At 36.6% G+C, this 67,004-nt stretch overlaps 2 protein-coding genes across 2 annotated transcripts in view; one reads left to right on the top strand and one right to left on the bottom strand.

The window, feature by feature from the left end:
• Positions 1 to 17,731: 17,731 nt before the first annotated feature.
• On the top strand, positions 17,732 to 35,239 carry LOC133571986 (kelch domain-containing protein 10-like). Its single transcript, XM_061924567.2, has 10 exons — positions 17,732 to 17,992; positions 24,440 to 24,532; positions 24,596 to 24,817; positions 29,828 to 29,982; positions 30,048 to 30,196; positions 30,266 to 30,350; positions 32,928 to 32,994; positions 33,067 to 33,114; positions 33,182 to 33,321; positions 34,792 to 35,239. The coding sequence occupies exons 1-10, from the start codon at positions 17,872 to 17,874 to the stop codon at positions 34,999 to 35,001; spliced, it is 1,290 nt and encodes a 429-aa protein (XP_061780551.1). The 5' UTR covers positions 17,732 to 17,871; the 3' UTR covers positions 35,002 to 35,239.
• Positions 35,240 to 37,499: 2,260 nt separating this feature from the next.
• Positions 37,500 to 67,004, bottom strand: part of cax2 (cation/H+ exchanger protein 2) — a 44,875-nt gene continuing 15,370 nt past the window's right edge. The window contains exons 3-20 of the mRNA XM_061924569.1: positions 64,870 to 64,976; positions 64,685 to 64,799; positions 61,892 to 62,008; positions 61,740 to 61,801; positions 59,136 to 59,288; positions 58,826 to 59,017; positions 57,733 to 57,832; positions 52,612 to 52,753; positions 52,342 to 52,525; positions 48,200 to 48,299; positions 47,989 to 48,104; positions 47,892 to 47,923; positions 44,828 to 44,940; positions 44,624 to 44,769; positions 41,425 to 41,519; positions 41,277 to 41,355; positions 41,081 to 41,189; positions 37,500 to 38,373 (exon numbers count right to left, since the gene is read on the bottom strand). Of these exons, the coding sequence (XP_061780553.1) occupies positions 38,300 to 38,373; positions 41,081 to 41,189; positions 41,277 to 41,355; positions 41,425 to 41,519; positions 44,624 to 44,769; positions 44,828 to 44,940; positions 47,892 to 47,923; positions 47,989 to 48,104; positions 48,200 to 48,299; positions 52,342 to 52,525; positions 52,612 to 52,753; positions 57,733 to 57,832; positions 58,826 to 59,017; positions 59,136 to 59,288; positions 61,740 to 61,801; positions 61,892 to 62,008; positions 64,685 to 64,799; positions 64,870 to 64,976 (2,036 nt within the window). The 3' untranslated portion in view covers positions 37,500 to 38,299. The remainder of the gene's footprint in view (positions 38,374 to 41,080; positions 41,190 to 41,276; positions 41,356 to 41,424; positions 41,520 to 44,623; positions 44,770 to 44,827; positions 44,941 to 47,891; positions 47,924 to 47,988; positions 48,105 to 48,199; positions 48,300 to 52,341; positions 52,526 to 52,611; positions 52,754 to 57,732; positions 57,833 to 58,825; positions 59,018 to 59,135; positions 59,289 to 61,739; positions 61,802 to 61,891; positions 62,009 to 64,684; positions 64,800 to 64,869; positions 64,977 to 67,004) is intronic.

Below are 67,004 nucleotides of genomic sequence, written 5' to 3'. Positions count from 1 at the left end.
TGACGCAAGTGTCTATATTAACTATATTAGTCTACTATCAAAATGACTTTAAAAGTCTTATATAAGTGTCACAATGATGGCAACACTTGATGTAAGTGTCTATATTACCGGTAGCTATATTAGCCTACTATCAAAATGACTTTAGAAGTCTTATATAAGTGTTCTAATGAAGACAACACATGATGTAAGTGTCTATGTTAGCTATATTAGCCTACTATCAAAATGACTTTAAAAGTCTTATAAAAGCGTTATAATGAAGACAACACATGATATACGTGTCTATATTAGCCTACTATCAAAATGACTTTAAAAGTCTTGTATAAGTGTTATAATGAAGACAACACATGATGTAAGTGTCTATATTAACTATATTAGCCTACTATCAAAATTACTTTAAAAGTCTTATAAAAGCGTTATAATGAAGACAACACGTAATGTAAGTGTCTATATTAGCTATATTAGCCTACTATCAAAATGACTTTAAAAGTCTTATATAGGTGTTATAATGAAGACAACACATGACGTAAGTGTCTATCCATCCATCCATTTTCTACCGCTTGGGGTATTGTGTGTAGAATTTTGAGGACAGGCTGTAACCTGACAAAATTTTGAAAAAGTTAAGTGTATGACTTATTAGATTATTATTTTTAATAAATTTGCAAAAATCTCTAAAATATTGTTTTTCACATTGTCATTATCGGTTATTGTGTGTAGAATTTTGAGGACAAAAATGAATGTATTCAATTTTGGAATAAGACTAACATAACTAAATGTGGAAAAAATGAAGCATGTGATTTCTTATTTTATTGGTTTTTTTTAAATTGCAAAAATCTTTTAAAAATGTTTTAAAATAATAAATAAATAATCCCATTGTTACTATGGGGTATTATGTGTAGAATTTTGAGGACAAAAATGAATGTATTCAATTTTGGAATAAGACTGTAACATAACTAAATGTGAAAAAAATGAAGCATGTGATTTCTTATTTTATTGGGTTTTTTTAAATTGCAAAAATCTTTTAAAAATGTTTTAAAATAATAAATAAATAATCCCATTGTTACTATGGGGTATTATGTGTAGAATTTTGAGGACAACAATTAATGTATTCAATTTTGGAATAAGAATGTAACATAACTAAATGTGGAAAAAATGAAGCATGTGATTTCTTATTTTATTGGTTTTTTTTAAATTGCAAAAATCTTTTAAAAATGTTTTAAAATAATAAATAAATAATCCCATTGTTACTATGGGGTACTATGTGTAGAATTTTGAGGACAAAAATGAATGTATTCAATTTTGGAATAAGACTGTAACATAACTAAATGTGAAAAAAATGAAGCATGTGATTTCTTATTTTATTGGTTTTTTTTAAATTGCAAAAATCTTTTAAAAATGTTTTAAAATAATAAATAAATAATCCCATTGTTACTATGGGGTATTATGTGTAGAATTTTGAGGACAACAATTAATGTATTCAATTTTGGAATAAGAATGTAACATAACTAAATGTGGAAAAAATGAAGCATGTGATTTCTTATTTTATTGGGTTTTTTTAAATTGCAAAAATCTTTTAAAAATGTTTTAAAATAATAAATAAATAATCCCATTGTTACTATGGGGTATTATGTGTAGAATTTTGAGGACAAAAATGAATGTATTAAATTTTGGAATAATAATGTAACATAACCAAATGTGGAAAAAATGAAGCATGCGATTTCTTATTTTATTGTTTTTTTTTTAAATTGCAAAAAATCTTTTAAAAATGTTTTAAAATAATAAATAAATAATCCCATTGTTACTATGGGGTATTATGTGTAGAATTTTGAGGACAACAATTAATGTATTCAATTTTGGAATAAGAATGTAACATAACTAAATGTGGGAAAAAATGAAGCATGTGATTTCTTATTTTATTGGGTTTTTTTTAATTGCAAAAATCTTTTTAAAATGTTTTAAAATAATAAATAAATAATCCCATTGTTACTACGGGGTATTATGTGTAGAATTTTGAGGACAAAAATAAATGTATTCAATTTTGGAATAAGACTAACATAACTAAATGTGGAAAAAATGAAGCATGTGATTTCTTATTTTATTGTTTTTTTAATTTGCAAAAATCCTTTAAAAATGTTTATAAAATAACACATAAATAATCCCATTGTTACTATGGGGTATTATGTGTAGAATTTTGAGGACAACAATTAATGTATTCAATTTTGGAATAAGAATGTAACATAACTAAATGTGGTAAAAATGAAGCATGTGATTTCTTATTTTATTGGTTTTTTTTAAATTGCAAAAATCTTTTAAAAATGTTTTAAAATAATAAATAAATAATCCCATTGTTACTATGGGGTATTATGTGTAGAATTTTGAGGACAAAAATGAATGTATTCAATTTTGGAATAAGACTGTAACATAACTAAATGTGGAAAAAATGAAGCATGTGATTTCTTATTTTATTGTTTTTTTAAATTGCAAAAATCCTTTAAAAATGTTTATAAAATAATACATAAATAATCCCATTGTTACTATGGGGTATTATGTGTAGAATTTTGAGGACAACAATTAATGTATTCAATTTTGGAATAAGAATGTAACATAACTAAATGTGGAAAAAATGAAGCATGTGATTTCTTATTTTATTGTTTTTTTTTAAATGGCAAAAATCTTTTAAAAATGTTTTAAAATAATAAATAAATAATCCCATTGTTACTACGGGGTATTATGTGTAGAATTTTGAGGACAAAAATGAATGTATTAAATTTTGGAATAAGACTGTAACATAACTAAATGTGGGAAAAAATGAAGCATGTGATTTCTTATTTTATTATTTTTTTAAATTGCAAAAATCCTTTAAAAATGTTTATAAAATAACACATAAATAATCCCATTGTTACTCTGGGGTATTATGTGTACAATTTTGAGGACAAAAATGAATGTATTCAATTTTGGAATAAGAATGTAACATAGCTAAATGTGGAAAAAATGAAGCATGTGATTTCTTATTTTATTGTTTTTTTTTAATTGCAAAAATCTTTTAAAAATGTTTTAAAATAATAAATAAATAATCCCATTGTTACTATGGGGTATTATGTGTAGAATTTTGAGGACGAAAATGAATGTATTCAATTTTGGAATAAGACTGTAACATAACTAAATGTGGAAAAAATGAAGCATGTGATTTCTTATTTTATTGTTTTTTTAAATTGCAAAAATCCTTTAAAAATGTTTTAAAATAATTAATAAATAATCCCATTGTTACTATGGGGTATTATGTGTAGAATTTTGAGGACAGGCTGTAACCTGACAACATGTGGAAAAAGTGAAGTGTGTGACTTCTTAGATTATTATTTTTAATAAATTTGCAAAAATCTCTAAAATATTCTTTTCACATTGTCATTATCGGTTATTGTGTGTAGAATTTTGAGGACAAAAATGAATGTATTCAATTTTGGAATAAGAGTGTAACATAACTAAATGTGGGAAAAAATGAAGCATGTGATTTCTTATTTTATTGTTTTTTTTAAATTGCAAAAATCCTTTAAAAATGGTTATAAAATAATAAATAAATAATCCCATTGTTACTTTGGGGTATTATGTGTAAAATTTTGAGGACAAAAATGAATGTATTCAATTTTTGAAAAAGAATGTAACATAACTAAATGTGGAAACAATGAAGCATGTGATTTCTTATTTTATTGTGGTTTTTTAATTGCAAAAATCTTCTAAAAATGTTTTAAAATAATAAATAAATAATCCCATTGTTACTATGGGGTATTATGTGTACAATTTTGAGGACAAAAATGAATGTATTCAATTTTGGAATAAGAATGTAACATAGCTAAATGTGGAAAAAATGAAGCATGTGATTTCTTATTTTATTGTTTTTTTTTTAAATTGCAAAAATCTTTTAAAAATGTTTTAAAATAATAAATAAATAATCCCATTGTTACTATGTGGTATTATGTGTAGAATTTTGAGGACAAAAATGAATGTATTCAATTTTGGAATAAGACTGTAACATAACTAAATGTGGAAAAAATGAAGCATGTGATTTCTTATTTTATTGTTTTTTTAAATTGCAAAAATCCTTTAAAAATGTTTATAAAATAATACATAAATAATCCCATTGTTACTATGGGGTATTATGTGTAGAATTTTGAGGACAACAATTAATGTATTCAATTTTGGAATAAGAATGTAACATAACTAAATGTGGAAAAAATGAAGCATGTGATTTCTTATTTTATTGTTGTTTTTTTTAAATTGCAAAAATCTTTTAAAAATGTTTTAAAATAATAAATAAATAATCCCATTGTTACTATGGGGTATTATGTGTAGAATTTTGAGGACAAAAATGAATGTATTAAATTTTGGAATAAGACTGTAACATAACTAAATGTGGAAAAAATGAAGCATGTGATTTCTTATTTTATTGTTTTTTTTTAATTGCAAAAATCCTTTAAAAATGGTTATAAAATAACACATAAATAATCCCATTGTTACTATGGGGTATTATGTGTAGAATTTTGAGGACAACAATTAATGTATTCAATTTTGGAATAAGAATGTAACATAACTAAATGTGGAAAAAATGAAGCATGTGATTTCTTATTTTATTGTTTTTTTTTAAATTGCAAAAATCCTTTAAAAATGTTTATAAAATAACACATAAATAATCCCATTGTTACTATGGGGTATTATGTGTAGAATTTTGAGGACAACAATTAATGTATTCAATTTTGGGATAAGAATGTAACATAACTAAATGTGGAAAAAATGAAGCATGTGATTTCTTATTTTATTGTTTTTTTTTTTTAATTGCAAAAATCTTTTAAAAATGTTTTAAAATAATAAATAAATAATCCCATTGTTACTATGGGGTATTATGTGTAGAATTTTGAGGACAGTCTGTAACCTGACAAAATGTGGAAAAAGTGAAGTGTGTGATTTCTTAGATTATTATTTTTAATACATTTGCAAAAAATCTCTAAAATATTCTTTTCACATTGTCATTATCGGTTATTGTGTGTAGAATTTTGAGGACAAAAATGAATGTATTCAGTTTTGGAATAAGAGTGTAACATAACTAAATGTGGAAAAAATGAAGCATGTGATTTCTTATTTTATTGTTTTTTTTAAATTGCAAAAATCCTTTAAAAATGGTTATAAAATAATAAATAAACAATCCCATTGTTACTATGGGGTATTATGTGTAGAATTTTGAGGACAAAAATGAATGTATTCAATTTTGGAATAAGAATGTAACATAACTAAATGTGGAAAAAATGAAGCATGTGATTTCTTATTTTATTGTTTTTTTTTAATTGCAAAAATCCTTTAAAAATGGTTATAAAATAACACATGAATAATCCCATTGTTACTATGGGGTATTATGTGTAGAATTTTGAGGACAACAATTAATGTATTAAATTTTGGAATAAGAATGTAACATAACTAAATGTGGAAAAAATGAAGCATGTGATTTCTTATTTTATTGTTTTTTTTTAAATTGCAAAAATCTTTTAAAAATGTTTTAAAATAATAAATAAATAATCCCATTGTTACTACGGGGTATTATGTGTAGAATTTTGAGGACAAAAATGAATGTATTCAATTTTGGAATAAGACTGTAACATAACTAAATGTGGAAAAAATGAAGCATGTGATTTCTTATTTTATTGTTTTTTTAAATTGCAGAAATCCTTTAAAAATGTTTATAAAATAACACATAAATAATCCCATTGTTACTATGGGGTATTATGTGTAGAATTTTGAGGACAACAATTCATGTATTCAATTTTGGAATAAGAATGTAACATAACTAAATGTGGAAAAATGAAGCATGTGATTTCTTATTTTATTGGGGGGTTTTTTAAATTGCAAAAATCTTTTAAAAATGTTTTAAAATAATAAATAAATAATCCCATTGTTACTATGGGGTATTATGTGTAGAATTTTGAGGACAAAAATGAATGTATTCAATTTTGGAATAAGACTGTAACATAACTAAATGTGGGAAAAAATGAAGCATGTGATTTCTTATTTTATTGTTTTTTTAAATTGCAAAAATCCTTTAAAAATGTTTATAAAATGACACATAAATAATCCCATTGTTACTATGGGGTATTATGTGTACAATTTTGAGGACAAAAATGAATGTATTCAATTTTGGAATAAGAATGTAACATAGCTAAATGTGGAAAAAATGAAGCATGTGATTTCTTATTTTATTGTTTTTTTTAAATTGCAAAAATCTTTTAAAAATGTTTTAAAATAATAAATAAATAATCCCATTGTTACTATGGGGTATTATGTGTAGAATTTTGAGGACAAAAATGAATGTATTCAATTTTGGAATAAGACTGTAACATAACTAAATGTGGAAAAAATGAAGCATGTGATTTCTTATTTTATTGTTTTTTTAAATTGCAAAAATCCTTTAAAAATGTTTTAAAATAATAAATAAATAATCCCATTGTTACTATGGGGTATTATGTGTAGAATTTTGAGGACAGGCTGTAACCTGACAACATGTGGAAAAAGTGAAGTGTGTGACTTCTTAGATTATTATTTTTAATACATTTGCAAAAATCTCTAAAATATTCTTTTCACATTGTCATTATCGGTTATTGTGTGTAGAATTTTGAGGACAAAAATGAATGTATCCAATTTTGGAATAAGAGTGTAACATAACTAAATGTGGGAAAAAATGAAGCATGTGATTTCTTATTTTATTGTTTTTTTTAAATTGCAAAAATCCTTTAAAAATGGTTATAAAATAATAAATAAATAATCCCATTGTTACTATGGGGTATTATGTGTAAAATTTTGAGGACAAAAATGAATGTATTCAATTTTTGAAAAAGAATGTAACATAACTAAATGTGGAAACAATGAAGCATGTGATTTCTTATTTTATTGTGGTTTTTTAATTGCAAAAATCTTCTAAAAATGTTTTAAAATAATAAATAAATAATCCCATTGTTACTATGGGGTATTATGTGTACAATTTTGAGGACAAAAATGAATGTATTCAATTTTGGAATAAGACTGTAACATAACTAAATGTGGAAAAAATGAAGCATGTGATTTCTTATTTTATTGTTTTTTTAAATTGCAAAAATCCTTTAAAAATGTTTATAAAATAACACATAAATAATCCCAATGTTACTATGGGGTATTATGTGTAGAATTTTGAGGACAACAATTAATGTATTCAATTTTGGAATAAGAATGTAACATAACTAAATGTGGAAAAAATGAAGCGTGTGATTTCTTATTTTATTGGTTTTTTTTAAATTGCAAAAATCTTTTAAAAATGTTTTAAAATAATAAATAAATAATCCCATTGTTACTATAGGGTATTATGTGTAGAATTTTGAGGACAGGCTGTAACCTAACAAAATGTGGAAAAAGTGAAGTGTATGATTTCTTAGATTATTATTTTTAATACATTTGCAAAAATCTCTAAAATATTGTTTTCACATTGTCATTATTGGTTATTGTGTGTAGAATTTTGAGGACAAAAATGAATGTATTCAATTTTGGAATAAGACTGTAACATAACTAAATGTGGAAAAAATGAAGCATGTGATTTCTTATTTTATTGTTTTTTTAAATTGCAAAAATCCTTTAAAAATGTTTATAAAATAACACATAAATAATCCCATTGTTACTATGGGGTATTATGTGTAGAATTTTGAGGACAACAATTAATGTATTCAATTTTGGAATAAGAATGTAACATAACTAAATGTGGAAAAAATGAAGCATGTGATTTCTTATTTTATTGTTTTTTTTTAAATTGCAAAAATCTTTTAAAAATGTTTAAAAAAAAAAAATAATAATCCCATTGTTACTATGGGGTATTATGTGTAGAATTTTGAGGACACAAATGAATGTATTCAATTTTGGAATAAGATTGTAACATAACTAAATGTGGAAAAAATGAAGCATGTGATTTCTTATTTTATTGTTTTTTTAAATTGCAAAAATCCTTTAAAAATGTTTATAAAATAACACATAAATAATCCCATTGTTACTATGGGGTATTATGTGTAGAATTTTGAGGACAACAATTAATGTATTCAATTTTGGAATAAGAATGTAACATAACTAAATGTGGAAAAAATGAAGCATGTGATTTCTTATTTTATTGTTTTTTTTTAAATTGCAAAAATCTTATATAAATGTTTTAAAATAATAAATAAATAATCACATTGTTACTATGGGGTATTATGTGTAGAATTTTGAGGACAAAAATGAATGTATTCAATTTTGGAATAAGACTGTAACATAACTAAATGTGGAAAAAATGAAGCATGTGATTTCTTATTTTATTGTTTTTTTAAATTGCAAAAATCCTTTAAAAATGTTTATAAAATAACACATAAATAATCCCATTGTTACTATGGGGTATTATGTGTAGAATTTTGAGGACAACAATTAATGTATTCAATTTTGGAATAAGAATGTAACATAACTAAATGTGGAAAAAATGAAGCATGTGATTTCTTATTTTATTGGGTTTTTTTAAATTGCAAAAATCTTATATAAATGTTTTAAAATAATAAATAAATAATCACATTGTTACTATGGGGTATTATGTGTAGAATTTTGAGGACAAAAATGAATGTATTCAATTTTGGAATAAGACTGTAACATAACTAAATGTGGAAAAAATGAAGCATGTGATTTCTTATTTTATTGTTTTTTTAAATTGCAAAAATCCTTTAAAAATGTTTATAAAATAACACATAAATAATCCCATTGTTACTATGGGGTATTATGTGTAGAATTTTGAGGACAACAATTAATGTATTCAATTTTGGAATAAGAATGTAACATAACTAAATGTGGAAAAAATGAAGCATGTGATTTCTTATTTCATTGGGTTTTTTTTAAATTGCAAAAATCTTTTAAAAATGTTTTAAAATAATAAATAAATAATCCCATTGTTACTATGGGGTAATATGTGTAGAATTTTGAGGACAAAAATGAATGTATTCAATTTTGGAATAAGAATGTAACATAACTAAATGTGGGAAAAATGAAGCATGTGATTTCTTATTTTATTGTTTTTTTTTTAAATTGCAAAAATCTTTTAAAAATGTTTTAAAATAATAAATAAATAATCCCATTGTTACTATGGGGTATTATGTGTAGAATTTTGAGGACAAAAATGAATGTATTCAATTTTGGAATAAGACTGTAACATAACTAAATGTGGAAAAAATGAAGCATGTGATTTCTTATTTTATTGTTTTTTTAAAATTGCAAAAATCCTTTAAAAATGTTTATAAAATAACACATAAATAATCCCATTGTTACTATGGGGTATTATGTGTAGAATTTTGAGGACAACAATAATGTATTCAATTTTGGAATAAGAATGTAACATAACTAAATGTGGAAAAAATGAAGCATGTGATTTCTTATTTTATTGGGTTTTTTTTAAATTGCAAAAATCTTTTAAAAATGTTTTAAAATAATAAATAAATAATCCCATTGTTACTATAGGGTATTATGTGTAGAATTTTGAGGACAGGCTGTAACCTGACAAAATGTGGAAAAAGTGAAGTGTGTGACTTCTTAGATTATTATTTTTAATACATTTGCAAAAATCTCTAAAATATTTTTTTCACATTGTCATTATCGGTTATTGTGTGTAGAATTTTGAGGACAACAATGAATGTATTCAATTTTGGAATAAGAATGTAACATAACTAAATGTGGAAAAAATGAAGCATGTGATTTCTTATTTTATTGTTTTTTTTTAAATTGCAAAAATCTTTTAAAAATGTTTTAAAATAATAAATAAATAATCCCATTGTTTCTATGGGGTATTATGTGTAGAATTTTGAGGACAAAAATGAATGTATTCAATTTTGGAATAATAATGTAACATAACTAAATGTGGAAAAAATGAAGCATGCGATTTCTTATTTTATTGTTTTTTTTTAAATTGCAAAAATCTTTTAAAAATGTTTTAAAATAATAAATAAATAATCCCATTGTTACTATGGGGTATTATGTGTAGAATTTTGAGGACAACAATTAATGTATTCAATTTTGGAATAAGAATGTAACATAACTAAATGTGGAAAAAATGAAGCATGTGATTTCTTATTTTATTGGTTTTTTTTAAATTGCAAAAATCTTTTAAAAATGTTTTAAAATAATAAATAAATAATCCCATTGTTACTATGTGGTATTATGTGTAGAATTTTGAGGACAAAAATAAATGTATTCAATTTTGGAATAAGACTAACATAACTAAATGTGGAAAAAATGAAGCATGTGATTTCTTATTTTATTGTTTTTTTAATTTGCAAAAATCCTTTAAAAATGTTTATAAAATAACACATAAATAATCCCATTGTTACTATGGGGTATTATGTGTAGAATTTTGAGGACAACAATTAATGTATTCAATTTTGGAATAAGAATGTAACATAACTAAATGTGGAAAAAATGAAGCATGTGATTTCTTATTTTATTGTTTTTTTTTAAATTGCAAAAATCTTATAAAAATGTTTTAAAATAATAAATAAATAATCACATTGTTACTATGGGGTATTATGTGTAGAATTTTGAGGACAAAAATGAATGTATTCAATTTTGGAATAAGACTGTAACATAACTAAATGTGGAAAAAATGAAGCATGTGATTTCTTATTTTATTGGTTTTTTAAATTGCAAAAATCCTTTAAAAATGTTTATAAAATAACACATAAATAATCCCATTGTTACTATGGGGTATTATGTGTAGAATTTTGAGGACAACAATTAATGTATTCAATTTTGGAATAAGACTGTAACATAACTAAATGTGGAAAAAATGAAGCATGTGATTTCTTATTTTATTGGTTTTTTAAATTGCAAAAATCCTTTAAAAATGTTTATAAAATAACACATAAATAATCCCATTGTTACTATGGGGTATTATGTGTAGAATTTTGAGGACCACAATTAATGTATTCAATTTTGGAATAAGAATGTAACATAACTAAATGTGGAAAAAAATGAAGCATGTGATTTCTTATTTTATTGTTTTTTTTTTAAATTGCAAAAATCTTTTAAAAATGTTTTAAAATAATAAATAAATAATCCCATTGTTACTATGGGGTATTATGTGTAGAATTTTGAGGACAAAAATGAATGTATTCAATTTTGGAATAAGAATGTAACATAACTAAATGTGGAAAAAATGAAGCATGTGATTTCTTATTTTATTGTTTTTTTAAATTGCAAAAATCCTTTAAAAATGTTTATAAAATAACACATAAATAATCCCATTGTTACTATGGGGTATTATGTGTAGAATTTTGAGGACAACAATTAATGTATTCAATTTTGGAATAAGAATGTAACATAACTAAATGTGGAAAAAATGAAGCATGTGATTTCTTATTTTATTGGTTTTTTTTAAATTGCAAAAATCTTATATAAATGTTTTAAAATAATAAATAAATAATCACATTGTTACTATGGGGTATTATGTGTAGAATTTTGAGGACAAAAATGAATGTATTCAATTTTGGAATAAGACTGTAACATAACTAAATGTGGAAAAAATGAAGCATGTGATTTCTTATTTTATTGTTTTTTTAAATTGCAAAAATCCTTTAAAAATGTTTATAAAATAACACATAAATAATCCCATTGTTACTATGGGGTATTATGTGTAGAATTTTGAGGACAACAATTAATGTATTCAATTTTGGAATAAGAATGTAACATAACTAAATGTGGAAAAAATGAAGCATGTGATTTCTTATTTCATTGGGTTTTTTTTAAATTGCAAAAATCTTTTAAAAATGTTTTAAAATAATAAATAAATAATCCCATTGTTACTATGGGGTAATATGTGTAGAATTTTGAGGACAAAAATGAATGTATTCAATTTTGGAATAAGAATGTAACATAACTAAATGTGGGAAAAATGAAGCATGTGATTTCTTATTTTATTGTTTTTTTTTTAAATTGCAAAAATCTTTTAAAAATGTTTTAAAATAATAAATAAATAATCCCATTGTTACTATGGGGTATTATGTGTAGAATTTTGAGGACAAAAATGAATGTATTCAATTTTGGAATAAGACTGTAACATAACTAAATGTGGAAAAAATGAAGCATGTGATTTCTTATTTTATTGTTTTTTTAAAATTGCAAAAATCCTTTAAAAATGTTTATAAAATAACACATAAATAATCCCATTGTTACTATGGGGTATTATGTGTAGAATTTTGAGGACAACAATAATGTATTCAATTTTGGAATAAGAATGTAACATAACTAAATGTGGAAAAAATGAAGCATGTGATTTCTTATTTTATTGGGTTTTTTTTAAATTGCAAAAATCTTTTAAAAATGTTTTAAAATAATAAATAAATAATCCCATTGTTACTATAGGGTATTATGTGTAGAATTTTGAGGACAGGCTGTAACCTGACAAAATGTGGAAAAAGTGAAGTGTGTGACTTCTTAGATTATTATTTTTAATACATTTGCAAAAATCTCTAAAATATTTTTTTCACATTGTCATTATCGGTTATTGTGTGTAGAATTTTGAGGACAACAATGAATGTATTCAATTTTGGAATAAGAATGTAACATAACTAAATGTGGAAAAAATGAAGCATGTGATTTCTTATTTTATTGTTTTTTTTTAAATTGCAAAAATCTTTTAAAAATGTTTTAAAATAATAAATAAATAATCCCATTGTTACTATGGGGTATTATGTGTAGAATTTTGAGGACAAAAATGAATGTATTCAATTTTGGAATAATAATGTAACATAACTAAATGTGGAAAAAATGAAGCATGCGATTTCTTATTTTATTGTTTTTTTTTAAATTGCAAAAATCTTTTAAAAATGTTTTAAAATAATAAATAAATAATCCCATTGTTACTATGGGGTATTATGTGTAGAATTTTGAGGACAACAATTAATGTATTCAATTTTGGAATAAGAATGTAACATAACTAAATGTGGAAAAAATGAAGCATGTGATTTCTTATTTTATTGGTTTTTTTTAAATTGCAAAAATCTTTTAAAAATGTTTTAAAATAATAAATAAATAATCCCATTGTTACTATGTGGTATTATGTGTAGAATTTTGAGGACAAAAATAAATGTATTCAATTTTGGAATAAGACTAACATAACTAAATGTGGAAAAAATGAAGCATGTGATTTCTTATTTTATTGGTTTTTTAATTTGCAAAAATCCTTTAAAAATGTTTATAAAATAACACATAAATAATCCCATTGTTACTATGGGGTATTATGTGTAGAATTTTGAGGACAACAATTAATGTATTCAATTTTGGAATAAGAATGTAACATAACTAAATGTGGAAAAAATGAAGCATGTGATTTCTTATTTTATTGTTTTTTTTTAAATTGCAAAAATCTTATAAAAATGTTTTAAAATAATAAATAAATAATCACATTGTTACTATGGGGTATTATGTGTAGAATTTTGAGGACAAAAATGAATGTATTCAATTTTGGAATAAGACTGTAACATAACTAAATGTGGAAAAAATGAAGCATGTGATTTCTTATTTTATTGGTTTTTTAAATTGCAAAAATCCTTTAAAAATGTTTATAAAATAACACATAAATAATCCCATTGTTACTATGGGGTATTATGTGTAGAATTTTGAGGACAACAATTAATGTATTCAATTTTGGAATAAGACTGTAACATAACTAAATGTGGAAAAAATGAAGCATGTGATTTCTTATTTTATTGGTTTTTTAAATTGCAAAAATCCTTTAAAAATGTTTATAAAATAACACATAAATAATCCCATTGTTACTATGGGGTATTATGTGTAGAATTTTGAGGACCACAATTAATGTATTCAATTTTGGAATAAGAATGTAACATAACTAAATGTGGAAAAAAATGAAGCATGTGATTTCTTATTTTATTGTTTTTTTTTTAAATTGCAAAAATCTTTTAAAAATGTTTTAAAATAATAAATAAATAATCCCATTGTTACTATGGGGTATTATGTGTAGAATTTTGAGGACAAAAATGAATGTATTCAATTTTGGAATAAGAATGTAACATAACTAAATGTGGAAAAAAATGAAGCATGTGATTTCTTATTTTATTGTTTTTTTTTTTTAATCGCAAAAATCTTTTAAAAATGTTTTAAAAATGTTTTAAAATAATAAATAAATAATCCCATTGTTACTATGGGGTATTATGTGTAGAATTTTGAGGACAGGCTGTAACCTGACAACATGTGGAAAAAGTGAAGTGTGTGACTTCTTAGATTATTATTTTTAATACATTTGCAAAAATCTCTAAAATATTTTTTTCACATTGTCATTATGGGTTATTGTGTGTAGAATTTTGAGGACAAAAATGAATGTATTCAAATAAGACTGTCACATAACAAAATGTGGAAAAAATTAAGCATGTGATTTTTTTTTGTTTATTGTTTTTTTTATTGCAAGAATATTTAAAATAAATAAATAATCACATTGTTATTATGGGGTACTGTGTGTAGATTTTGAGGACAAAAATGAATGTATTCAATTTTGGAATAAGACTGTAACATAACTAAATGTGGAAAAATTAAGCATGTGATTTCTTAGTTTATTGTTGTTTTTTTAAATTGCAAGCATTTTTAAAATAAATAAACAATCACATTGTTATTATGGGGTATTTTGTGGAGACTTTTGAGGACAGGCTGTAACCTGACGAAATGTGGAAAAAGTGAAGTGTGTGATTTCTTAGATTACAATTGCAAAATCTCTAAAATGTTCTTTATATTGTAATTACGGCGTATTGTGTGTAGAATTTTGAAGACAAAAATAAATGTATTCAATTTTGCAATAAGAATGTAACATAACTAAATGTGGAAAAAATGAAGCATGTGATTTCTTATTTTATTGTTTTTTTTTTAAATTGCAAAAATATTTTAAAAATGTTTTAAAATAATAAATAATCCCATTGTTACTATGGGGTATTATGTGTAGAATTTTGAGGACAGGCTGTAACCTGACAAAATGTGGAAAAAGTGAAGTGTGGGATTTCTTAGATTATTATTTTTAATACATTTGAAAAAATCTCTAAAATATTTTTTTCACATTGTCATTATGGGTTATTGTGTGTAGAATTTTGAGGACAAAAATGAATGTATTCAAATAAGACTGTCACATAACTAAATGTGGAAAAAATTAAGCATGTGATTTTTTTTGTTTATTGTTTTTTTTATTGCAAGAATATTTAAAATAAATAAATAATCACATTGTTATTATGGGGTATTGTGTGTAGATTTTGAGGACAAAAATGAATGTATTCAATTTTGGAATAAGACTGTAACATAACTAAATGTGGAAAAATGAAGCATGTGATTTCTTAGTTTATTGTTTGTTTGTTTTTAAAAATTGCAAACATTTTTTAAATAAATAAATCACATTGTTATTATGGGGTGTTTTGTGGAGAATTTTGAGGACAGGTTGTAACCTGACAAAATGTGGAAAAATTGAAGTGTGTGATTTCTTAGATTATTATTTTTGATACATTTGCAAACATTTTTTTGACATTGTCATTACGTGGTTTTGTGTTATAAATTTTGAGGACAAAAATGAATGTATTCAATGTTGGAATAAAACTGTAACATAACCAAATGTGGTTTCTTAGTTTATTGTTTTACTTGTATTGCAAAAGTATTTTAAAAAAAAACAAAAAATAAACACATAACCACATTGTTATCATGAGTAGGGATGTCCGATAATGGCTTTTTGCCGATATCCGATATTCCGATATTGTCCAACTCTTTAATTACCGATACCGATATCAACCGATATATACAGTCGTGGAATTAACACATTATTATGCCTAATTTGGACAACCAGGTATAGTGACGATAAGGTACTTTTTTTTTTTAATTAATAAAATAAAATAAGATAAATAAATTAAAAACATTTTCTTGAATAAAAAAGAATGTAAAACAATATAAAAACAGTTACATAGAAACTAGTAATGAATGAAAATGAGTAAAATTAAGTGTTAAAGGTTAGTACTATTAGTGGACCAATCATGTGTGCTTACGGACTGTATCCCTTGCAGACTGTATTGATATATATTAATATATAATGTAGGATCCTGAATATTAATAACAGAAAGAAACAACCCTTTTGTGGGAATGAGTGTAAATGGGGGAGGTAGGTTTTTTGGGTTGGTGCACTAATTTGTAAGTGTATCTTGTGTTTTTTATGTTGATTTAATTAAAAAATAAAAAATAAAAAATAAATTAAAAAAAACGATACCGATAATAATAAAAAACAACACTGATAATTTCCGATATTACATTTTAACGCATTTATCGGCCAATATTATCGGACATCTCTACCTCAAAATTTATGAGGTATTTTGTGGAGAATTTTGAGGACAGGCTGTAACCTGACAAAATGTGGAAAAAGTGAAGTGTGTGATTTCTTCGATTATTAGTTTTAATCATACTTGCCAACCTTGAGACCTCCGATTTCGGGAGGTGGGCGGTGGGGGCGTGGCCGGGGGTGAGGCGGGGCGTGGTTGGGGGCGTGGTTAAGAGGGGAGGAGTATATTGACAGCTATAATTCACCAAGTCAAGTATTTCATACATATATATATATATATATATATATATATATATATATATATATATATATATATATATATATATATATCTACATCCTGAAAATATGCAAACAAAACTGTGTTTGGATAATTGATACTTCAAACTTGCATAAATAAATATTAAGGAATATAACAAAACTTGGCTTCTGAGAGTTTCAAAATGTAATGAATAAAATGCTAAAGTTGTTGATAAACAAGCAATTATTTTAACAATTAAATATGGTCATTTTAAATGAATTATTATGATCATTTAAAATCAATTATTTCAAATATGTTTATTTTAATGTATAATTCTATGGCTGGATGTAATAAGGAGTCAGGAAAAAATACAAAGAAAAATACATTTCATTCTGATGTTTTTAGCAAAATATAGTAAAAATGTATTAATTTTTTTAAATTAATAAATATATTTATTTTTAGGCAAGATAAACATAATAATACAATTTATCTCTAGTCTGGATGATTTAGTTCTTGTCACCCTGTTGTCCTCCCGTCATGAAAAAAGGCTGTCCTCACTCAGGTCCGCATGGAGCTGGAGGGGGCGTGGCTTCCAGGGAGAATATTTGTCACGGGAGGTTTTCGGGAGAGGCGCTGAATTTCGGGAGACTCCCGGAAAATTCGGGAGGGTTGGCAAGTATGGTTTTAATACAGTTGCAAACATCTCTAAATAAATGTTTTTTTCACATTGTCATTGCGTGTAAAAATGTTGAGGACAAAATGAATGTATTCCCTTTTGGCAAAGAGCTGTGACGGAACAAAATGTGGAAAAAGTGAAGCTCTGTGAATACTTTCCGGATGCAGTCTACTCTTTATTTGTCAAGGATTACAAAGGGAGGGTCACCCACTTTTGTTTTTAGAACCCGCTTCGAAATAATATCGCAAACTATTCCATAACCAAAAATGGACCTGCAACGTATTGGGTGTATTTCTAACCAAAACTGCCTTTTTTGGGAGCATTTTGTTGTTGTTGTTTCGCTGACAAGGCCAGCCTTTTTAAACGTGTCGCTCTTGAATGCGAGCCCAAGCGACTCGCATTTTGATTGGTCGGAATTAGTCACGTGACAGCGGCGCACCAATCCCAGGCCATGTATTTACGGCGGCGGCGACAACAGCCGCTGCAGGCGTGAAAGAGTCAGCTGTTATTTGTTTAAAAAAAAGATGTTTTTTTCTCTCCCTCCCGTCTACTTTGACGTGTAATTCAATTGGTGGGGAGAAAATGGAAGTGAAGTCTCGCCGCGCTGCGTCGCTGAAAATGTCTCCGGCGGTACGCGACGAAAGCTCCAGTCAGCTGAATAAGTTTGAGAAACTCTCCTGGTGGCCGCCCGGCCGAGATTCAGGTCTGTAAAGAAAAGAGGTCGGCCTCGGTAGGCTCGAACATTTCCTACACTCTTGTCTTTTAAAACTAAACCTTGATAATACTTCTGTATTGTGTATTAACATGTTTGTTGGGCGCCAAACATGCAACAACAACAACAACAACACGCAGGCCGATGCTAGCTAATGATGCTAGGAAAGCTAGCATCATTATTCTACTTCCTGTACAAAATACTTTCACTTTCATTACATCCGGGCCAACCTGTTTTGTTACTGTGATTATTATTATTATTTTTTAAACGAATTACTCAAGTCAATCAAAATTGAACATCATTGTCTTTGAGAGGGCAGGATATATTGATGGAACAGCTGGGCGGATCGATCCAGATATCGATACCTGTGTAGTATTGGTATCGTGTCGACACTAGTAGTAAGTAAGAAAGTCAATTTTATTTATAAAGCGCTTTTCACCGTCTCAAAACCTCATCAGGAGCCCCGAAAATGTATATTTTTCGAAAACTTTTTCTTGCCAAAATGTCGTGCCAGTAGTGCTGGGCGATATGGGAAAATATCACGATAACGATATCGTACGTTATAGCTATGGTACGCTTTCAGTTCTATGAACAATTTAACAACATACATGACCACTTACCTGTTTTCTCACTTTATTTGCAAGTGAAATACACAAATAGATTTGGTATAGCCAACAACAATAGCTGTGCGGATTGATCCAGATATCGATACCTGTGTAGTATTGGTATCGTATCCACACTAGTAGCAAGTAAGAAAGTCAATGTTATTTATAAAGCGCTTTTCACCGTCTCAAAACCTCTAGGATAGAAACTGTTTTTCAGTCTATTTGTCCTTGCTTTGATGCTCTTATAGCGCCTCCCTGAGGGCAAGAGTTCAGGCCAGTGGTGACCTGGGTGGGATGAGTCCCTGAGGATGCTGTTTGCTCTCCTGTTGCAGTGTCTCTTACAGGTCCTCTAGAGATGTAAGAAGACATAATAATAATAATAATAATAACTGGGATTTATATAGCGCTTTTCTAAGTACCCAAAGTCGCTTTACATGTAGAACCCATCAAACATTCACACCTGGTGGTGGTAAGCTACTTTCATAGCCACAGCTGCCCTGGGGTGGACTGACATGAATAGGTCTTCTGGGCCGCGTTTAAAACCTCATCAGGAGTCCCGACAAAACCCGAAAATGGCAGAAAAATTTATATTTTTTGACAACTTTTTCTTGCCAAAATGTTGTACCAGTAGTGTATATCACGATATGGATCATTTTATATCACGATATACGATACACCACGTTATAGCTATGGTACGCTTTCAGTTCTATGAACAATTTAACAACATACATGACCACTTACCTGTTTTCTCACTGTATTTGCAAGTGAAATACACAAATAGATTTGGTATAGCCAACAACAATAGCAACAAAAGCTGGGCGGATCGATCCAGATATCGATACCTGTGTAGTATTGGTATCGTATCGACACTAATAGTAAGTAAGTAAGAAAGTCAATTTTATTTGTAAAGCGCTTTTCACCGTCTCAAAACCTCATCAGGAGCCCCGAAAATTGCAGAAAATGTATATTTTTCGGAAACATTTTTTTGCCAAAATGTCATACCAGTAGTATATATCACGATATGGATCATTTTATATCACGATAACGATATACCACGTTATAGCTATGGTACGCTTTCAGTTCTATGAACAATTTAACAACATACATGACCACTTACCTGTTTTCTCACTTTATTTGCAAGTGAAATACACAAATAGATTTGGTATAGCCAACAACAATAGCTGCGCGGATTGATCCAGATATCGATACCTGTGTGGTATTGGTATCGTATCTACACAACAGTACGGTAAGTAGGTAAGTAAGTAAGAAAGTCAATTTTATTTATAAAGCGCTTTTCACCGTCTCAAAACCTCATCAGGAGCCCCGACAAAACCCGAAATTTGCAGAAAATGAATATTTTTCGGAAACATTTTTTTGCCAAAATGTTATACCAGTAGTGTATATATTTGTCCTTGCTTTGATGCTCTTATAGCGCCTCCCTGAGGGCAAGAGTTCAGGCCAGTGGTGACCTGGGTGGGATGAGTCCCTGAGGATGCTGTTTGCTCTCCTGTTGCAGTGTCTCTTACAGGTCCTCTAGAGATGTAAGAGGACATGAATGGATCTTCTGGGCCGCGTTTAGAACCTCATCAGGAGTCCCGACAAAACCCGAAAATGGCAGAAAAATTTATATTTTTTCCAACTTTTTCTTGCCAAAATGTCGTACCAGTAGTGTATATCACGATATGGATAATTTTATATCACAATATACGATATGCCACGTTATAGCTATGGTACGCTTTCAGTTCTATGAACAATTTAACAACATACATGACCACTTACCTGTTTTCTCACTTTATTTGCAAGTGAAATACACAAATAGATTTGGTATAGCCAACAACAATAGCAACAAAAGCTGGGGGTATGGATCCAGGTATCAATACCTGTGTAGTATTGGTATCGTATTGACACAACAGTAAGTAGGTAAGTAAGTAAGAAAGTCAATTTTATTTATAAAGCGCTTTTCACCGTCTCAAAACCTCATCAGGAGCCTCGAAAATTGCAGAAAATGTATATTTTTTGGAAACATTTTTTTGCCAAAATGTCATACCAGTAGTATATATCACGATATGGATAATTTTATATCACGATAACGATATACCATGTTATAGCTATGGTACGCTTTCAGTTCTATGAACAATTTAACAACATACATGACTACTTACCTGTTTTCTCACTTTATTTGCAAGTGAAATAAACAAATAGATTTGGTATAGCCAACAACAATAGCAACAAAAGCTGGGCGGATGGATCCAGGTATCGATACCTGTGTAGTATTGGTATCGTATCGACACTAGCAGTAAGTAGGTAAGTAAGTAAGAAAGTCAATTTTATTTATAAAGCGCTTTTCACCGTCTCAAAACCTCATCAGGAGCCCCGAAAATTGCAGAAAATGTATATTTTTTGGTAACATTTTTTTGCCAAAATGTCGTACCAGTAGTATATATCACGATAGGGATAATTTTATATCACGATAACGATATACCACGTTATAGCTATGGTACGCTTTCAGTTCTATGAACAATTTAACAACATACATGACTACTTACCTGTTTTCTCACTTTATTTGCAAGTGAAATAGACAAATAGATTTGGTATAGCCAACAACAATAGCAACAAAAGCTGGGCGGATCGATCCAGGTATTGATACCTGTGTAGTATCGGTATCGTATCCACACTAGTAGTAAGTAAGAAAGTAAATTTTATTTGTAAAGCGCTTTTCACCGTCTCAAAACCTCATCAGGAGCCCCGAAAATTGCAGAAAATGTATATTTTTCGGAAACATTTTTTTTGCCAAAATGTCGTACCAGTAGAATATATCACGATATGGATAATTTTATATCACGATAACGATATACCACGTTATAGCTATGGTACGCTTTCAGTTCTATGAACAATTTAACAACATACATGACCACTTACCTGTTTTCTCACTTTATTTGCAAGTGAAATAAACAAATAGGTTTGGTATAGCCAACAACAATAGCAACAAAAGCTGGGCGGATCGATCCAGGTATCGATACCTGTGTAGTATTGGTATCGGATCGACACTAGTAGTAAGTAAGTAAGAAAGAAAATTTTATTTATAAAGCGCTTTTCACCGTCTCAGAATGAGAATACCTTTATTGTCATTGTATGGAAACAACAAAATTGGACAGCAATCCAGCTCAGTGCTTTTAAAACAAACCTACATAAAATAGTCTTAAGACAACAACAATAATAAAACAATTTAAAATTTAAAAACACAATAAAATGTTTAAAAAAAATTAAAAACATATTGCACAGTAGATCTCTATTAGAGGTAAGCAAGTAATAAAGTGGTGAGTGTTCAGGTAAGTGCAGAGTTTAGGGCAATAACAGCTCTAGGATAGAAACTGTTTTTCAGTTTATTTGTCCTTGCTTTGATGCTCTTATAGCGCCTCCCTGAGGGCAAGAGTTCAAGCCAGTGGTGACCTGGGTGGGATGAGTCCCTGAGGATGCTGTTTGCCTTCCTGTTGCAGTGTCTCTTACAGGTCCTCTGGAGATGTAAGAGGACATGAATAGATCTTCTGGGCCGCGTTTAAAACCTCACCAGGAGTCCCGACAAAACCCGAAAATGGCAGAAAATTTATATTTTTTGACAACTTTTTCTTGCCAAAATGTCATACCAGTAGTGTATATCACGATATGGATCATTTTATATCACGATAACGATATACCACGTTATAGCTATGGTACGCTTTCAGTTCTATGAACAATTTAACAACATACATGACTACTTACCTGTTTTCTCACTTTATTTGCAAGTGAAATACACAAATAGATTTGGTATAGCCAACAACAATAGCAACAAAAGCTGGGCGGATCGATCCAGATATCGATACCTGTGTAGTATTGGTATCGTATCGACACTAGCAGTAAGTACCGTATTTTCCGCACTATAAGGCGCACCTAAAAACCACAAATTTTCTCAAAAGCTAACAGTGCGCCTTATAACCCGGTGCGCTTTATTACGATTAATTTTCATAAAGTTTCGATCTCGCAACTTCGGTAAACAGCCGCCATCTTTTTTCCCGGTAGAACAGGAAGCGCTTCTTCTTCTACGCAAGCAACCGCCAAGGAAAGCACCCGCCCCCATAGAACAGGAAGCGCTTTAAGCAACCACCCGCCCCCGGAAGAAGAAGAAAAAACGCGCGGATATCACCGTACGTTTCATTTCCTGTTTACATCTGTAAAGACCACAAAATGGCTCCTACAAAGGACAAGGATCCGGTTCATAAAAAGACGCAATCTCTCCATCCGCACACGGATTACTACCGTATTTCACAGCAACTGATATTCCTGTGGAACGGGAGCACGTACGGTGAATATTCGCACCACAGTCGTCCTTCACTGTGGTTCTAGCTTGCCATGCTAATGGCCAGAAACTTCCTCCCATGGTGATATTCAAAAGGAAGACCTTGCCAAAAGAGACCTTTCCAGCCGGCGTCATCATAAAAGCTAACTCGAAGGGATGGATGGATGAAGAAAAGATGAGCGAGTGGTTAAGGGAAGTTTACGCGAAGAGGCCGGGTGGCTTTTTTCACACAGCTCCGAAGGCGAACACACCTTCACTAAGACGGGCAGATAGCGCCGGTCGACATACGCCAACATCTGCCAGTGGATCGTAAATGCCTGGGCAGATAGTTTCGGTCACAACTGTGGTCCGAGCTTTCCGGAAGGCAGGATTCACAGAACTGCTGCACAACAACAGCGACACTGAATCCGATGACTTCGACGAGGCGGAGCCGGCCATTTTTGGATCCCACGCTTGCGCAACTTTTCAATTCGGACACCGAAGACGAAGAATTCGAAGGATTTACGAATGAAGAATAACTTCAGAAGGTGAGCGCTATGTTTATTTTGTGTGTTGTGACATTAACGTTCGAGCAACATTATGTTGCTATTTATTGCTCTACACCATTTTGAATTTTACTATGTTTGTGATTGCACATTTGCGTACATTTTGGGACAGAGTTGTTAGAACGCTGGTTTTCAATATATTATTAAAGTTTGACTGAACTATCTGACTGTTTTTTTGACATTCACTTTAGCGCAGCGTTTTTTTGACATTCACTTTAGCGCAGCGTAGGCGCGGCTTTTAGTCCGGGGCGGCTTATTGGTGGACAAAATTATGAAATATGTAATTCATAGAAGGTGCGGCTAATAATCCGGTGCGCCTTATAGTGCGGAAAATACGGTAGGTAAGTAAGTAAGAAAGTCAATTTTATTTATAAAGCGCTTTTCACCGTCTCAAAACCTCATCAGGAGTCCCGACAAAACCCGAAAATTGCAGAAAATGTATATTTTTCGGAAATATTTTTTTGCCAAAATGTTATACCAGTAGTGTATATATTTGTCCTTGCTTTGATGCTCTTATAGCGCCTCCCTGAGGGCAAGAGTTCAAGCCAGTGGTGACCTGGGTGGGATGAGTCCCTGAGGATGCTGTTTGCTCTCCTGTTGCAGTGTCTCTTACAGGTCCTCTAGAGATGTAAGAGGACATGAATGGATCTTCTGGGCCGCGTTTAAAACCTCATCAGGAGTCCCGACAAAACCCGAAAATGGCAGAAAAATTTATATATTTTTTCTTGCCAAAATGTTGCACCAGTAGTTATGGGTGATATGGGGAAAAATTGTAGATCACGATATGGATCATTTTAGTCCTGTCTATTATTGTGATTCTAATCATGGTCAATAAAATGATCTTGCCAAACGTGTGTACTGTATCAATACCCACATCTCCTTTTTCTGACAAAACTGTCTTTTCCTGAAGAGCGTGGACTATTCTCTCCCACCTAACGTTGTGTCCATCTTGCAGGTTTCAAAAAGCGAGGACGCTGGCTCCAGGCTCGCCGCATCTTTTCCCAGGCCTCGCCCAACTTGCGTATTCCCAACAGGTTCCTGAGAGAAGGCGAGTGGTTTCTTTTTACGCGATGAAAAGAAGGGAGGGTAAAGATTGTTGTCCCTCCTCCAGGACCGTGCGTGCCCTCCGCTCGCAGTGGCCACCGCTGTGTGGCGGACAGCACCAACCTCTACGTGTTTGGCGGCTACAACCCGGACTTCGAGGAGGCGGGCGGGGCGGACAATGAGGACTACCCACTCTTCAGGGAGCTTTGGAGGTTCCACTTGGCCACAGCCACCTGGCACCGCGTTCAGACGGAGGGCTACATTCCTACCGAGCTCGCTTCCATGTCAGGTAAGTTTGGCTTTCTACGTTTCCCCTCGACTCCTTTTAGTAGTGCGACAAATGGAGTGACCTCTTAGGTGGCGTAATGCGTGACATTTCGGCTTCTGAACGCACCTCGGACCTGAGTTATAAAGGTTGTGGCTCACAAAACAAACGTAGTTCACCTTCACCACAAAAGTTGGCATTGATATGAAAATTCTGTGCGGAAAATGACTACGCACTCTTTTGAAAACGTTTATTTACACAAAATAAAGATCATTCTTATATCATACCTGCCAACTTTTGAAATCAGAAAAACCTAGTAGCCAGGGTCCAAGGGCCGCAGGCCCCCGTAGGTCCAGGACAAAGTCCTGGTGGAGGGTTCAGGGCTTCGCCCCCCGACGCAAAATGATTATTAGCATTCAGACAGGTTAAAATGTTGCTAAAACCATCACTTTTCTATCAGTCACAGTGACTTTTCAAAACAAAAATATTACAGCAAAAATCATATGGGTTGATTGGCATGTTTATTCTGTAAGCTAACTTCAATAGTTTGAAATTATTTTGACAGTCAATGCCAGTTATCCTGTCAACCTTTCACAAGACTTCAATTTGTTAATTGAAAGTATAAACAGTATAAACACTTTTTACAGTAAACAAATGGTAAAACAGTACTAAACAATTCCATTAAAAAAAAAAATTGGTGTATTATTAACTTTCTGTCCAAGCTTGTATAATCTACTGCCTTGTTCAATTGTAAAAAATATTCTGTGCCTAAAATTCACATTTCTATCACAATTATCATACTGTAAACATGGTAAGCTAACTTCATTAAAATTAATAGTCCTGTCAATAGCATGGAATTACAATTCAAATGTAGTTTTTTTGTAAGCCTTTCAAAAGAATTCAAAATATGAAAAATTAATGAAAATTAATTTAAGCCATCAGACACTTGAAAAGTGGCACATCACATCTCTAATGTAATCATTTTAACTTTTCAACAGAAATAGCACTGCAAAAATATTAAGGACATACTTCTGTATTTTGGTAGTTATGCTGTCAACATTTAACAAGATTTCTTCAACTTGGACTTGAAAGCATAAATAGTATAAACACTTTTAACAGTATGTCGTGCTGTGAAATACAGCCGACAGGATTGCGCACCAAACACGAAGCAAGGCCAAAGCGCATGCATGCTGCAGGAGAACAAAGGACTTCTTTCATTTAAGGTTTGTGATAAACCATCAAACTCATTCGTTAAAAGGACTCTATAGTAATATAAAGCGAATTTTTCTGGACATTATCATGCAAGAAAAGTTTATTTTTGGGACCGCGATCACCGCGTAATGATTTTTAAAGGTTGCATTACAAACATTTAACTGTCCCATGTGATCAGCCAGTGCGATTGGAAGTCCATGCTCAATTATTGCCTCCGTAAATAAAACTTCGGCATTTATCACATCCAAAGAATCTGTTTGGGCGACGAAAAACGTTGAAAGTTTTCCACTTGTATCGCTAGCAACGGCATTAGACTTGTGTTTTTTTGTCCCAACGTGGTCTTTTACATCGCTAATTCCTCCGTGTCCGATCGAAAAATCTTGTCTGCACAAGGTGCAATTCGCGTAGTTTTCACCCTTTTTTTTTTTTTAATTAATGAAAAAACTTATTTTTTATCACTGCAACCGTAACCCGGAATAGGTTGATGAAAACCGTACGAATTACGGGAAAACCGGAGTAGTTGGCAGGTATGTTATATGCACAGACATAACATACTAGTGTTGTCCCGATACCAATATTTTGGTACCGGTACCAAAATGTATTTCAATACTTTTCTAAATAAAGGGCACCACAAAAAATGTCATTATTGGCTTTATTTTAATAAAAAATCTTAGTGTACATGAAACATATGTTTATTATTGCAATTTACCGTATTTTCCGCACCATAAGGCGCCCTGGGTTATAAGCCGCGCCTTCAATGAACGGCATATTTCAAAACTTTGTCCACCTATAAGCCGCCCCGTGTTGTAAGCCGCATCTAACTGCGCTAAAGGAATGTCAAAAAAACAGTCAGATAGGTCAGTCAAACTTTAATAATATATTAAAACCAGCGTGATGTGGGCGCGCATGGAATCGTATATCAACATGGACAGAGCTGCGTGAAAAAAGCCACCCGGCCTCTTCGCGTAAACTTAAACTTACCTTAACCACTCGCTCATCTTTTCTTCATCAATCCCTTCGAGTTAGCTTTTATGATGACGCCGGCTGGAAAGGTCTCTTTTGGCAAGGTCTTCCTTTTGAATATCACCATGGGTGGAAGTTTCTGGCCATTAGCATGGCAAGCTAGAACCACAGTGAAGGATGACTTCTCATTCCCCGTGGTGCGAATATTCACCGTACGTGCTCCCGTTGTATCCACAGTGCGGTTCACAGGAATATCAGTTGCTGTGAAATAGTAATCCGTGTGCGGATGGAGAGATTGCGTCTTTTCATGAACCGGATCCCTGTCGCTTAGTAGGAGCCATTTTGTGGTCTTTACAGATGTAAACACACAAAGGAAATGAAACGTACGGTGATATCCGCGCGCTTTTTCTTCTTCTACGCGGGCGGGTGGTTGCTTACAGTAGAAGAAGAAGCGCTTCCTGTTCTATGGGGGCGGGTGCTTACCTTGGCGGTTGCTTGCGTAGAAGAAGAAGCGCTTCCTGTTCTACCGGGAAAAAAGATGGCGGCTGTTTACCGAAGTTGCGAGACCGAAACTTTATGAAAATGAATCTTAATATTTATCCATATATAAAGCGCACCGGGTTATAAGGCGCACTGTCAGCTTTTGAGAAAATGTGTGGTTTTTAGGTGCGCCTTATAGTGCGGAAAATACGGTAGTATCGACTAGATACGCTCCTGTACTTGTTATCATTACAGTGGATGTCAGGTGTAGATCCACCGATTGTATTTGTTTACATTGTGACGCCGGTGAGCTATTGTATCCTCCTACGGTGTGTAGTGAAGCATGTTTAGCTATTCCTCGTCCACCAGTGATAATGATACTTGTAAGAAACTTACTTTATTCGTCGCCATGGAGGCCAGGATTAGTGATTTAGAAGTAGCTAAAACACTGCCAACTTTATAAACATAATATAAATGAATAAAAAAACGAGAGAAGATACCAAAAATAACCTTATGTTACGGTGCACGACGGAAACTCAGAAAATAAAGCCGTCTTCAGTCGTTGACTGTCCCACTTGACTTCTTTTCAAATGTTCTTTAAAGTCAGACAATGTTTTCAGTATACTGGATGGAAATTTGACCTAAAAAAAAAAAAGTTCCATCCAGTATACCGAAAATATTGTCTGACTAAAACGGGGGTCAGCAAACCGCGGCTCTAGAGCCACATGCGGCTCTTGAGCGGCGCCCTGGTGGCTCCATGGAGCTTTTTCAAAAAAATGTATGGAAATGGGGAAAAAAATGGGGAGAAAAATATTTTATATTTCTATAAATATTATGTTGTAATATGGTTTCTGTAGAAGGACAAATATGACACAAACCTTCCTAATTGTTAGAAAGCCCACTGTTTAATATGTTTGTGTTTATTCTTCACTGATGAGAGTATTTGGCAAGCGCCGTTTTGTCCTACTAATTTCAGCGGTCCTTGAACTCACCGTAGTTGTGTGGACTGTGACTCAACAGTTTGCTTACATGTACAACTTAATCCGACGCTGCCACGGAAAGACGTGTTTGATGCCACTTATTTGTCTCATTTTGTCCACCAAATATATATATATATATATATATATATATATATATATATATATATATATATATATATATATATATATGTCTTAAGGTTATCCAAAAAATAGTGCTCGATACCGTAGTAGAGCACAATATATGTATGTGTGGGGAAAAAAATCACAAGACTACTTCATCTCTACAGGCCTGTTTCATGAGGGGTTCCCTCAATCATCAGGAGATTTTAATGGAAATTCTTGCATCCAGCACACCTTACAATAGTGGTAATAAAAGATGCAACCTATGCTTGAAAGAGAAACTGTTTATTATATACCGTCCAGACCTGTCATCCCTCAACAAGCGCAGCGAAATTGTATCAGCATGCCGCCACAGACGGAAACACCTCCTAGGTAACACATGAGCCAATCACCACGCCCCTACGCCAGCCTGTACCCACCCACTCTGTGCCCTATATAAACCACGGTATGTGAATGCTTCCATTAAAATCTCCTGATGATTGAGGGAACCCCTCATGAAACAGGCCTGTAGAGATGAAGTAGTCTTGTGATTTTTTTCCCCACACATATATATATATATATATATATATATATATAAATAAATAAATAAAATGCTGTAATATCATAGACTTGCAAGTACAGTTAAAGGCAAATGCTACATTTAATGGCCACCAGGTGGTGATACAGTTGCAGTAATCAGACCACTGGATATTTATGCATGATAAGGACACACCACTCCTGATCACATTGTTTACTAAACTCTTTACAACTTTGCCGGCCACATTGAAGACGCCCCGCGGGCTGCAGTTTGGACACTCCTGCTCTAGAGCGTTTATTAGCAGCCGGCGAGAAGGTATACTTTGAAGGCGACAGAGGTCACAACACCGGAAGTCTCATAACCGAGGGGGCGTGGCTACAGAATAGCATTGCCAAAAAATTGGGTTCTTTGCATGCATGTTATAGAATTATACATGACTTTTTTCAATGATAACGTTAGTAAAAAACAATTCAGTGGTACATGACATTGGACATGTAGATGAGAATACATCTAAAGGTCATATATAATGTAGAAATGCACCCAATTGCAGGAAATGTAGTCTTGATTGTCTTCTTTTTTATGTCAGTTTTCCTCTTTTGTTCCCCTGAAATTAGACGATGACATCATCTAGATTCCTCATGACGCCCCCGTCACAAATATATTGCAATCTCGTGGTTCCACGCTCGTACAAACGACTTTATCCTGAGTTCTGCACCAAGGAGAGTTGTGGTTACTAACGCTGACGACCCCTTTTCCTCGCAGCCGTCTTCCACGGCAACAACCTGCTGGTGTTTGGCGGCACCGGGATCCCCTTTGGCGAAAACAACGGCAACGACGTGCACGTTTGCAACGTCCAGTACAAAGAATGGAAGCTGCTCCCCTGCCGAGGGACCAAGCCCAACAAGATCTACGGCCAGGTAGCTCGTCCGCGCTCCTCGGACTTGGCGGAGCGCCACAATCCACCTCTCTCGTCCCGTTGCAGGCCATGGCGATTATAAATGGCTACCTGTACGTCTTCGGGGGGACCACGGGCTACCTTTACAGCACCGACCTGCACAGGCTAGACCTCACCACAGAAGAATGGACCCACCTCAAGCCCAACAACGCACCCACGGATCTCCCCGAGGAGCGGTCAGGCTGAAAGAGAATTTTGGAAAGAGAATACGAGAGATATTCAACCGAGCGTGTCGTCAATCTCAGGTACAGACACGAGCTGGCACACGACGGAAGGAGGATATACATTTTAGGAGGCGGGACCTCCTGGTCGTCATATCGCTTGGACAAGGTAAGAGGGCTGATGGTGATGTAATGCTCTGTGTGTCCCGTGCGTTCAGTCAATGGGACCTGTTAGATGGCGTATGCATCGTAACACTAAGGGTGGAAAGTTTCCGGTAAATTTCCGGAAACTTTCCGGTAAATTTCCCGCGGGAAGTTAAGCACGGGAAGTTTGGAAATATTGACCATTTTTTGATTATTCAAAGTTGGACACTGTCCATGGTAATTCATGGGGAATAAGGTTACAAATGGGGTGGAAAGTTTCCGGTAAATTTCCGGAAACTTTCCGGTAAATTTCCCACGGGAAGTTAAGCTCGGGAAGTTTGGAAATATTGACCATTTTTTGATTACTCAAAGTTGGACACCGTCCATGGGAATTCATGAGGAATAAGGTTACAAATGGGGTGGAAAGTTTCCGGTAAATTTCCGGAAACTTTCCAGTAAATTTCCGGAAACTTACTGGAAAGTTTCCGGTAAATTTCCGGAAACTTTCCAGTAAATTTCCGGAAACTTTCCAGTAAATTTCCCACGGGAAGTAAAGCTCGGGAAGTTTGGAAATATTGACCATTTTTTGATTATTCAAAGTTGGACACTGTCCATGGGAAATCATGGGGAATAGGGTTGCAAAGGGGTGAAAAATTTCCGGAAACTTTAAGGAAATTTATCACGGGAAGTTAAGCTCGGGAAGTTTGGAAATATTGACCATTTTTTGATTATTCAAAGTTGGACACCGTCCATGGGAATTAATGGGGAATAAGGTTACAAATGGGGTGGAAAGTTTCCAGTTAATTTCTGGAAACTTTCCGGTAAATTTTCGGAAACTTTCCAGTAAATTTCCCACGGGAAGTTAAGCTCGGGAAGTTTGGAAATATTGACCATTTTTTGATTATTCAAAGTTGGACACGGTCAATGGTAATTCATGGGGAATAAGGTAACAAATGGAGTGGAAAGTTTCCGGTAAATTTCCGGAAACTTTCCAGTAAATTTCCCACAGGAAGTTAAGCTCGGGAAGTTTGGCAATATTGACCATTTTTTGATTATTCAAAGCTGGACACCGTCCATGGGAATTCATGAGGAATAAGGTTACAAATGGGGTGGAAAGTTTCCGGTAAATTTCCGGAAACTTTCCAGTAAATTTCCGGAAACTTACTGGAAAGTTTCCGGTAAATTTCCGGAAACTTTCCAGTAAATTTCCGGAAACTTTCCAGTAAATTTCCCACGGGAAGTAAAGCTCGGGAAGTTTGGAAATATTGACCATTTTTTGATTATTCAAAGTTGGACACTGTCCATGGGAAATCATGGGGAATAGGGTTGCAAAGGGGTGAAAAATGTCCGGAAACTTTAAGGAAATTTATCACGGGAAGTTAAGCTCGGGAAGTTTGGAAATTTTGACCATTTTTTGATTATTCAAAGTTGGACACCGTCCATGGGAATTAATGGGGAATAAGGTTACAAATGGGGTGGAAAGTTTCCAGTTAATTTCTGGAAACTTTCCGGTAAATTTTCGGAAACTTTCCAGTAAATTTCCCACGGGAAGTTAAGCTCGGGAAGTTTGGAAATATTGACCATTTTTTGATTATTCAAAGTTGGACAGCGTCCATGGGAATTCATGGGGAATAGGCTTGCAAAGGGGTGGAAAGTTTTCGGTAAATTTCCGGAAACTTTCCGGTAAATTTCCCACGGGAAGTTAAGCTCGGAAGTTTGGAAAAATTGACCATTTTTTGATTACTCAAAGTTGGACACTGTCCATGGGAATTCATGGGGAATAAGGTTACAAATGGGGTGGAAAGTTTCTGGTAAATTTCCGGAAACTTTCCAGTAAAGTTCCCACGGGAAGTTAAGCTCGGGAAGTTTGGAAATATTGACCATTTTTTGATTATTCAAAGTTGGGAGTATATGGTAATTAATGGGTAACACACACACACACTTGGTCTGCCAGAGAATAAAAAGACGCAGCAAGAGTGATCAGCGTTGCTACATTTAGCAACTATTCAGACTTCTTAGTACTAGGTGTGAAACGTTAGATTCATTTGTGTCTGGAGTAGGGTTGTACGTTATACCAGTAGTGCTGTACTAATTAATCAAAAACGGTACTATACGTAGTACATAGCCGCCCTGACCTCCCTCCCTCCCTCATTCAACAACACCCGGGAGTTGAACTTTGCTAGTAACGCCTGCAGGGCGACTCCAGGCCTATAGACACAACACTACACCCTGGACAATGGGCATATACACACACACACACACACAGCCTGCATCTGTAGAAGCCACTCCCTCACCTCTGTTGCAAGTCTTGTGGCTTCTTTGTAACTTGTTTATGTGTGCTATGGCTATTGAGGTTTTTTGCCGGGAGTACAGCCTTAGTGGGACCGTGCTGAAAACGTATTTTCCATTCCTTGTACGTCTTGTACACGTGAATAATTGACAACAAAGTTGACTTTAGTTATGTGTAAACGTTGTAAACAGACCCTTTTAAGCGCTGGTTAATCCTATTTGGACGTAAACATAAACTGCACACACGGCAGCTTTACAGATGCCACGTGTGCCGTGAATGAGTTCCTTCTTTGATGTACGTCGTCTTCTTCAGATTCACGCCTATAACTTGGAGACGAACTACTGGGAGGAAATCGTCACCAAACCCCACGAGAAAATAGGTTAGTGCCGCACCACTTGCTGACTGACGGGTGGGAGTGATGCTTATTGCCGCTCTTTTCATCATGTGACAGGATATCCTGCTGCCCGCCGCTGCCACAGCTGCGTGCAGGTCCGAGATGGTAAGCGCGCCTCAACACGCCGCCTGGCACGTTTTGGAACGTCACATGTTCCTTTTGTGCCTCCCAGAGGTGTTTATATGCGGCGGCTACGACGGTCAGCTGATCATGCCCGACTTGTGGAAGCTCAACCTCCGCCTTTTTCAGTGGACCAAGCTGCCCGCCGTCATGCCGGAGCCCTCCTACTTCCACTGCGCCGCCGTGACGCCGGTCAGTACATACAAAAACCCAAAACCGGCGAAGTTGTCACGTTGTGTAAATTCGTAAATAAAAAGAGAATACAACGATTTGCAAATCCTTATATTCAATTGAATAGACTGCAAAGACAAGATATTTCATGTTCACACTTTTTTTTGGCAAATAATCATGAACTTAGAATTTAATGGCAGCAACACATTGCAAAAAAGTTGTCACGGGGGCATTTTTACCACTGTGTTACATGGCCTTTCCTTTTAACAACACTCAGTAAAGGTTTGGGAACTGAGGAGACACATTTTTGAAGTGGAATTCTTGCTTGATGTACAGCTTAAGTTGTTCAACAGTCTCCCTTCTCATATTTTACCCTTCATAATGCACCACACATTGGCATTGTCTTGCTGAAATAAGCAGGGGCGTCCATGATAACGTTGCTTGGATGACTACATATGTTGCGCCAAAACCTGTATGTACCTTTCAGCATTAATGGTGCCTTCACAGATGTGTAAGTTACCCATGCCTTGGGCACTAATACACCCCCATACCATCACACATGCTGGCTTTTACACTTTGCGCCTAGAACAGTCCGGATGGTTCTTTTCCTCTTGGTTCCGTCCACAGTTTCCAAAAACAATTTGAAGTGTGGACTCGTCAGACCACAGAACACTTTTCCACTTTGCATCAGTCCATCTTAGATGAGCTCGGGCCCAGCGAAGCCGACGGCGTTTCTGGGTGTTGTTGATAAACGGCTTTGGCTTTGCATAGTAGAGTTTTAACTTGCACTTACAGGTGTAGCGACCAACGGTAGTTACTGACAGTGGTATTCTGAAGTGTTCCTGAGCCCATGTGGTGATATCCTTTACGCACTGATGTCGCTTTTTGATGCAGTACCGCCTGAGGGATCCAAGGTCCGTAATATCATGGCTTACGTGCAGTGATTTCTCCAGATTTTCTGAACCTTTTTAATGATATATCGGAGCGTAGATGGTGAAATCCCTAAATTCCTTGCAATAGCTGGTTGAGAAATGTTGTTCTTAAACAATTTGCTCAGGCATTTGTTGACAAAGTGGTGACCCTCGCCCCGTCCTTGTTTGTGAACGACTGAGCATTTCATGGAAGCTGCTTTTATACCCAATCATGGCACCCACCTGTTCCCAATTCGCCTGTTCACCTGTGGGATGTTCCAAATAAGTGTTTGATGAGCATTCCTCAACTTTCTCAAGTCTTTTTTGCCACTTGTGCCAGCTTTTTTGAAACATGTCGCAGGCATCAAATTCCAAATGAGCTAATATTTGCAAAAAATAACAAAGTTTACCAGTGGGAACATGAAATATCTTGTCTTTGCAGTCTATTCAATTGAATATAAGTTGAAAAGGATTTGTTGTATTCTCTTTTTATTGACCATTTACACAAGGTGACAACTTCAGTGGTGTTGTAACATTGTGTCACTTGGCTAAGAACCCCCACTAAGTTGTTGCGTCCTAGGCGGGGTGCATGTACGTCCACGGAGGCGTGGTCAACATGTCGGGCAATCGGAGGACGGGCTCGCTGTACAAAGTGTGGCTGGTGGTGCCCAGCCTGCTGGAACTGGCCTGGGAGAGACTGCTGAAGTCGCGGCCTCACGTGGCGCAGCTCTCCACGCCGCAGCTGCTCGCCATGGGACTGCCGCGCGCACTCATCGAGCGCCTGAAGTAGGCGGGAGCTCGCTTTTCGGGGCCGCTTGGCGATTGGACGGCCTCGCATGGACACAGGATTGCGGTTCTGAAGCTCGCTTTCAAGGATTTGCGGTCTAATTTTTTTTTTTTTTTACATTTTGTAAATGTGTTTTAGACATCCGTGTTGTGCCTCACCCTGACAATTCATTTTTTAGTCTAAAAAAGAGAAACAAATTGGGCGTGACCGTACACAATATTACGAAGCCCCTAAAGGGACATAGGGGGGGAAAAAATTTGTAATTATTTTTATTTTTTTAGACATGTATCTCGTGCGCACGAGAAACTTTTTATAAAGTTATAAAAAATTGAAAAAAAACATTTATCATTTTTTTTTTTTAGACATGTATCTCGTGTGCATGACAAACTTTGTTGTGCGCACGAGATACATGTCAAAAAATTTTTAAATTTTTTTTTTAACTTTATAAAGTTTCTCGTGTGCACGAGATGTCAAAAAAAAATTTTTTTTTTACTTTATAAAAAGTTTCTCGTGCGCACGAGATACATGTAAAAAAAAAGAAATTATAATTAAAAAAATTTTTTTTTTTAACTTTATAAAACGTTTCTCGTGCGCACAAGATACATGTCAAAAAAATATATAATTTTTTAAAAAAAATTTTAAACTTTATAAAAAGTTTCTTGTGCGCACGAGAGACATGTCAAATTTTTTCTATAATTTTTTTTTAACTTTATAAAAAGTTTCTCGTGCGCACGAGATACATGTCAAAAAAAAAATTTAATTTTTTTTTTTAACTTTATAAAAAGTTTCTCGTGCGCACGAGATACATGTCAAAAAAATATATAATTTTTTTAACATTTTTTTAAACTTTATAAAAAGTTTCTCGTGCGCACGAGACACGTCAAATTTTTTTTATAATTTTTTTTTTAACTTTATAAAAAGTTTATCGTGCGCACGAGATACATGTCAAAAAAAAGAAATTATAATTTAAAACATTTTTTTTTAACTTTATAAAAAGTTTCTCGTGCGCACGAGATACATTTAAAAAAAATTATAATTTTTGTAATTTTTTTTTAAACTTTATAAAAAGTTTCTCGTGCGCACGAGATACATGTCAAAAAAAATTATTTAAACATTTTTTTTTTAACTTTATTAAAAGTTTCTCGTGCGCACGAGATACATGTCAAAAAAAAGAAATTATAATTAAAAAAAGTTTTTTTTAACTTTATAAAAAGTTTCTCGTGCGCAAGAGATACTTGTCAAAAAAAAAATTATAATTCTTTTAATTATTTTTTTAAAACTTTATAAAAAGTTTATCGTGCGCACGAGATACATGTCAAAAAAAAGAAATTATAATTTAAAACATTTTTTTTTAACTTTATAAAAAGTTTCTCGTGCGCACGAGATACATTTAAAAAAAAAATTATAATTTTTTAATTTTTTTTTTAACTTTATAAAAAGTTTCTCGTGCGCACGAGATACATTTAAAAAAATATATATATAATTTTTTTTAACATTTTTTTTAACTTTATAAAAAGTTTCTCGTGCGCACAAGATACATGTCTAAAAAAAAAAAAAAAAATTATACAAAAAAACATTTCCCCCATGTCCCTTTAGGGGCTCCGTACGATATTGTCCAATACAACTTTTATGGCTTCAGTTTGCATTAAAAAAAAAACAGACTTAATATTTAACCTTCTAACATAAAAAGCTGGGGTTAGTGACATGATGCAAAAAAAAATGCCATTTTAATTTGTTGGTGTATTGCGTGACTTTTCCCGTGCCTCCTGTTCACACTACAAATTATGAGAGCATACATACTTTTTTTTATTTTTTTAAATAGTATTTATTTATCCGGTGCCTTTTTGACCGCGCTAAATCCACACCGATGATGTGCTGGATGCCTGCAGGAGAAAGCGCTCACAGGTTTCCTTGAGACAAACTTATTTTAATCACTGTGCTGCTGCTGTTTTTACGTTCAGTTGTCACTTTGGAGTATCCCCCCCGCCCCCCGCGGCCTGATGTCAAAACCTGTGCACATTTTTAATATTTATATTTTTTGAAAAGCACACGGCTTGTTGTGCGAGTCGAGAGGACATTTTCCGTGCACTTGGCTTGGAGACGGAGAGGTTTGAAAGGAGGGCTCCTGCATGTGCGCATGTTGCTGTACTGTAACGTCCACGTCTCCTCAAAGGAACCTTTGATGATCATCATTTTTGTAATTCCTGTCTGTGCAATAAAACTCAGACTTAAAAAAAAAAAAAAAAGTAGTATCAAGGTGTTGTATTTTTGGGAGGTATTTTCTTTATAAATGTACATAACTTAAAAAAATAAGTAGATGCAGATGATGTATCGGGACAGATCCATTAAGAGTTTGAGCAGAAATGTCATTTTGGAATTAACTACACACAATACCACATTCCCAAAATGCTGTCACATGAATGTTTTAAGTAATACCTTTGTGACATGAAAAAAACACAATGTATAAAAACCTTATGTTTGCAGTTAAATAAACAACCCAGTCAACAAAGTAAAGACTTTATAAGCAAGTTGTGACAACGTTCATGACACATCAAATAGTTTTCTCCTTCGCCGTATACTTTTAGTGTGAGGACAAGTGTCTCCAATATTGTCCACACCTGTCTCCATCCAAACACAGCAGTGCGCTTTTAAATGCACGTCGGGAAGCGAGGGAAAATGACGTTAAACCAAGCCCTTGGCTCCGTTTACTCCGAGGGGAAATCTCCCGAGCAAAGTCCGTGTAGTTAATCCACCATGATTATCAAGCCAAACACCGCTAGTGCGCATGCACCTGACTTCCTGTTGCCTAAAATGCATTAATAAATTAAGATTTTTCACTAATTACAAAATTAGACGGTATTACTAACCATCTGGAAGCGCCTTAAAGTCACAATTTCCATAGGAACATTAAAAGTCCTACCAGAATCAGGTGTAAAAATGTGGAGTGCTAAAAAAATAAATATGCTGAAACTCAAATAGCTTGTTTGCTTTAGTAGTTGTGCAACTTTGGCTCGCGTGAGTGAAATATACTTTAAAGCCACACTATTAAAATGTGCAAAACAGTCCAAAAAAAAAAGGTTTAAATTGGCTCATCATTTTGGTGTGGCGATCTTTGAACACTGACACACATCGGAAAAGTGCGCTAGTGTAAACACGACGTAAGTGGTGTCCTGGCTGGTCCACCATAAAAGAAGGGGATCTGGAGTGTCACTATGGCCTTTGAGAATATGCCGCTAACCCCCCCTCCCCTAATGTAAGGAAGGCCCCGTTACTACGTACTGTTGCTTTAAAAGTCCCCCAGTCAGCAGCCTGCTGGAGATGGAGCAAAGTAGTAGAGAGCCAATAGGATGAGATAGACGATCACCAGAGCTGTACCTGCACAGAAATACACAGAATAGGGGAATATTTGCTATTTTTCATGCCCGTTTAAAAAAAAAAAAAAATTATAATTGGATACAATGTACAACCGCGGTACTAATGAGTCATATTCTGTACTATACCACCTCTAAAAAGTACCGTGATTTACCATGAATTGATTAACGTGGACTTCGACTTAAACAAGTTGAAAAACTTATTGGGGTGTTACCATTTAGTAGTCAATTATACGGAATATGTACTGTACTGTGCAATCTACTAATACAAGTTTCAATCAATCAATCAAACTGGCCCCGCCCCGTTTTAATGTCGTGACATTGTTGGTTTTACGAGCAGTGTTTTAGCTACTTCTAAATCACTAATCCTCGCCTCCACGGCGACAAACAAAGTAAGTTTCTTACAAGTACCATTATCACTGGAGGACGAGAAATAGCTAAACATGCTTCACTACACACCGTAGGAGGATACAATAGCTCACCGGCTTCACAATGTAAACAAACGCCATTGGTGGATCTACACCTGACATCCACTGTAATGATACCAAGTACAGGAGCGTATCGAGTCAATACTTCGATATTTTGTAGTATCACATCTTTTTTTTTCCAAGTTCATATTATGTTTATAAAGTCAGGAAATATGTCCCTGGACACATGAGGACATTGAATATGACCAATGTATGATCCTGTAACTACTTGGTATCGGATCAACACCCAAATGTGTGGTATCATCCAAAAGTAACGTAAAGTATCAAAGAAGAGAAGAATAAGTGATTATTACATTTTAACAGAAGTGTAGATAGAACATGTTAAAAGAGAAAGTAAGCAGATATTAACAGTAAATGAACAAGTGGATTAATAATCCATTTTATACAGTTTGTTCTTAATAATTTGTACAAAATAATAGGTGTATAAATGACACAATATGTTACTGTAGACTAATTAGGAGTCTTTGTTTGTTTACTTACTACTAAAAGACAAGTTGTGTAGTATGTTCACTATTTTATTTAAGGACTAAATTGCAATAATAATTCCTAATATTTTTTTGTTAAAATAAAGCCAATAATGCAATTTTTTGTGTTCCCCTTTATTTAGAAAAGTATTGTAATACATTCTGGTACCGGTACCAAAATATTGGCATCGGGACAAGCTTAGTTAGAACTGGGGTTGTACAGTATACCGGTACTAATAAAGTATCGCGGTACTCATCAATTGAAATCGGTACTATACCACCTTTGAAAAGTACCGGTGTTGACTGACAGTAAGCAGATATTAACAGTAAATGAACAAGTAGGTTAATAATTAATTTTCTACCACTTGTCCTTAATAATGTGTACAAAATAATAGGTGTATAAATGACACAATATGTCATACTTGCCAACCTTGAGACCTCCGATTTCGGGAGGTGGGGGGTGGGGGGGCGTGGTCGGGGTGGGGCGGGGGCGTGGTTGGGGGCGGGGCTAAGAGGGGAGGAGTATATTTACAGCTAGAATTCACCAAGTCAAGTATTTCATATATATATATATATATATATATATATAAGAAATACTTGACTTTCAGTGAATTCTAGCTATATATATATTTATTTTATTATATATATATATATATATATATATATATAAATAAAAGAAATACTTGAATTTCATCCATCCATCCATTTTCTACCGCTTATTCCCTTCGGGGTCGCGGGGGGCGCTGGAGCCTATCTCAGCTACAATCGGGCGGAAGGCGGGGTACACCCTGGATAAGTCGCCACCTCATCGCAGGGCCTACTTGAATTTCAGTGTTCATTTATTTACACATATACACACACATAACACTCATCTACTCATTGTTGAGTTAAGGGTTGAATTGTCCATCCTTGTTCTATTCTCTGTCACTATTTTTCCAACCATGCTGAACACCCTTTCGCAGGTACCCAGAAAGGTTTCGAGTACCACCAAAAAAACTGAATCTCTGAAGACAGTATAAAAATCTGTGTCAAAGGTGTACAAATACTGTTTGTATAATAAGCATGTTATTTTTTTTTTTACAAATGAGGGTTAAGAGTTCAGTACTAAAAAAAAAAGAAAAGAATGTGGCTTAAGTACAGTTTTTTAATTGAGCTGCTGCATTTTTTGGTTGGGTTGTTTATTTATTTAGAGTAACTTCTATACATTTCTAAAAGGGGAGGAATGTAATAGAGTGATCTATGTTTGTCTGTTGCCATCTCCTGGTGAATGTTGGCTATAGCGTACCGGGGTTACTTTTTGGTTGGCCAACGATTTACGTGGTGTTGCGCACCTGACGTCACTCAGGTCCGCATGGAGCTGGAGGGGGCGTGGCTTCCAGCTCCGCCTGAATTTCGGGAGAAAATTTGTCCCGGGAGGTTTTCGGGAGAGGCGCTGAATTTCGGGAGTCTCCCGGAAAATCCGGGAGGGTTGGCAAGTATGCAATATGTTACTGCATATGTCAGCAGACTAATTTGTTTACTTACTACTAAAAGACAAGTTGTCTAGTATGTTCACTATTTTATTTAAGGACTAAATGACAATAATAAACATATGTTTCATGTACACTAACATTTTTTGTTGAAATAAAGCCATTTTTTGTGGTGCCCTCTATTTAGAAAAGTATCGAACTACATTTTGGTACCGGTACCAAAACATTAACACTAATACAATGCGGATGTTTGTTTCTGTATTCAAATATGTTTTTTCTTGCCCGCTCACCTTGAAAATAGTCTGACTTGCCATCCATGAAGATGTAGTTGACCAGGATCACGCTGAAGATACTGGTCCAGAGGTGGAGGTCAGAGAACAGGAGCACAAAGCCCACATCCTAAGCAGAGTAGGAGTGCGATGCATTATTATGTACATCAAAGCAGCTTTAAGCAAAGATCCAAAGGGCAAAATAAGGAGGTCTCACATAGAAGGTATTAAACAAGACCAGGATGGGAATCTGGAGCATGCAGACCTGCACGGCGATGCAACTCCCCACCTCCAAGCTGAAGGGGGGGGGGAAACAGAACCAGGTCAAAGTCACATTTGAAAGACTTTCTTTCCATGCGGGGCACCTGAGGCTGATGTTGTTATGAAGTGCAAACTGTATGCCGTTGACAATCTCAGGGATCTCAGGGACCATGGCGAGGAGCGTGACCCCGATGAAATACTGGAGGGAAGGAAGACAAAAAAACAAACGGGCGAAAAGTTAAAGTACCGGTACACTATATTGCCAAAAGTATTTGGCCACCTGCCTTGACTCACATATGAACTTGAAGTGCCATCCCATTCCTAAGCCATAGGGTTCAATATGACCTTTTGCAGCTATTACAGCTTCAACTCTTCTGGGAAGGCTGTCCACAAGGTTGCGGAGTGTGTTTATAGGAATTTTCCACCGTTCTTCCAAAAGCACATTGGTGAGGTCACACGAGAAGGCCTGGCTCTCAGTCTACGTTCTAATTCATCCCAAAGGTGTTCTATCGGAGTTCAGGTCAGGACTCTGTGCAGGCCAGTCAAGTTCATCCACACAAGACTCTGTCATCCAAGTCTTTATGGACCTCGTCAATGTTGGAAGAGGAAGGGGCTTTGGGAGCATGGAATTGTCCAAAAATATTTTGGTATCCTGGAGCATTCAAAGTTCCTTTCACTGGAACTAAGGGGCCAAGCCCAACTCCTGAAAAACAACCCCACACCATAATTCTGATCATTTGGATGGGTGGCCAAATACTTTTGGCAATATAGTAGAAGCATTTAAGTCCCATCTTAAAACTCATTTGTATACTCTAGCCTATAAATAGACCCCCTTTTTAGACCATGGCGACAAATGGGGATGGTCTCCTGCTGGCCCCACTATGGACTGGACACTCACTACTATGTTAGATCCACTATGGACTGGACTCTCACTATTATGTTAGATCCACTATGGACTGGACTCCCACACTATTATGTTAGATCCACTATGGACTGGACTCTCACTATTATGTTAGATCCACTATGGACTGGACTTTCACAATTGTATGTTAGATCCACTATGGACTGGACTCTCACTATTATGTTAGATCCACTATGGACTGGACTCTCTCTATTATGTTAGATCCACTATGGACTGGACTCCCACACTATTATGTTAGATCCACTATGGACTGGACTCTCACTATTATGTTAGATCCACTATGGACTGGACTTTCACAATTTTATGTTAGATCCACTATGGACTGGACTCTCACTATTATGTTAGATCCACTATGGACTGGACTCTCTCTATTATGTTAGATCCACTATGGACTGGACTCTCACACTACTATGTTAGATCCACTATGGACTGGACTTTCACAATTTTATGTTAGATCCACTATGGACTGGACTTTCACAATTTTATGTTAGATCCACTATGGACTGGACTCTCACTATTATGTTAGATCCACTATGGACTGGACTCTCTCTATTATGTTCGATCCACTATGGACTGGACTCTCTCTATTATGTTAGATCCACTATGGACTGGACTCTCACTATCATGTTAGATCCACTATGGACTGGACTCTCTCTATTATGTTAGATCCACTCTGGACTGGACTCTCTCTATTATGTTAGATCCACTATGGACTGGACTCTCACTATTATGTTAGATCCACTATGGACTGGACTCTCTCTATTATGTTAGATCCACTATGGACTGGACTCTCACTATTATGTTAGATCCACTATGGACTGGACTCTCACTATTATGTTAGATCCACTATGGACTGGACTTTCACAATTTTATGTTAGATCCACTATGGACTGGACTCTCACTATTATGTTAGATCCACTATGGACTGGACTCTCTCTATTATGTTAGATCCACTATGGACTGGACTCTCACACTACTATGTTAGATCCACTATGGACTGGACTTTCACAATTTTATGTTAGATCCACTATGGACTGGACTTTCACAATTTTATGTTAGATCCACTATGGACTGGACTCTCACTATTATGTTAGATCCACTTTGGACTGGACTCTCTCTATTATGTTCGATCCACTATGGACTGGACTCTCTCTATTATGTTAGATCCACTATAGACTGGACTCTCACAATATTATGTTAGATCCACTATGGACTGGACTCTCACTATTATGTTAGATCCACTATGGACTGGACTCTCAATATTATGCTAGATCCACTATGGACTGCACTCTCACTATCATGTTAGATCCAATATGGACTGGACTCTCACTATTATGTTAGATCCACTATGGACTGGACTCTCACTATTATGTTAGATCCACTATGGACTGGACTCTCACTATTATGTTAGATCCACTATGGACTGGACTCTCTCTATTATGTTAGATCCACTATGGACTGGACTCTCTCTATTATGTTAGATCCACTATGGACTGGACTCTCACTATTATGTTAGATCCACTATGGACTGGACTCTCACTATTATGTTAGATCCACTATGGACTGGACTCTCACTATTATGTTAGATCCACTATGGACTGGACTCTCACTATTATGTTAGATCCACTATGGACTGGACTCTCACTATTATGTTAGATCCACTATGGACAGGACTCTCACTATTATGTTAGATCCACTATGGACTGGACTCTCACTATTATGTTAGATCCACTATGGACTGGACTCTCACTATTATGTTAGATCCACTATGGACTGGACTCTCTCTATTATGTTAGATCCACTATGGACTGGACTCTCTCTATTATATTAGATCCACTATGGACTGGACTCTCACTATTATGTTAGATCCACTATGGACTGGACTCTCACTATTATGTTAGATCCACTATGGACAGGACTCTCACTATTATGCTAGATCCACTATGGACTGGACTCTCACTATTATGTTAGATCCACTATGGACTGGACTCTCACTATTATGTTAGATCCACTATGGACTGGACTCTCACTATTATGTTAGATCCACTATGGACTGGACTCTCACTATTATGTTAGATCCACTATGGACTGGACTCTCTCTATTATGTTAGATCCACTATGGACTGGACTCTCTCTATTATGTTAGATCCACTATGGACTGGACTCTCACTATTATGTTAGATCCACTATGGACTGGACTCTCACTATATTATGTTGGTGATTTAACACCCAAATCCAACCCTTGATGCTGAGTGCCAAGCAGGGAGGTAATTGGTCCCATTTATATAGTCTTTGGTATGACTCGGCCGGGGTTTGAACTCAGGGCGGACACTCTAACCACAGGGCCACTGAGCAGGGAGCAGAGGAGCGAGACCACCCACCTGGGAGACGTTGGGCTGGTTGAGAATGGGCTGGATGTGTTCGGTGGCCAGGTCTGTGCAGGCGGAGGTGAGCGCGGTGGCCATGATGAGGATGAGCAGGGACCTCCAGCGGGACCAGTGGACCACCGCGCCGGCATGGCCGCTCCCTGCACAGAGGCACGCTCAACTAGTGCACGAGCAGAAAAAAAACAACAAAAATCCAACCTTGTCCCGGTCCAACATGGATGTCATAAATGTGTGAGTGTGTCTTCAAGGTGAAGATGAGGCCGATGATGTAGGCCACAGGCAGGAGGACAGACACGGAGTAGATCAGAGGCCTGGAGAGGAGTAGAGATCATGTGATGGCATCTTTCTCTCATGACAAGTACATTTTGACACCTGTGCTCAAACGCTGTGTTCATGTGTCATTAGAGGTGCTGTTTGCAGCTTCCTCACAGTTACATCTTTCAATGCAAAAAAACATCACTGGCTAGTAATTGTGGAGGGGGGCGTGGTCAGCGCACCTCCTGCGGGGAAGGGCGTGTGTATGGACCGGCTTCGAAGCAGCTGACAGGTGAGTGGATTGCCCAGCTGAGGCAGGTTATCTAATCACCCGTCTCCTTTCTCAGCAGGGGGCCGAGAGGGGAGCGCAGACACGAGCGAGCAGGAGGCCGCGAGCGAGACAGCCCCGAGTTTAAAAAGAAGCAAAACAAAAGACTTTGTTGCACCCTGGACTGTGGGTCCTGCCGTGTCTATCAGACCACAGAGAGCCCACACACAGAGACGTTATATATACAGTAATATTTTGGTACTGGTACCAAAATGTATTTCCATACTTTTACAGATAAAGGGGACCACAAAAATGTGCATTATTGGCTTTAATTTATCAAAAAATGTTAGTGTACATTAAACATGTTTATTATTGCAATTTAGTCCTTAAATAAAATAGTGAACATACTAGACAACTTGTCTTTTAGTAGTAAGTAAACAAACAAAGACTCCTAATTAGTCGTATGCAGTAACATATTGTGTCATTTATACACCTATTATTTTGTACACATTAAAAAGGACAAACTGTAAAAAAAATGATTATTAATCTACTTGTTCATTTACTGTTAATATCTGCTTACTGTCAGTCAATACCGGTACTTTTCAAAAGTGGTATAGTACCGATTTCAATTGATGAGTACCGCGATACTTTATTAGTACCGGTATACCGTAAAACCCCAATTCTAATTAAGGTTGTCCCGATACCAATATTTTGGTACCTGTTCCAAAACGTACTACAATACTTTTCTAAATAAAGGGGACCACAAAAAATTGCATTATTGGCTTTAATTTAACAAAAAATCTTAGTGTACATGAAACATATGTTTATTATTGCAATTTAGTCCTTAAATAAAATAGTGAACATACTAGACAACTTGTCTTTTAGTAGTAAGTAAACAAACAAAGACTTCTAATTAGTCGTATGCAGTAACATATTGTGTCATTTATACACCTATTATTGTGTACACATCATTAAGGACAAGTGGTAGAAAATGAATTATTAATCTACTTGTTCATTTACTGTTAATATCTGCTTACGTTCTGTTTCAACATGTTCTATCTACACTTCTGTTCAAATGTAATAATCACTTATTCTTCTCTTCTTTGATACTTTACATTAGTTTTGGATGATACCACACATTTGGGTATCGATCCGATACCAAGTAGTTACAGGATCATACATTGGTCATATTCAAAGTCCTCATGTGTCCAAAGACGTATTTCCTAAGTTCCATCCATCCATTTTCTACCGCTTGTCCCTTTTGGGGTCGCGGGGGGTGCTGGAGCCTATCTCAGCTGCATTCGGGCGGAAGGCGGTGTACACCTTGGACAAGTCGCCACCTCATCACAGGGCCAACACAGATAGACAGACAACATTCACACACGAGGGCCAATTTAGTGTTTCCAATCAACCTATCCCCAGGTGCATGTTTTTGGAGGTATTTTCTAAGTTTATAAACATAATATACATTTAAAAAAAACGAAAGAAGATTTTGTGATGCTAAAAAATATCAATGTAATCATAGAAGAATCGATTACATACGCTCCTGTACTTGGTATCATTCCAGTGGATGTCAGGTGTAGATCCACCAATGGCGTTTGTTTACATTGTGAAGCCGGTGAGCTATTGTATCCTCCTACGGTGGCATGTTTAGCTATTCCTCGTCCTCCAGTGACAAAGCTACTTGTATAAACGTACTTTGTCGCCATGGAGGCCAGGATTAGTGATTTAGAAGTAGCTAAAACACTGCGGATGGACGTTAGCCGCTAGCTAGCTAGCCATGTCTTAAAGCAGGGGTGTCAAACTCAAATACAGAGTGGGCCAAAATTTAAAACTGAACAAAGCCGCGGGCCAAGGTTGAACAAATTAACCTTTTAATAGGGACCCAAACAAGTTTTGCATTGAATATTGAACAAGCAAGGCTTATTAAACTTTATAGTGACATGCACAATCGAGTTTCAAATAATAATAATAATAATAATTGAAAAATATCAATGGCATATCAAATACAATTTAACTAAAAATTGAATGCCTCTTTTCTATTTGCAGCCTTCTGAGGTAAATATCAACATTAACTTTTTCCACAGGCTAATAAATTAGAAAATAAAATAACAATGAATAAACCAACCATTCAGGACTTTAAACTGCTCAGTTTGCAACACACTGATCTAATCTGATGTGCCCAAGCCAGATACCTGACATCTTTTCTTGGATGCTAGTTCATTAATGTCGGGGCTCAGGCTTTGAGCTGAGGCAACCCTCATTATCGAACGAAGGTCTTCATCAGTCATTATATCTCGTATTCCGCAGTATTGGGGGCGTGCCTTACAGGCACTGCGTTTATCGTCCTCCACGAGCTGTCGTCACGTCTGCTTTTCATCTATTCCAACAATGTGCCGGCCCGATCACATAATATGTGCGACTTCAGCACGCACACACACATAAATGCAATGCATACTTGGCCAACAGCGATACAGGTTACACTGATGGTGCCCGTATAAATAACTTTAACACTATTAAAAATATGCGCCACACTGTGAATCCACACCAAACAAGAATGACAAACACATTTCGGGAGAACATCCGCACCGTAACACAACATAAACACAACAAAACAAATACCCAGAATCCCATGCAGCCCTAACTCTTCCGGGCTGCAATATACCGCGGTCATGTCCGGAACAGGGACATCTGGCAACATTAAAAACAGTTTTTCAAGAAGAAATACAAATGTCTTACTCCACATGGTTGTGGAACAGCGTGCCATTGCTCTGTTGAAAGAGACAGAGTGTAATGAAGGTGTTTCCGTCACATCGGTCCTGCAGACGTGGCTCACCACATCGTAGTGACAGTTGTGGCAAACCAGCGGGCCGCTGCTGTTGCTCCCGGACGTGCACGCCTCACATACCAGGTTGCCGTACGCCTTGGAGAACAGCGTGGGGGCGAAGACGCCTGCGGTGGACAGAACAGGTACGTGAGGTTTGTGGCGTTGGAGCGGATCTGGCGCCCCCTGGTGGACAAAGGTGAGTCCGCTAAATGTTGCGCACCTCCTACAGAGATGAAGAGCAGGGCGGAGCTCACGCCTGTGCAGCGACTGTTAAACCTCTGCTCTCGATGCCTCAGTCCTCCGATGATCATGCAGATGCCCTGGAAAGGGGAGGTTGATCAATAATAATAATAATAATAATAATAGATTTTATTTGTAAAAAGCACTTTACATTGAGTAAACAACCTCAAAGTGCTACAGTGTATTTAAAAAAAATTATAAAAAAATAAATACAAATAAAAACTAGAACAGCCAAATAGCTAGAATTAGTATGCATATATCTAAAAAAAAAAATATTATTTTTTTTTTTTTAAAGAAGGGTTTTTAAGCCTTTTTTAAAAGCATCCACAGTCTGTGGTGCCCTCAGGTGGTCAGGGAGAGCGTTCCACAGACTGGGAGCGGCGGAGCATTGTTCGTAGCTTTGTCCTCGTAGGTTTAGCCTGTCCGGAGCGGAGTCAAAGTCTCCTTTGAAATTGGCGCCACACAATTAAAGGTGCCATATGTAATAATTTCATGTCAAGTCATGAGTGTTGTCCCGATTCCAATATTTTAGCACCGGTACCAAAATGTATTTTGATACTTTTCTAAATAAGGGGGACCACAGAAAAATTGCATTATTGGCTTTATTTGAACAAAAAATGTTAGTGTACATGAAACATATGTTTATTATTGCAATTTAGTCCTTAAATAAAATTGTGAACATACTAGACAACTTGTCTTTTAGTAGTAAGTAAACAAACAAAGACTCCTAATTAGTCTGCTGACGTATGCAGTAACATATTGTGTCATTTATACACCTATTATTTTGTACACATTATGAGGGACTAACTGTAAAAAAGTATTATTAATCTACTTGTTCATTTACTGTTAATATCTGCTTACTTTGTTTTAACATGTTTTCTGTTAAAATGTAATAATCACTTATTCTTCTCTTGTTTGATACTTTACATTAGTTTTGGATGATACCACACATTTAGGTATCGATCCGATACCAAGTAGTTACAGGATCATACATTGGTCATATTCAAAGTTTTCATGTGTCCAGGGAGTTTATAAACACAATAAGGAAAAAAGATTTTGTGACGATAAAAAATATCAACGTAATCATAGTAGTATTGACTAGATACACTATTGTACTTTGGTATCATTACAGTGGATGTCAGGTGTGGATCCACCCATGGCATTTGTTTACATCCACGGTGCTAGCTTGCTGTTAGCGGTTAGCTATTGTATCCTCCTACAGTGTGTAGTGAAACATGTTTAGCTATTCCTCGTCCTTCAGTGATAATAATACTTGTAAGAAACTTACTTTATTTGTCAATATGGAGGCTAGGATTTATTAGTGCTTTAAAGCACCTCTTCCTGAGGGTGTTTCAGTGTTATAACTTCACCTTTATCTTTTTACACCAAAATGCGTCCGTTCTCCCTTTTCTGTCTACACACTGTGTCTGCTTGTAAGTACTCCGTGTGTGTGCGCTGCCGAACATGCTCCTCTGCTCGCAAAACCAGCAATGTCACGACGTGACGCCGCGACGTCATGCCCGGGAACTGGTTCTTTTCAAACGGAGTATAGTACCGTTTTTGTATCATTAGTACAACACTACAAGTCATCATTAAATCATACTTGCCAACCCTCCCGGATTTTCCGGGAGACTCCCGAAATTCAGCGCCTCTCCCGAAAACCTCCCGGGACAAATTTTCTCCCGAAAATCTCCCGAAATTCAGGCGGACTCAGGTCCTCCACAATATAAAAAAGCGTACCTGCCCAATGACGTTATAACTGTAGAATGATGGAGGGCGAGTTCTTGGTTTCTTATGTGGGTTTATTGTTAGGCAGTTTCATTAACGTCCTCCCAGCGCGGCAACAACACACAACAACAGCAGTCACTTTTTTGTATACCGTAAAGCAGTTCGTCTGCCGTAAACAGCAATGTTGTGACACTCTTAAACAGGACAATACTGCCATCTAGTGCATTTGATGAAAGCACTTTTGTGCGTGCCACACATCAATGCATCATCAGAGAGGGTGTTCAGCATGGTTAGAAAAATAGTGACAGAGAATAGAACAAGGATGGACAATTCAACCCTTAACTCAACAATGAGTAGATGAGTGTTATGTGTGTGTGTATATGTGTAAATAAATGAATACTGAAATTCAAGTATTTATTTTTTATATATATATACACAGGTAAAAGCCAGTGAATTAGAATATTTTGAAAAACTTGATTTATTTCAGTAATTGCATTCAAAAGGTGTAACTTGTACATTATATTTATTCATTGCACACAGACTGATGCATTCAAATGTTTATTTCATTTAATTTTGATGATTTGAAGTGGCAACAAATGAAAATCCAAAATTCCGTGTGTCACAAAATTAGAATATTACTTAAGGCTAATACAAAAAAGGGATTTTTAGAAATGTTGGCCAACTGAAAAGTATGAAAATGAAAAATATGAGCATGTACAATACTCAATACTTGGTTGGAGCTCCTTTTGCCTCAATTACTGCGTTAATGCGGCGTGGCATGGAGTCGATGAGTTTCTGGCACTGCTCAGGTGTTATGAGAGCCCAGGTTGCTCTGATAGTGGCCTTCAACTCTTCTGCGTTTTTGGGTCTGGCATTCTGCATCTTCCTTTTCACAATACCCCACAGATTTTCTATGGGGCTAAGGTCAGGGGAGTTGGCGGGCCAATTTAGAACAGAAATACCATGGTCCGTAAACCAGGCACGGGTAGATTTTGCATTGTGTGCAGGCGCCAAGTCCTGTTGGAACTTGAAATCTCCATCTCCATAGAGCAGGTCAGCAGCAGGAAGCATGAAGTGCTCTAAAACTTGCTGGTAGACGGCTGCGTTGACCCTGGATCTCAGGAAACAGAGTGGACCGACACCAGCAGATGACATGGCACCCCAAACCATCACTGATGGTGGAAACTTTACACTAGACTTCAGGCAACGTGGATCCTGTGCCTCTCCTGTCTTCCTCCAGACTCTGGGACCTCGATTTCCAAAGGAAATGCAAAATTTGCATGGTTGGGTGATGGTTTGGGGTGCCATGTCATCTGCTGGTGTCGGTCCACTCTGTTTCCTGAGATCCAGGGTCAACGCAGCCGTCTACCAGCAAGTTTTAGAGCACTTCATGCTTCCTGCTGCTGACCTGCTCTATGGAGATGGAGATTTCAAGTTCCAACAGGACTTGGCGCCTGCACACAGCGCAAAATCTACCCATGCCTGGTTTACGGACCATGGTATTTCTGTTCTAAATTGGCCCGCCAACTCCCCTGACCTTAGCCCCATAGAAAATCTGTGGGGTATTGTGAAAAGGAAGATGCAGAATGCCAGACCCAAAAACGCAGAAGAGTTGAAGGCCACTATCAGAGCAACCTGGGCTCTCATAACACCTGAGCAGTGCCAGAAACTCATCGACTCCATGCCACGCCGCATTAACGCAGTAATTGAGGCAAAAGGAGCTCCAACCAAGTATTGAGTATTGTACATGCTCATATTTTTCATTTTCATACTTTTCAGTTGGCCAACATTTCTAAAAATCCCTTTTTTGTATTAGCCTTAAGTAATATTCTAATTTTGTGACACACGGAATTTTGGATTTTCATTTGTTGCCACTTCAAATCATCAAAATTAAATGAAATAAACATTTGAATGCATCAGTCTGTGTGCAATGAATAAATAAAATGTACAAGTTACACCTTTTGAATGCAATTACTGAAATAAATCAAGTTTTTCAAAATATTCTAATTTACTGGCTTTTACCTGTATATATATATATATATATATATATATATATATATATATAATAAAATAAATATATATATATATATATATATATATATATATATATATAGAATTCACTGAACGTCAAGTATTTCTTTTATATATATATATATATATATATATATATGTATATGAAATACTTGACTTGGTGAATTCTAGCTGTAAATATACCCCTCCCCTTTTAGTCACGCCCCCGTCCCACCCCGACCACACCCACCCCCACCTCCCAAAATCGGAGGTCTCAAGGTTGGCAAGTATGCATTAAATGGCCCTGATATGTCAAAAGGCATTAATAAATCATGTTCTTTTCCAATACCTCTATAACCGAATGTACAAAGCGTGGTGCCGTACCGGGATGAAGAGGATGCACCCGAGCAAGGTGCCGGTCAGCGCCGCCTTCACCACCTCCTGCAGGCACGGGTTGGCTTTGCGGTGACCCCTGACGAGAGCCGTGATGTAAAAGGTCAGCTCGGTGATGGAGCCAAACGAGGCGTTGACGACCGCGCCCACGGCAAAGTTACTCTGGGCCGAGATGCTGCGGGTTCGCAAAAAAGGAGGGGGAAACAATAACCGAATTGCAAGCAGAAGTCGTGTGAAATGACTTCAAGGTCAAGATCTCACCTGGCGATGCCCATGCCGATGTAATACGACAGCGGTATGATGGAACCGAGCGCTACGGCGAACTTGACCTGGGAGCTGGCGTACCGGTTTTCCCTGTCAATGTAGCCGATTATCAGGGCGAATATCACAAGAGGGAGGAGATCTGAGTGGTCGGTCAAAGGTGATAATCATGTTCAGGGTCGGAGCAAAAGGACCATTTATCTGATGTTATCAGTCTATTGTAGCAAGTGCCACTTTCTTTGGAGTTGTGTGTTTGAGTGGGAGCATGACCTGGAGAGACGGGCTGACCAGAAAATGTGTCTCTGTGACGGGGAGAACTTGTGGAAGACATCCTGGGGAACCCCATAATCCGATCTGTCTGAACTATACATGTGCATTTTATTCCTGTATCTTTGAGAAGCATTTATTGTTGTTGGTATAAGTCAGGGGTCTGCAACCTGCGGCTCCAGATCTTTAGCGCTGCCCTACTGGCTCCCATACATTTTCAAAAATGCATGAAAATAGAAAAAGATGGGGGGGGAAATATATTTTTGTTTTAATAGGGTTTCTGTAGGAGGACAACATGACACAATCCTCCCTAATTGTTAGAAATCCCACTGTTCATATTAAACATGATTCTCTGATGAGAGTATTTGGCGAGCACCATTTTGGCGGTCCTTGAACTCACCGTAGTTTGTTTACATGTATAACTTTCTTGAACATGCCAGAGAAATACATATTTTACGCCACTCCTTCTTTGTCTCATTTTGTCCACCAAACGTTTTATACTGTGCGTGAATGCACAACGGTGAGCTTTGTTGATGTTATTGACTTGTGTGGAGTGTTTATCAGGCATATTTGGTCACTGCATGACTGCGAGCTAATCGATGCGAACATGCTATTTAGGCTGGCTTTATGTACATATTGCATCATTATGCCTCACTTGTAGGTATATTTGAGCTCATTTAATTTCCTCAATATCCTCTGTGTATTTAATTTGTAACTGCATTTCTCATGATGTATTATCTGTATGTAATATTGGCTGCATTTCTGATAGTTGTTTGTGTGTCATGTTGTTCCAGACCACAGCAAACGTTACCCAGCTTGCATAGATTATAATAAATCTATCTTTCCTTTAACTTGGACACACACATCTATACCTTTGGCCATTCTAAGACAGTCATTTAGAGGCGTTATCTCACCCTCTGAGAAGGTTTACTAATGTAGTAAAAATAAAAGTAGGCTAATATAGCTAATACAGACACTTAAATCATGTGTTGTCTTCATTATAACACTTATGGAAGGCTTTTAATTTTGTGCGGCTCCAAACAGATTTTTTATTTATTTTTTGGACCAAAATGGCTCTTTCAACATTTTGGGTTGCCTGGTATAAGTGGATATGTTTGTATGCTACTGCACACCTGAATTATCCCTATGGGGGATCAACAAAGTATTTATTTATCTATAATACCTTGCAATGCTCGTGTTTACAGCATTTGCCACACCTAGTGTGTGTGACAATCATTGGTACTTTAACTTTATTTGCGCCCTGCAGCTCATTTTTATTGGCCTGTGGCACAATTTAAAAAACATTCACTGAGAAAGCAAACAGCAAAGGTCCAGCCAGAAGCAATATTAATATTTTATTTAGTTATATTTATTTATTGTATATATATTAGAGATGCGCGGATAGGCAATTATTTCATACGCAACCGCATCACAAAAGTCGTCAACCATCCGCATCCACCCGAACTAACATTTAATCAAAACCGCACCCGCCCGTTGTTATATATCTAATATAGACGATGCAAGGCATTAGTGAGGTTATAAAGCTTTTGCCTGTTAAAGAAAGGAGACTGATCCAATGCAGCAGAGACATTCAATGCGTGCCACGCTGTCACGGCCCAGACGCACACCAGTGCGCAATCATCTGGGAGCCGCGCTGAGCGCAACTCCAAGCGCGCTCGCGCCACTCAAACTGCTGCAGGCAGCTGCGTTCTATCTTGTTTTAACATCCTGTGGCACTCTTCTGGGATCACGGCGGACGAAACTGCTCATGCTCAGGGTGTTTGTGGAGGTTCGGGGTTTTGCACAAATGTGATGCACCATGTTAGATGTCCCGGTTTTGTGACTGTCGTAGACATAAACAGCGTCGCAGCTCTTGCAAATCACGTAGCCAGCATTACTATCATCCTGATTTACAACCTCATAAAAACGAGTCCACGCTGAACTTTTCTGGCCTTTTTTTCCCTTGGTCTTTAGTATTCCCTTTTTTAGTTTGTCGCGTACCACGTTTGCTGCCGGCGTTGCCATCTCTTTTTTTTTTTCTTCTTCTGTTGTGGCATATGCTGCAGGTGCCTGCTCGTTTTTCGTATGTGGGTAACAACATTTAACTATGTATATATATTTCCGAATTGGTTTAACTGCCACCCGCCTGAATCTATTTAAAATCTTTTTTTTTTTTATTTCAACCGCCCGACCCGACCCGCGGATAAAATCTAATTTTTTTTTATTTCAACCGCCCGACCTGCGGATAATCCGCGGACTCCGCGGTTGTGTCCGCAAACCGCGCATCTCTAATATATATGCATTTTTTATCTTCATAACATGTTTTACTTGTATTTTATCTTTTATTCTTCTTCATGGTTCTTACTATTTTACACATTCCTCAGAGGGAGCACTTTGTGTCAGATGACCTCGTGGTGCAGACTGCTCTTGTGATAGTGTTTCTTCACCCGGATCCTCTGTACTCAGCCAGGGGTCATCGGGCATTGTTTGTAAGTCTGTGATGCACTTTCTGTTGCATTTTGTATGTATGAAAAGCACAAAATACAGTTTGATTTGAAATAGTTGTAATGTCATGAGAAAACGTTGTAATGTTTTGTCTTTAAATATTGAAAAAATAACTTCAAACTTATTTGCATATTCCATTTGTTTTTTGCCTTTTTTTTTTTAAGGAAAATGACGAAAATGTCCCTCGCATTTTCAGATTTTTCAGTATGGAGCCCTCATTGGAAAATGTTTGGACAGCTCTGGTTACAGTATGCATCCATCTTCTGCCACTTATTCAGTGTCGGGTCACAAGGGTACCATGTCAGTCGGATATTTCCTAAACAATTCCCCCCAGTCCTGACCAGATACATTAGCCAACTTCTAATGTTGGTCTACTCTGAGTAGACGAAACTGTTCACCCGGTCTCCAAGGGAGAGCCTAGCCACTCAACGGAAGAACCTCGTTTCAGTCACTTGTACCCATAATCCTGTAATTACCCAGACCATATAGGTAAAGGAAGGAATGTAATTCGACTCGTAAATTGAGAGCTTTCCCTTCTGGCTCAGCTCCCTCTTCACCACTGTAGAGTCTGCATGACTAGACATGTTAGATCACATGTGTCAAACTCAAAGCCTGGGGGCCAGATCTGGCCCGATACATCATCTTATGTGGCCTGCGAAAGCCTGGAAATAACATGCCTAAATCAAGTGCTTTCTCTTTTCTTACTAAATGTATTAGCTTTTTCTTTTTTGACAGAAAAAAATACATCTACTGCATGCAATAGCTTATATTTTTATTTTATATTATCTTATAATGTACCCCACCTTCCGCCCGAGTGCAGCTGGGATAGGCTCCAGCACCCCCGCGACACCGAGAGGGACAAGTGGTGGAAAAATGGATGGACGGAATGTAACAAATATATTACCATACGTTACATTTTTTTCTTCAATAAAATACTCACATATCTGCTTATGTGTTAGAATAATTATGTATATATTATCACACAACTTTTATGCTTAAGGGCCGTTGCTATAATTATTGTCAATTGTGCTGAAGTGGTATTTTTCTTTGTCTGTGCAAAGCTGGCAATCCAAAAGATTGCAAGCCAGTGTGGTATCAGTGTCTGTGTCCAGGAACGGCCTGCTGACTGCCAAGGCCGAACACCGCCGTGACGCAGACAGAGCAGAGACGAGGCGATATCACCAGCGTCAACACATTTGCATTTTTGTATAATCATATATTGTGTCTAACTGGAGTTGTCGAGATTACCCCCTTCCCTCAGCGACAGCTTCAGTGATGTAAACAGGGACCTCCCAAATAAATAGAGGAAGCACGAGGGCTGGACTTTTAGAACGTAGTTTGGATCTGTAACTAGAATACAGCCCAAAACACGTGTCTCCTCTTTGAGCCAAATTGAACTCTGTCTATGCATGATTCCTTGCTTCTCGTCTGTTTAATAGATGTCATCAGTGTTTGAACCTGAATCTGTTATAATGTTTTACATGTTTTAGCTACATTCGTATGACTTTAGAAATTTAATTTAGGATTTGAATTTTGAAAGTAATTATAATATCTAGCTATTAACTATTACTTTTGAGTTTGTCAAATATTATCTTATACATTACAAACTTTCTTTTGTTAAAATAAAAAAATATCTGCTTGACTTATGATTTCAAAGCAAGTTACCCATTTTATTGTAAAATTACAATATATTTTGTGAGAGAAAAAAACTGGCTGCTCAGTCGCCAGAATTTTACAGTGAAAAAAACCCAGTGGTTAAGTTTTCCTATTAACATTAATACATCGCAAAAACAACAACAACCATTGATTTTACGATAAAAAAAATGGGCCGGTCAGTCGGCAGAATTTTACCGTATAAAGAGTGGCACCGTTTTTTATTACAGTGATATATCGATAAAACAACAACATCAATTTTACAGTAAAAAAAAAAAAGGCCTCATTTCGCCAGAATTTTACCACAAAACAAAAAGTGGTACCATTCTTCTATTTACAGTAATATGTAGTAAAAAAACAACATTAAAATCTGTGATAAAATTGTGGCAACTGAGCTGTCAGTCTACAGTTGTTTGTTTTACGGAGTATAAAAAAAAAAGATCAAATGCTTTGGCAATGATGTAATATAATAATATCATGAGGGTAAATCCTTATTCATTTATATTCATGTATTACTTACTGTTATAGTGGCTCTTTAAGGGCAGCCATAACTGCCATGTGAAAAGGAGTTTGACACCCCTAGTCTAGATGCTGGTCGAACTGGTTTACAGTATTTAGTCCATATCATTGACTTGTACACCCCAATGGCACACTCATCATTGCATTTTTCCACAAAAAACACAATAAAAAGGATACTGACAGCAAATACATTGATGCCATCCACAGTATACTTGTAGTAGTACCAGTTTGCTGCATGGTAACAGCACAGCAGTGTCCTGCCCTTGTAGCCTTGATGCTGAAGTCCAAACAAAAAGATATGTTAATAATAACAATAATAATAATAATAACTAGATGAGGCAATTCCTGAAGGAATTGCGTGTGAATGCTCCAATGCTGTAGTTAAACTGAAATCCTGGAATTTTTTTTAGAATTATTGAAGTAGAGCACACAATTCCCAAACAGGCTGAATATTTTGAAGTTGGAACAGTTAAAATCAGATGGAAAATGTGGGAGTTGTGGAACTTGGAAAAAGTTCCCATTCTTTTCAAATGGGAAATTTGGGAATTTCGGGAAAAACGGGAATTTTTTGAAAATGGTAAAAAACTTGAATGGCCTGAATGGGTTGAAATGGTTGATGTTGGAATTTTTCAAATCGGTCGAGAAATGTTGAAGTAGTAACATGTGGAATTGATAAATGTTATTACGGAATTCCTGGGAATTTCGGGAAAACCGGGAATTTTTCCAGTTCAAAAAACAACTGTTTTTTTGTCCTGATTAAGAGGAATGTTTTGACGGTGGAACGGTTTAAATGCGTTGAAAAATGTGGAAGGAGTAGTCGCCAGAAAAAAGGGTGGAAATAGGGCTTTCGAAAACCAGGAATTCTGGAAAATCCTGGAATTTTTTTTAACTTAGTAAAAAGGTTGTTTAAATTTCCAGGATGGTGGAATGTGTTGAAGGTGGAATAGTTTGAATCGGTTACAAAATGTGGAAATGGTGGAAGTTTGAAAAATGGCCAATTCATTTTGAATGGGAAAAATGTCCCGAAAAACCTGGAATTCTGGGATTTTTTTGGAATTTGTCCGCCATTCCCGAATAGGCTGAACAGTTGGAACGGTTTCAATCGGGTGAAAAATGTGGAAGGTAGAGCGCCAAAATCTGGAGAAGAAGAAGTTTTATAATCAATAAATACATTAATTTTGATGTAGAAAACCATGTTTGTGAATGCTTTGGAGCATTCACACAATAAAAATAATCGTAATAAGCAGCAAAGCTCCGCCTGCCTCCTTGCCTTCCGCTGTGAGCTGGCGCACACAGACACTTCCTCAGGAGGCAAGAGCAGGATGATGCCCAGAGTGCGTGCGTTCATCTTGGCTACAGGGATGGTGAAGACCAGAACCCAGGAGAAGAGGCAGACCAGCGAATGGATGACCACCAGAGGAGGGTATCCCAGCAGCAGCCACACGTACGTGGAGAACCGGCACTGGGAAAAGAAAAACCAGTGTCTATTGTGGTTGGAATTTGTTGATAGAGCTCCTCCGATGGATCTCAGGTGTGCCTAATGAAGTGGCAGGTGAGAATACAGTACAGGAGTGTGTTACCCAATAGTATGAGTGCGCTGGTTGCTCCGAGGCCTCCGGAACCGGACTCTCCGCCGGTGAAGGCAGCAGAACCGGTGAGTTGTCCTCCACCCACTCCCCGGTGCACTCGCAGTCAGGCATTTGCTCACAACATCTCCGGAACGCATTTCCCATCTGCCAGAAAAACAAAATCTCAATGATTGCAACAGTAATGCGCAACACAAACCAGAACCATAGACACGTGGTGTTCGTATACTGTCTGTAAGCTCCGGCTGTTGGGTGTCTAAGTATTTTAAATGACATCATCATAACAGGTGTCGTCTGAGTAGATGTGAGTGACGAGCAGTCATGAGCCATATCCTGTTTAGGCTTTGTCCTCTGATCTTGTTCCCTGAATTCAGGCAATGGTAGGGGTGTAACGGTTCGGTACGTACCTCGGTTTAGAGGTCACGGTTCGGTTCATTTTCGGTACAGTAAGAAAACAACAAAATATACATTTTTTTGGTTATTTATTTACCAAATTTGTAAGCAATGGCTTTATCCTTTTAACATTGGGAAAACTATAATAATTCTGCCCACGTTAATCAACATTAAACTGCCTCAAGTTGTTGCTCAGATTAAATAAAATGACAAAACTTTTCTTCTACACATAAAAAGTGCAACATTAAACAGTTTCAAGTCAACTCATCATGCTTAATTTATTACAGCATTTGGGAAACCTGTAGTTGATTTTTATAATGTAAATGTTACATTTTTGTCAACATGTGATAGCAGGGACCCTGCCATTCAAAACTAGGCTGCTGCATTACTAATGATTAATGTAACTATAGCTGAAAAAAATGGTACAATAGCAATAGGAGAGACTATTCATCCCTGAACACCATGGAGTCCATATAGGCTTAATGATGCACTTACATTATTATATCAACTATCAGAGACAGAAACTCTTCATTTAACATAATGTAATTTTTTGCTGCTTCAACACAGCTCAATCAACACAGAAAAAGGTAAAGTGAAATAACAGACAGACAGGGCTTTGCTGTCCGTAACACACACACACACACGCACACACACACACATCGCAAAATAAGCTAACGTTACGCTAAAAGCGAATTAGCCTTCACCTCAAGTCAGGACTGCGAGCGAGCTGAGCTGCCTTTTATATTTCTAGAAGGTCAACGGGCTCATAGTGATGTTACTAGTACCGTATTTTTCGGAGTATAAGTCGCACCGGAGTATAAGTCGCACCTGCCGAAAATGCATAATAAAGAAGGAAAAAAACATATATAAATCGCACTCGAGCCCGGCCAAACTATGAAAAAAAACTGCGACTTAAAGTCCGAAAAATACGGTAGTTTATTATTTATTAGCCTTTATTTAACCAGGTAAAATCCCATTGAGGTCAAAGATCTCTTTTCCAAGGGAGACCTGGCCAAGAGGGCAGCAGCAAGGTTACATTAAAAACAGTAAACAAATACATAAAACATCACATTTACAACATTAAAACTTGCTCACATGACACATGTGCATACAGACAAGGTAGACTGCAGTCCTTTCACAGAAGCTTTAAACTCATTCAACGTAACTAGGGTTTGAAGTTTAATGTTCGATTGTAGGTTATTCCAAGCCTTCGGTGCTGAAAACCTAAATGCTTTCTTGCCCAGTTCAGTTCTTACTTTGGGGACGACAATTTGCAGAACATTCATTGAACGAAGATTGTGACTTCCTTGTTTCTTTGTTAAAAGACAAGACAGATAAGATGTAGTGATACCCAGAATGGTTTTGTAGATGAAAACATACCAATGATTGAGGCGTCGAGCACATAAAGATGTCCAGTTAACCATTGAGTACAACACACAATGGTGAGTAAGGTAGTTGACTGGGAGATGTTTATTATAATTTGGGGAGAGTCCGCTGCTTGATGCTTACCTGCTGAACGCTAAGCACTGACTACATGAGCTCTGAATACGCACTGCTGATTGGCTGTTACCGCTTTGAATACGCACTGCTGATTGGCTGTTACCGCTCTGAATACGTACTGCTGATTGGCTGTTACCGCTCTGTTCGTAACCAATCAGATGGTTGTGTGGGTGGTACAATGCTGGGTGCTGTGTAGAGTCCTGACAGAAACACAGGCAGGAGGAAGCGGAGGCGGCTACTTAATATGTTCGTGTGGAAACTCGTTCGGTACACCTCCGAACCGAACCGAAACCCCCGTACCGAAACGATTCAATACAAATACACGTACCGTTACACCCCTAGGCAATGGTCATCAAAAGTATCTCCTTTTTAGTTGATGACTTCTGAGACACACCGGCTAATTTGATTATTTCTCCGATTTGGTCATGTAACTCATTTGCATGTGCTAATTTATAAGCATTTCTGTGGGAAAGCCACTCTTGGCCAGACATCTGCAGATCACTATGCACGCTTTATGCTGTCTGACCCCTTTGCAAAGTTAATAAACTCTTCAAGTTTATGTCAGGCATTCTCTTTCTTAGGATATATTTTTTTCCACAACACTACTTTAGAGTGAAAATGATATCATAAACAAATTAAAGGGGACCTAAAACGGAGCCTTGCGGAATGCCACAAAAAAAACATATAAAAGGATAAAGGCAGTACCTCGTGAACCAGCTTGCCAAACGGCCAAAGAAAGTAGCAGGACAACTTCCAGCACAGCTTTCCTTAAGAGGTGGAACGAGGGAGAACTAAACAAGCAGGATATTTTACTATAAAATCATGGGGAACTACTGCTATTGCATCGGCCCACCTACCATAGGGTGCACCGATGACGGTGAGGAACATGAGTATGCCCACCAGGAGGTACGCCAGGGACACCCACCAACCAAAAAGAACAACATACACTACATTTCCACAAGTGATGAGATCACCTGCCAACACAAATAAAAAATCATTTGCACCCGCTGAAGTGAAATCAACAATTTGGGGAAAATTACTTTAAAAGAATACTTGTGGTTACTTTCCCAAAAACAAGTCATAAAATGAATACCCTATTTTCCGGACAATAAGGCACATTTAAAATAATTTTTTCCCCCCTCAAAACTTGACAGTGTGCCTTATAACCTGGTGCGCCTAATGTAAGTAATACGTTTAGGTGAGCTTACCCACCTCGAAGCAATCTCATTTGGTACATGGTGTCATGATAAGTGTGACCAATAGATGGCAGTCAAACATAAGAGATAAGTGTAGGCTGTACCGTTTGATGTGCTACAACATACCAGTGATATTATGGTGTGTGTATAAGTTAAGACATTATCTGGCGTTTTGTTTCACAATATTATGCAAAAGCGACTTTTCTTACCTTCTGGTACCTGCTGATCTGTATTTGGGATCTGCATGAATCCTGAAAAATTGTGCCGACACCGTAGTCAATAAGCTTCTTCTTTTTCTCTATCTTCTTGTTATGTGACATTCATCCTCCACTGTTGCCATTTATAATATAAAGTAGTGTAAAGTTCTTACTTATATCTGTCAGTAAACTCGCCATGAAAACGCTAAAACATACCGGTGTAGTGAGTTTACATTATCCACCCAAGGAACTTTATCAATCAATCAATCAATCAATCAATCAATCAATCAATGTTTACTTATATAGTCCTAAATCACGAGTGTCTCAAAGGGCTGCACAAGACACAACGACATCCTCGGCTCAGGGCAAGAAAAAAACTAAACCCAATGGGATAACAATGAGAAACCTTGGAGGGGACCGCAGTTGTGGGGACCCCACCGGGCGACCGGTGCAATGGACGTCGAGTGGATCTAGCATAATATTGCGAGAGTCTAGTCCATAGTGGATCTAAAATAATAGTGAGAGTCCAGTCCATAGTGGATCTAACATAATAGTGAGAGTCCAGTCCATAGTGGATCTAAAATAATAGTGAGAGTCCAGTCCATAGTGGATCTAACATAATAGTGTGAGAGTCCAGTCCATAGTGGATTTAACATAATAGTGAGAGTCCAGTACATAGTGGATCTAACATAATAGCGTGAGAGTCCAGTCCATAGTGGATCTAACATAATAGTGTGAGAGTCCAGTCCATAGTGGATCTAACATAATAGTGTGAGAGTCCAGTCCATAGGGGATCTAACATAATAGTGAGAGTCCAGTCCATAGTGGATCTAACATAATAGTGAGAGAGTCCAGTCCATAGTGGATCTAACATAATAGTGAGAGTCCAGTCCATAGTGGATCTAACATAATAGTGTGAGAGTCCAGTCCATAGTGGATCTAACATAATAGTGAGAGTCCAGTCCATAGTGGATCTAACATAATAGTGTGAGAGTCCAGTCCATAGTGGCTCTAACATAATAGTGAGAGTCCAGTCCATAGTGGATCCAACATAATATTGTGAGAGTCCAGTCCATAGTGGACCTAACATAATAGTGTGAGAATCCAGTCCATAGTGGATCTAACATAATAGTGAGAGTCCAGTCCATAGTGGATCTAACATAATAGTGAGAGTCCAGTCCATAGTGGATCTAACATAATAGTGAGAGTCCAGTCCATAGTGGATCTAACATAATAGTGAGAGTCCAGTCCATAGTGGATCTAACATAATAGTGTGAGAGTCCAGTCCATAGTGGATCTAACATAATAGTGAGAGTCCAGTCCATAGTGGATCTAACATAATAGTGTGAGAGTCCAGTCCATAGTGGATCTAACATAATAGTGTGAGAGTCCAGTCCATAGTGGATCTAACATAATAGTGAGAGTCCAGTCCATAGTGGATCTAACATAATAGTGAGAGTCCAGTCCATAGTGGATCTAACATAATAGTGAGAGTCCAGTCCATAGTGGATCTAACATAATAGTGAGAGTCCAGTCCATAGTGGATCTAAAATAATAGTGAGAGTCCAGTCAATAGTGGATTTAACATAATAGTGAGAGTCCAGTCCATAGTGGATCTAACATAATAGTGAGAGTCCAGTCCATAGTGGATCTAACATAATAGTGTGAGTCCAGTCCATAGTGGATCTAACATAATAGTGAGAGTCCAGTCCATAGTGGATCTAACATAATAGTGAGAGTCCAGTCCATAGTGGATCTAACATAATATTGTGAGAGTCCAGTCCATAGTGGATCTAACTTAATAGTGTGAGTCCAGTCCATAGTGGGGCCAGCAGGAGACCATCCCGAGCGGAGACAGGTCAGCAGCGCAGAGACGTCCCCAACCGACCTTCAACCCAGCGCTTCATCCGTGGCCACCTAACCTTTATGTATCTCTTATGTTTGACTGCCATCTACTGGTCACACGTATCATTACACGATGTACCAAATAAAATTGCTTTGAGGTGGGCAAGCTCAACCAAACGTATTCCTTACATTAGGCGCACCGGGTTATAAGGCGCACTTTCGAGTTTTAAGAGAAAAAAAAGGATTTCAAGTGCACTTTATAGTCCGGAAAATACGTGTAGCTGCTCTGTAGGAGTTCAAAAATCCAATATAAAATGCGTATATTAGGTCTCCAGCTTTAAGTTTGGACATCCATGCTAGGAAAGTCAATACAGAACAGCAACTCTGAAAGGCTGCATCAAAGCTTACTTACCTGGACCAGTGAGAGGCTTGACCACGTTTAGCTCCGAGTAAAGCTCCTTCACGACCTCTGACCGGTCTTTAAAAGGACGCTCCGTCACGTGGCTCTTCCATTTTCTAAAGCCAAACTGAAGACACAGAAAAACCAACACATAATTGCCGATAAAAGTTTGGACGCTGATCCGTAGATACTCGTACCCTGTAGTTGTTGACCAGCTTGTTGGCTTCCACTTCGTTCTCCGCTCTGATGGTTCTTATGCTTTGGATCTCCTCCCAGCTGTCGTCATGAGCGTGGTGGCTTGGACCTGAGTGAGTGACGTGACGTTAGGGCTGCACGATTTTGAAAAACAAACTCATTTCGATTTTTCTCTACAAAAATGCGATTGAGGTTCAATTCACAATTTCTATATTACATACATATAAAAGCCGGATAGTCGAACCTCGAATTCAGGAGGAACAGTGTGGTTTTCGTCCTGGTCGTGGAACTGTGGACCAGCTCTATACTCTCGGCAGGGTCCTTGAGGGTGCATGGGAGTTTGCTCAACCAGTCTACATGTGCTTTGTGGACTTGGAGAAGGCATTCGACCGTGTACCCCGGGAAGTCCTGTGGGGAGTGCTCAGAGAGTATGGGGTAACGGACTGTCTTATTGTGGCGGTTCGCTCCCTGTATAATCAGTGTCAGAGCTTGGTCCGCATTGCCGGCAGTAAGTCGGACCCGTTTCCAGTGAGGGTTGGACTCCGCCAAGGCTGCCCTTTGTCACCCATTCTGTTCATAACCTTTATGGACAGAATTTCTAGGCGCAGTCAAGGCGTTGAGGGTATCTGGTTTGGTGGCTGCAGGATTAGGTCTCTGCTTTTTGCAGATGATGTGGTCCTGATGGCTTCATCTGGCCAAGATCTTCAGCTCTCACTGGATCGGTTCGCAGCTGAGTGTGAAGCGACTGGGATGGGAATCAGCACCTCCAAATCCGAGTCCATGGTTCTCGCCCGGAAAAGGGTGGAGTGCCATCTCCGGGTTGGGGAGGAGATCTTGCCCCAAGTGGAGGAGTTCAAGTACCTCGGAGTCTTGTTCACGAGTGAGGGAAGAGTGGATCGTGAGATCGACAGGCGTCTTCAGTAATGCGGACACTGTATCGATCCGTTGTGGTGAAGAAGGAGCTGAGCCAGAAGGCAAAGCTCTCGATTTACTGGTCGATCTACGTTCCCATCCTCACCTATGGTCATGAGCTTTGGGTCATGACCGAAAGGACAAGATCACGGGTACAAGCGGCCGAAATGAGTTTCCTCCGCCGGGTGGCGGGGCTCTCCCTTAGAGATAGGGTGAGAAGCTCTGTCATCCGGGGGGAGCTCAAAGTAAAGCCGCTGCTCCTCTACATCGAGAGGAGCCAGATGAGGTGGTTCGGGCATCTGGTCAGGATGCCACCCGAACGCCTCCCTCGGGAGGTGTTTCGGGCACGTCCGACCGGTAGGAGGCCACGGGGAAGACCCAGGACACGTTGGGAAGACTATGTCTCCCGGCTGGCCTGGGAACGCCTCGGGATCCCCCGGGAGGAGCTGGACGAAGTGGCTGGGGAGAGGGAAGTCTCGGCTTCCCTGCTTAAGCTGCTGCCCCCGCGACCCGACCTCGGATAAGCGGAAGAAGATGGATGGATGGATGGATAAAAGCATAAATCTGCAAAAATAACAAGTCAAGGAAGACATGCTACTTTTAGACTGTCAAGGGAAGAGACTGTCGGGAGAACCGGTTTTCGAACATCATCCTTACATATAAAGATATTCATTTTTGAGCGATATTCAGTCAAATTGAAGAGAATGACAACTGTACTGTGACCAGTCAGTGGCACTTTTATTAACCCAGTTAGTCAAGATTAGGGATGTCCCGATCCGATATTTGGATCGGATCGGCTGCCGATATTTGCCAAAAATTGTGTATCGGCAAGGCATGGGAAAATGCCGATCCAGATCCAGTTTTAAAAAAAACTCCGGTCCGTGTTCCAACGCACCGATTTAAATAATACATTCCACTTTTCTGCTGCTCCGTAATTTCCGTTCTGCATTTTCCAGCACACCTTCAACACATCCACAGGTCTGTGAATTCTCACGCAGTTGCTTTTAGCTGCTGGCATTACACGACAGGCTCTTCTCACTCTTTCCTGTGTCTCCCTCTCACAGACAGCAAGTGCACCTTCTTACACACGTCACATACGGTCACGTCATACGTCACATACTGTCACGTCATACGTCACATACGTATACGTCCTCCCCGAGCAGAGAGGTAGCAGCATGGCTAACGTTAGCTGTGATGCTAGCGCAGCCGTGCGAGCAACGCTCCC

Source organism: Nerophis lumbriciformis, linkage group LG29, assembly GCF_033978685.3.
Source record: "Nerophis lumbriciformis linkage group LG29, RoL_Nlum_v2.1, whole genome shotgun sequence".
In the NCBI taxonomy this organism is placed as follows: Eukaryota; Metazoa; Chordata; class Actinopteri; order Syngnathiformes; family Syngnathidae; genus Nerophis; species Nerophis lumbriciformis.
Note: the sequence above shows the minus strand (reverse complement) of the source record. Positions and strands in the feature narration are given on the sequence as shown.

Coding starts and splice junctions, on each gene's coding strand:
- LOC133571986 (XM_061924567.2), top strand. CDS start 17,872: ATGGAAGTGAAGTCTCGCCGCGCTGCGTCGCTGAAAATGTCTCCGGCG. Junction 24,818..29,827: donor CGAGCTCGCTTCCATGTCAG/GTAAGTTTGGCT, acceptor TTTTCCTCGCAG/CCGTCTTCCACGGCAACAAC. Junction 33,115..33,181: donor CTGCGTGCAGGTCCGAGATG/GTAAGCGCGCCT, acceptor TGTGCCTCCCAG/AGGTGTTTATATGCGGCGGC.